We start from the raw sequence: 72,089 nt of genomic DNA on the forward strand, positions 1-72,089 counted from the left end.
AATTTCATTTCAGTATGTCATAATTGTACAAAATCTTATTTCTAAAAATTAGTCTCAACAATTCAAAACACAAAGTAATTGGTGTTTATGATTCCTTTTCCTTCTCCTTATGTGTTATGTCTTTAAATATCCCAACCCTCTGAGTAGCCATTTCTGTAATAAAGCACCCATTTCACATGACTGCCTGTTCTAAGATGTATTCCTCTTCCTTTGCTGTGCAAACAACCTGACCTTTTTTTTGTTGTGGTGGTGAAATATACATAACATACAATTTACCACTTCCAACATTTTTAAACGTATAATTCAGTGGTTCACAATGTTAGGCAATCATCACCACTATTCATTTCTAGAACTCTTACGTCATCCCAAACAGAAACTCTATACCCATTAAAAAATAACTCCCAATTTCCCACAGCCCCTGGTAATCTTTAGTCTCCTTTCTGTCTCTATGAATTTGCCTATTCTAGGTCCCTCATACAACTAGAATCATATAGTATTTGTCCCTTTCGTGTCTTTATTTCAGTTAGCATAATGTTTTCAAGATTCATCATATTGTAGCATATATCAAAATTTCATTCCTTTTAGGGCTGAATAATATTCTATTACATGTATATACTATGTTTTCTTTATCTGTTCATCTGTTGATGGACATTTGTGTTCCCACTTTTTGGCTATGGTGAGTAATGTTGTTATAAACGTTAGTGTAAAAGTATTTTTTTGAATCCCTGCTTTCAACTTTTTTAGGTATATAACTAGAAGTAGAATTGCTGGATCATGCTATAATTCTTTGTGTTACTTTTTGAGGAAGCACCAAATTATTTTCCACAGTGGCTACACCAATTTATATTCCCACCACCAGCAAGATGGCACAAGGTCCTAATTTCTCACCAACAACTGTTATTTTCCTTTGTTCTCTTTTTTCTTTTTTTCTTTCCTTCTTTTCTTATCTCTTTCTTTTCTCCTCTTCCTCCTTTTTGTCCTCCTCCTTCTCCTTCCCCTCCTCCTTCTCCTTCTATTTTTAAATAATAGCCAACTTAATGAGTATAAAGTGGCATTTCATTGTGGTTTTGATTTATAGTTCCCTAATAGCTAGTGATGTTGAACATATTTTTATGTGCTACTGGCCATTTGTGTATCTTCTTTGGAGAAATGTCTATTTAAATCCTTTGCCCATTTTTGAATTGGGTTATCTGTTATTTTGTTGTTGACTTATAAGTTTTTTAAAAAATTCTGGATATTGGCCAGGTGTGGTGGCTCACGCCGGTAATCCCAGCATTTTGGGAGGCCAAGGCAGGTGGATCATGAGGTCAGGAAATCAAGACCATCCTGGCTAACACGGCGAAACCCCATCTCTACTAAAAATACAAAAAAAAAAAAAAAAATTAGCTGGGCGTGGTGGCAGGCACCTGTAGTCCCAGCTACTAGGGAGGCTGAGGCAGAAGAATGTTGTGAACCTGGGAGGCAGAGCTTGCAGTGAGCCGAGATTGCACCGCTGCACTCCAGCCTGGGCGACAGAGTGAGACTCTGTCTCAAAAAATAAAAATAAATAAATAAATTTTAAAAAAAATTCTGGATATTACTTTTTACCAGATATATGCTTTGCAAATATTTTTCCCCATTCTGTGGGTTGTCTTTTCACTCTCTTGATAACATCCTTTGGTGCTAAAATGTTTGAAATTTTGATTAAAGTCCAATTTACCTATTTTTTTCTTACTTGTGTTTATACTGTTGCATTCAAGAAATCATTGCCAATTTCAATGTCATGAAGATTTTCCCCTAGGTTTTTTCTAAAGATTTTATAATTTCACCCTTACATATAAGTTGTTGACCCTTTTGAGTTAATTCTTATATGTAGCATAAATTAAAGGTCCAACTTCTTTATTTTACATGTGAATATTTAGTTATCCTAGTGCCATATGTTGAAAAGACTGTCTTTTCCCTATTGAATGGCTTTGGCACTATTGCCAAAAATTAGTTGACCATATATGCAAGGGGCTTTTGTCTGAGTTCTCTATTCTATTCCATTAGTCTATATGTCTGAGCTTATGCCAACACCACACTGTTTTGGTTATTATAGTTTTGTAGTGAGTTTTGAGATTAGGAAGTATGAGTCCTCCAACTTTGTTCTTGTTTTTCCCCAAGATTATTTTGACCACTTATGGTTCCTTGATATTCCAAATGAATATTAGGATGGATTTTTGTATTTCTGCAAAAAATAGCATGGGAATTTTTATAGAGATCTAATTGAATCTGAAGATTGATTTACATGATATGGTCATCTTAACTATTTTTTCTTCCAATCCATGAACATGTGCATATTTTCATTTACTTAAATGTTGTTTAATTTCTTTCAGCAATTTTTGTAGTTTTACATGTACTAGTCTTTCACCTTCTTGGTTAAATGTATTTCTAAATATTTTATTATTTTTGATGCTATTGAAAATGGGATTGCTCATTGTTAATCAATAGAAAGGCAACTTGTTTTTTGTGGGTTTTTTTTTTTGTATCTTGCAACTTTACTGATTTCATGTATTAGTTCTTACAGTTGGTGTGTATGTGTGTGTAATCTTTAGGATTTTGTATGTATAAGACTATGTCATCTGTGAACAGAGATAATTTTACTTCTTTCTTTACAGTTTGGATGTATTTTATTTCTTTTCCTTGCCTAATTATTCTGGCAAGAACTTCCAATACTATGTTGAATAGAAATGGCAAAAGTGGGGGTTCTTGTGTTGTTTCTGTTCTTAGGGAAAAAGCTTGTCTTTCACCATTGAGTATGATGTTTGTTAATTGTGACAATCCCACATTTGACTAATATTTTAATTACTAGACTCTACTAAAAAAACTGAGAAATCCATTTGACCTAAATTAAATAAGTGATAACAGTTTTCATGTCACTTTTCCATTGAGAAAGAGAAAATGGTCTTTAATATCCAGGGCTGGCCTGGCACTCATTGCCCGGTTGTGGTGTTCAGTTGAATATGCCAGTTTTGTAGAACATCAACATCAGATAAAGCCACTCAAGGATTATGAAAGATGAGGGCAAAAACAAGACTGCTCCTTAATCATGTCTGAACACTAACAACATCAACATTATCCAGGTCACAAAATACCAAACACTGTCTTTGCTCAGCTAATGTGAATGACTATTGCTTATTTACCTCTGACAGCTCCTGTGTCTCTCCATTTTTACTTCATTTTCTACTTAAAATTTATTAAAATAACAAATCATAGAATTAGCTTTCTGGCAGCATTCAATCCAGAGTGAGCTCTCTCTTCCTTCAACTCTTCTCCAAATTACCTAATACAAGCATAAATCCCACAGTTAGTCATTCCTAACACCTTCTCTTTAAAGTACCCTGTGGTTCTTTCATTGCAAGAAGAAATAAGCTCAACTTTGTTTGATTATAGGTGTGTTTCTGATGTTCTTTTGTGGGGGGAGATTGACGCCACATAACAAAGTTTAGTAGTACAAAGCAAAGTCTAGTAGTATAAAATTAAAAGTAGTGACTAAAGGTAAGGATTTTCAAATAACGAGTGGGTAATACTGAGACCCTGTTGGTGAGGCCAGCTTTTCTCTCTAGAAGGACTAGAACATTGCTTGAGCTTTTATATCCATTTTCATTCATTCAACCAGTAAGTCATTCTGTCATACATTCTTTCATTAAACAAATATTTACTAAGTGTATAAAATGTGCCAAGCATTGTGTTAGGATTGGAGAAAAAAAACAAATATAGTTCTTGCTCTTATTGACCCTATAGTTTCAGTTGGACATTAATTAGCTAATTATCTACAGATCTACAGATTGAAGAGGATTTTTGCTTTATACACTAGGACATTTCCTTTGTCACCATGAAAGTAAAACTGCTCTAATCAGATGGGTATTTCTGTTTTGAGCCACTTTTTCAACCCACAGGAAATAAGCAGATAGTTTATACAATATTCTATTAAAGGATCTAAGAGAAAAGTCTGTCATTAGGGTAACTGAGATCCTGGAATAAACATTAATCATTAAATATAATTCAAGGTACAATTTTGGAAGCCTTTTCTGATTTGATTAAGCTTAATACCAAGAGCTTACACTATTTTATTTACTAGAGAAAAGCAAGCTGGATCTCTTATTCATATTAGTTCTACAAAATATGGAGTGAGACAAAAGTTAGTCTAGGTTACAGCCATAACATATTTTTCAGTGTTTTTACTTGGTGGATTCCTAGACACTCAGCTCAAGTGATGATAATAATAATGTTATTTTCCTGTGGGGACAATAGGAGAAATTTCCTAGCCAAGATATGGCATTGCCAAGAGGCTAGACACTGAACTGAGCATGTGCTATGGTATGTCTCTTAACCTTTAGTCATGGATGTATTCATTCATTCATTCATTCATTCAACCAAAATTTATTGAGCACCTATTAGGTTCCAGGTATTGGGCTGGGACACACATTAATCAAAGAAGCACAATTAGGCCAGGCGCATTGGCTCATGCCTGTAATCCCAGCAGTTTGGGAGGCTGAGGCGGACAGATCACTTGAGGCCGGGAGTTTGAGACCAGCCTGGCCAACATGTCAAAACCCTAAAAATACCAAAATTAGCCCGGCCTGGTTGTGCGCGCCTATAATCCCAGCTACTCAGGAGGCTGAGGCAGGAAAATCGCTTGAACCTGGAAGGCGGTGGTTACAGTGAGCCAAGTTCACACCACTGTACTCCAGCCTGGGCAACAGAGTGAGACTCTGTCTATAAAAAAAAGAAGAAAAAAAGAATCGCAAATATAAAGTTACAGCTGTGATAAATACTAAGAAGGAAGGGCACAAGGTTCTCTGAGAGTGTCTGATGGGGAAAGTGACGTTGTCAAACAGGTTAAGAACAGTTTTCCTGGGATGATGCTAATCATGCTAAGATTAAAAAGAAGTTACTCTGTTCATAGCAAATGTATGTGATGTTATCATATCCACCTCTAGAAGAGACAAATGCATCTCAGGTATATCTAGCAATGGAGGAGTGGGTGAGCCAAGATTTAAACCTGTCCGTGATTTTCACAATCCAGTGTGTATCCATCACATTGCATAACTGTGCCTCCTTCAATTAGCATGTTCTTGCTCTGTTAGAATTTTGTGTACACATCGGTTCTCCCAATTAGACAGAAATGTCCTAAAGGGCAGGAACTGTAGTTTATATAACACAGTTCCAGATACATAAGTGTAATTCTCTAAAAGTTGACTAGATGATAAATAATCAACATATTCACTGCAAGTCAGTTTATTTTAAAGATCCTTTTTTAGGGGAAGGTGATTTGAATAATTTTTGTATTGTAAAACAAAATGTCCATGAAATTTTGAACTGATCTGTTTCTTTTCTTTTCATTGAATTATAGAAGTATTTATTCAAATTCATTCTATTGGCATTTAAAGTTGTATTATTCTTTTAAAATGGCCTCTGTGGCCCATAGTAATGTGAAAGCTCCTCTCTTTGTTTGATTTACTAGAAAAATCAAGGCAAAATTGTCATTTATTTTAAAGCAATTACAGATCTGTGTGATATAGGCCTTGATTCTATTTATTTTCCTGTCCCCATTTTTTTCATTTATTTATTTTATTATCTTGTTTTGTGTATTTCTTACAAGTCACCTTTAATTCTTCTTGGAATGTGGCAAGACATAAATAAATACATAGTATTTTAGAAGGCCTAGCAGACTAATTCAGATTTAGGGAACTAAACTTCCATAAGACTATTATTCCCATTATCATTCTTCTATGGTTTATTTTTATTTTAATCTCTTTATCTGGGAAAAACTTAAGGAAAGCCCTTAAAAAGAAAAGAAAATAGAAAAGAGGAGCTGAAAGGGATGTCTAGAGACAGAGATATAGCAGCAGTTAAGTCAGTGTCTTGATGATGGTGATGATGGTGGAGGTGATGGTGATGAAGGGGGTTTATGGGATCATTGTATGGGTATATTCTGTAAGACCTTTGTACCAACAGTAAATGGTTCTGTCATCTAGTTCATTCACTGCCAAGTGCCAAAATAGAATGGATAAATAAAGGTAATAAAAAATGAAGTATATGAGTAGTAAGGCAGGTGAATGAGCAAAGTAAAATATGAAAAAAGAGACAAAGCTAAAATCTAGACAGGAAGGAGGAAGAGAGGATGGCCCTTGCATGAGCCTGATGTTTTAAGGGACTTTGTTGTCTATATCGTATTTTCCTAAAAGAAGAATACATTCATTAATTTCCTACATAATTAATTTATTTCTAGAGCAGATGCCTGCAGAGCAAGCTTTGTGGCTAGGCTTTCTATATCTTAGAAGTTCACTGGCATCACAGTCATTCCATAAACAGCAGTTTAACAAGAGGTCAGACCTTATTTTCTCTAAAATCTCCAGGCAATTTTTAATCTTAAACTGAGCATCCCCAGTTCTCAAAACTGTTAAATCTGGTCTCATAGTAGAGATACATAACTAGGTCTTCTAAAACCAAACAGCACCTAGAAAAAACCTGACCTAAGAGAAGGTTAGTTTCTAAGTCAGATGCAAGATTTTGGCAGAACTCAGTCATTACAGGAAGATTTTAAACACAAAATAATTCATTCAGAATCACCAAACAGAGGAGACAGTACTGGTTTAAACGGAGAAAAGAACTTGAGTTTCCCTCTTGACTAATTTCACTGTCTAGTTTTATACATAGCTATACTGAAAAAAATGAAAGGAAAAATCAGGACTTTCTTCAGTGGTATTTTATATTAATGTGTGAACAAACAATCCTCATGCCATGGAAGATTTGTCTTGATTCTGTAACAAGCCCATATTGAACCATTCCCTTAAAGAGGAAATGCCAGCTAATGGTTTCCGTCAAATCACATTGTTCGTAAAAGCAGAAAGGACAAGGAGGTAGACGAGAAAAGATGGGTAAATCAACTCAGGGAAATTGCTCTGCATTATTTATTCATCAACCAATAAACCGATATTTAGTGAACATGCATGAAAGATGCTACTGAGGAGTATAAAAAAGAATGTGACCCAGTAACTTGAAGTAAGGGCACAGTTCTCACTCTTGAGCACTCTCAATCAATGCTCTATGCTTTAATTTTAGTAATGATCTTAATAACGATTGAAATCCCTTGTAAACTGTCTCATGAATTTCTTATATCCTTGGGAGAGGTATGATTTTTGCCTTTCTTTGTTACTCTTTGCTTTGGTGACCATGAAAATGTAGGGCTGGAAAACTTCAGAATTCCTTTCCATCTCTAAAATACTGTACTATGCTATACTAAAATGTAATATAACTCAATTCTTTTTCACATAGAGCATAAGTGCATGCATCCATTTTTTATTTTATTCAAATGTACTTCTTTGATAAAACATACTTTCTATAAAGAAGACCCATGTTTTCAGTGTATAATAATTTCTATTGTTCATTTAGCTAATACAGATTGAGTAAGCATTACCCAATACACTTGATTCTGTGGTCAGTGCTAGAATATAATGTAGATCTTACAATTCAGTGGGTTTTTTTTTTTTTTTTTTTTTTTTTTTGAGACAGGGTCTCACTCTGTCACCCAGACTGGAGTGCAATGGCGTGAACATGGCTTACTGCAGCCTCAACCTCCTGTGCTCAAGTGATCCTTCCACCTCAGCCTCCTGTGTGGTTGGGACCACAGGCACATGTTGCCATGCCCAACTAATTTTTTAAATTATTCATTTATTTATGTATTTTGAGATGGAGTCTCGCTCTGTTACCTAGGCTAGAGTGCACTGGCACAATCTTGGCTCACTGCAACCTCCAACTCTTGGGTTCAAGCAATTTTCTTGCATCAGCCTCGAGTAACTGGGATTACAGGCACATGCTACCACACCCAGCTAAGTTTTTGTACTTTTAGTAGAGATGGGGTTTTACCATGTTGGTCAGGCTTATCTTGAACTCCTGATCTCAAGTGACAATCCCACCCCGGCCTCCCAGAGTTCTGCGGTTACAGGCATAAGCCACGGTGCTGGGCCATTTATTTATTTATTTTTTTTTTTTGGTAGAGACGGGGTCTCACTATGTTGCCCAGACTGGTCTCAAACCCCTGAGCTCAAGTGATCCTCCCATCTCAGCCTCCCAAAGTGTTGGGATTATAGGTGTGAGCCACTGTGCCCAGCTATAGTGGTCTTTTTTGTTTGTTTGTGTTGTTTTGTTTTTTGAAAGAGTCTCTCTCTATCACCCAGGCTGGAGTGCAGTGGCATGATCTTGGCTCATGGCAACCTCCATCTCCCAGGCTCAAATGATTCTCATGCCTCAGCCTCCTGAGTAGCTGGAACTACAGGCATGGGCCACCACGCCTGGCTAATTTTTGTATTTTCAGTAGAGATGGGGTTTCACCTTGTTGGCGAGGCTGGTCTCAAACTCCTGACCTCATGTGATCCGCTGGCTTTGGCCTTCCAAAGTGTTGGGATTATAGGCGTGAGCCACCACACCCGACCGTGTAGTGGCCTTTATTACAGCAATACACGTGACAGATTTTTCGAGGCCTCACAAAGGAACTCAGATTTTGAGAGCCATGTTCTCAAGAATTTAGTTCTAACCTTCTTTGAAAAACATTGTTAATTTCTTTATTCTGTAAAAACAACAATTAGAAAAACCATGATCTTCGTTTAGACTCAACATTACACTAAGGCACTACGAGAATGTTATAAAACAGAGAGACATAAAACTATGGTGAGTTAAACATAGTAAGAGAAGCAGCTACTTTGGGTTAAAAGAACAATGACCATGAGACAGTGAGAAAAAAGCAGGGTGGATGAAAAATTATAGATATGCTAGCCAGAAAAAAAGTCACTACTGTGTAATTATCTGTTACTAAAGGATGTGGGCCCTGTGGTTTCGGGTAGACTTGTTTGAGGCATGTTTGTCTGTAGGGTTGGCTGAAGTTGTAGGCAGGGATGGAAGGACAAAGAAAGATAAATCTCTTTGGGAGCAAACACAGAAGAAACTATTGCGAAGTCTTCCAGCTTCTGAACACTTGCAGTTTTCTGCTGGACTATCTTGTGGGCAGCTGCAGAAGTTATATACATTTCTGAAGAAGCAAGCCAGCAAACAAACCAAAAAAAAAAGTCCTGATGGTATATTCCCATGGAAAAAAAAAATGGGAGAATTTGCCTAGCAAACGATATGGCTTCACCCAAGAGCTGCAAGGGACCTTGCTTTGGGAAAGCTTCATCAACCTCACCTCTGGACAGGTGGGAGCCTGTTTTTGAACTCTAACACTTTCTTCAATGTCCTTGCTGCCATTTAATATTTTCCATTGGCAAGCTCTCCTTTGCAGAAAATTGTATTTTAATTGCTTTTCTGTTAGCATCAATTATTTATTTCCTAACCACTCTTTCCTAGTGGAATAATGACAATATTGCAATAAAGCAGAATTGCATGAGCCACCTTTGCAAGACAAGTCTTGTTACTGCGCTTTCCCTTTCTGAAATCACATGGATTATCTGAAAGCCATAGTGAGGATACTTCTCATTTTTTAAATATTCTCATTTGCCTTGAGCTTGTTCTATAATGAGGTCTACTCTGGGTCTTTCTAATCCCTCTTTTGTTTGAGAGGTCTGATTCCAGTGTTACATGTTGCCCTGAAATGTCCCTCTGAAAATTTAGTGTAAGGTGAGGTCTGGCTTTCCTGAAGGGAGACTTTTTTTCTTACTGTTACCTCGCACTCCAAGGTTGAATGTATTTTCTTAGAAAAAAATTGCTTATTTTTTAATATATTCACTTAGGGTCATATTAAAAATACCCTAGTTTCTTTGCTTATTTTCTCAAATGTAGTTAATTGTTCTATTTTTATAGTTTTTTATACTCCCTCACCCAACCCCAATTCTATGTTCAACTAGTACTGCATTTCCAACTCTTGGCTTTAGATGAGTGATGAGCATAGCCATGGCTTATCTCCTCCATTCTGCTGGAGTGGGCTAGAGGGAAAATGACAGGGTTATACTAGTTTTGCTGCTTATTTAATAAACACATATTTATTAAAGACCTAGGATGTGCCAGAAACCAGGCCAGATAGTTGGTTATAATGAGGAATAAGGCATGTATGTTCCTCTTATGCTGCAATGTACCCTATGGTATGAAAAGTACCATAGATCCAGATAACAGGAACATCTAACTCAATTTGTAGAGTCAGTGGGAAAATATCTGAATTTATGATATCTAAGTTGAACCATGAAGGATCAGAATGATTTTTCCAGGTAGCCATTGCCAACCATGAGAAGAGAGAAGAGTATTTCTGGCAGAAGGAACAGCATGTGTAAAGGTCAAAAGTGAGAGAACACAGTGGCTGGGCCCTACTTTGTCTTTGTTTTATTAATTTTCATGCAAGCTAAGGAACGTAGAATAGTAAACATTAATACTTTACTGTTTTATTTGGGAGGGAAAATACTTTTACCTTGTGTATTGTATTAGTCTGTTCTCATGCTGCTATGAAGAACTGCCTGAGCCTGGGTAATGTATAAAGGAAAGAGTTTTAATTGACTTACAGTTCCTAAGGGATAGAGAGGCCTCAGGAAACTTGTAATCACAGTGGAAGGGGAAGCAAACAGCCTTCTTCACATGGCAGCAGGAAGAAAAAGTGCAAAGCAAAAGGGGGAAAAGCCCCTTCTAAAACCATCTGATATTGAGATAATTCACTCACTATCACAAGAACAGCATGAGGATAACCACCCCTATGATTAAATTACCTCTTACTGGATCCCTCCCTTGACACATGGGGAATATGGGCACTACAATTCAAGGTGAGATTTGGGTGGGGACAAGGAGCCAAACCATATTATTTGTAGTATAAATGATTTCCTTATCAATTGCCTATAAGGATTGAGATCAGATTATGATTCATTTGTAGGTTCCACTTGGAGGGAGTAGTGGTCCATGGACCATGAATGCTACAGATTTAGGAGAATTTAAAGAAACATTTTAAAGGCTGGAGCAAAGATCACAAGGAGAGGGAGGGAAAGGATGAATGTGGTAAGAGATGAGGCTCGGCTGGTGAACAAGGAGCAGCTAGGCCTGAACCTTATAAGCCATGCGAATAGGTTTGAGCATGATTATAAGAGTAATGGGAAGCCACAATTTTAAGTCAATTTTTGTTGTTTAATTTGGAAAAATAGCAGCGGTTGTATTCCTTTCATCCCTTCTTCTCTTATCAAGACCTTTTCTCTAACTTAAACAGTAAATAACAGCAATACAAATGAATTGACATGATATTTTATCCTATCTCAGTTTTCCAGGGAATAGCCCTGTGATGGTTAATACTGAGTATCAACTTGGTTGGATTGAAGGATACAAAATATTGATCCTGAGTGCGTCTTTGTGGGGGTTGCCAAAAGAGATTAACATTTGAGACAATGGGCTGGGGAAGGCAGATTCACCCTTAATCTGGGAGGCACAATCTAATCAGCTGCCAGCGATTATAAAGCAGGCAGAAAAACGTGGAAAGGAGAGAGATGGGCCTAGCCTCCCAGCCTGCATCTTTCTCCTGTGCTGGATGCTTCCTGCCCTTGAACATCGGACTCCAAGTTCTTCGGTTTTGGGACTCGGACTGGCTCTCCTTGCTCCTCAGCTTTGCAGAAAGCCTATTGTGTGTGATCGTGTAAGTTAATACTTAACAAACTCCCATATATATATTTTATATATATGTATACACACACACACACACACACATATGTATATCCTATTAGTTCTGTCCCTCTAAGAGAACACTGACTAATATAAGCCCCATTGATGATTCTAGGTTTTTTGATTAATTTAAACAAAACCATATTTAAATTATCATCAAAAAGATTTTATCAGTATCTAATTGTGGGCAGCACTTAAGGGAATAACACATACAAAAACTAGAACCATCTAGGGTCTACTGTTTAAAAACTTACGACTTATGGCCAGGTGTGATGGCTCACGCCTGTAATCCCAATACTTTGGGAGGCCCAGGCAGGCAGATAACGACGTCAAGAGATCAAGACTATCCTAGCCAACATGGTGAAACCCCGTCTCTAGGGGTTTTTGTATTTTTTGTATACTAAAAATACAAAAAATTAGCTGGGCATGGTGGCGGGCACCTGTAGTCCCAGCTATTTGGGAGGCTGAGGCAGGAGGATCACTTGAACCCGGGAGGCGGAGGTTGCAGTGAGCTGAGATTGCGCCACTGCACTCCAGCTTGGCAACAGAGTGAGACTCCATCAAAACAAACAAACAAACAAGCAAACAAAAACAAAACAACAACAAAAAAACTTATCATTTACTGTTCTGCCTGTGTCTTTCCCAAACTGACATAATTCCTCTGCCTTTCCTCAATCTGTTTTGTCTCATTAGGGAACTGGAAATGCAACCCAATTTTTCTCTCGAGTGATGTCAAGAGATGGCAAGGAAGGTGTTGCAACATTCTAGCCAGAAAGCTATTTTCTTCCCACTTTGGAAGGGCCTCAGAGAATGACAGAAGTGGCCATGATATGAAAGGAACAACTGACAGATTTTGATTTCTCTTGGCTGACAGCTTCATTTTAGGACTTTTTTTGTCAACGACATCCAGACCTATGCAGCTGGAAGACTGACTTCAACAAATATAAATGTCTCTTTAAGAGTCTAAGCAACCTATTCCTCTTTTTCCCGGTACCCATTTATCTATAATTAAGTCAGCATTAAAGGGATTTCCCACCAACTTCTATCTAAAGCTGCAAAAAGGATGACTAGCTACTGCCTGAAGTGGGTTTAACAGATCCTGGGGTGAGCACTAGGAAAGCCTTCCATAGAAAAATGGCTGGGTATGAAACATGAAGAAAGATGTCATTCACATTGTCCCTCATTACTGAATTGATTATTTTGATTTGAATTTCTGAATTCTGTTCCTTTGGACAGCTCTGTTGCTTAGGATTCTGTTCCTTAGAATAGCAGGTGTTACTGCTATTATGCTCTTGAGGTTAATTGGTCCTATCATATACATACATACATGTGTGTGTGTGTGTGTGTGTATCTCCTTCCTTCCTCACCAATACACGCTCACACTATAGGCTTGATGTCTTTATTGAGAAAACATGTTACTCCTTTTATCACTGATTGTGAAAATAATACCCGCCTGCTTCTGCACATGGCATTAGGAGAACACCTGAACCTTCTCCCTTTGAATCCCAGGCAGAACGCGAGCTTGCATTTGGAGGACAAAGAAACACATTTTTTTCATCAGCAGAATTGGACTATTAATTATCCTCCATAGAATTACAGAGGGAAAAAAATCAACTAAGTGCAATCTGATCTCATCTTATTTGTTCTTTAATCCTTCTAAGAATCAGTCTTTGATATTTAGGACATGAGCAGAGAAGAGCAACAACAATAATAACGGAGGAGAGGACTGTCTGTTTATACTCCCCCAACATTTCTTATCACTCTGAATTGTGATTTTATTTGTATTTGTCTTTCTCACCCTAGACAGGCATCTATAGAACAAGGACAGGGTCTAATTCATCTCTCTGTATGCCCAGCACAGAACACAGCATCTGAGACATAGAAAATACTCAGAGAGTATTTGTTGACTAAGTAAATGACTGGGTCTGCAAAAGCAAAAGGCATCACCCAAACAACTATTTCCATTGTATTATTTTCTACTCTCAGAAAAATTCCACTGCACTTGCCAGCAGTACCATATCTGGATTTGGAGGAAACCACACATTCTAATCCCATCAAATGGCAAATACGCATTTGATTGGGCCTCCGCAAGCAATAGCCTCCTCGTTGGCCAGGGTCAGGGAGAACAGAGATTGAGAATCTGAAGGCCTGTTTTTAGTCTCTGCCGTTAGCTTAGCCACCCTGGGCAAGTCCCTGAATGTAACTAAACTTCCATATTCTTCTTTGTAAAATAGAGAAGTTTGACACAGAAATATTTGATCTGGGTACTATAGGTTCATGAATGAATATCAAGGGAAGTCTGTGAACTTCCTGAAATTGTGTGTAAAATGTTATGGCTATCTGAGTCATATGTATTTTTGCATTTTTAAGGAACAAAGGGTTTATAGCTGTCATTAAGTTTTTTAAAGGAAACCAACTTTTAAAAACAAGAGGTTAAGAAACTCCTGAATAGTTAATTTTGATATCTCTTTTTTCTATAAAATGTCTACACTTCTAAGAAAACTTCTAAAACTGCTTTAGCCCACAATATATATTTTTTCCTCTGATTGTCCATTCTCCCCATGATCAGTCACCACCTCAATATACTTTAAACATTTATGCAAGGCCAGGGTAAAAACGTCATCTACCTTAGCTGAATCTGGAGCTAGGTCTTTGACTTCTCCAAATTCCACAGAGTAATTATCACAGTCATGCCCATAGTAAATATTGGATGAAAACTTTCACAGATTTATTTTATCCCAGAACACTGACTCTTTTTCCCTCCAATATTCTATGCCTTGCAGGACCAGGACCATAATTATCATCTATCTCAAAGGTGTTCAGGAGGCAGATATTAGAGGGAATATTTACTGTGAATGTTCTCATAAAAGGCCAACAGAATGAGGTGATTGTCCAGGAGCTTTGAGGGCACTAAGTGAAAAGAGAGTGATTTCTGATCTACTCAGGTGCGGCAGGGAGGCCATGCGTGAAGGGAGTGCCCAGGGTCTGTGGTAGCAGCTCCACGAGTAAAAACCATTGCCTCATCATCTAAAGAAGCCAAAAGCAAGGGGTGAAGGAAGAAAATAGTTTTGTTAGTGTACCTGTATTAGTTTCCTATTGTTCCTGTAACAAATTACCACAAATGTAGTGGATTAAAACAATATAAATTAATAATCTTACAGTTCTTGAGGTCAGAAATCTACACTAGGTCCACAGGGCTGCAACTCTTCTGGAGGCCCTGGGGGAGAATTCCTTTCCTTGACCGTTCCAGCTTCCAGAGGCCAACTGTATCCTTTGGCTCATGGCCCCCTTTTTCTGTCTTCAAAGACAGCAGCATAAGCCAGGCATGGTGGCTCATACCTGTAATCCCAGCACTTTGAGAGGTGGAGACCAGGAGTTTGAGACTAGCCTGGATAACATAGCAAGACTCCATCTCCACCAAAAAAAAAAAAAAAATTAAAAATTAGCCAGGTATGGTAACATATACCTGTAGTCTCTGCTGTTCAGAAGGCTGAGGCAGGAGGGTCACTTGAGCTCAGGAGTTCAAGGCTGCAGTGAGCTATGATCACATTACTGCACTCCAGCCTGACGAGAGAGTGAGACTCTGCCAAAAAAAAAAAAATCCAGCAGCATAGCATCTTCAAATCTCTTTCCATCCTTCTGCCTGACCCTCTGTCATCTCTGTCATCACATTGCCACTGTCTGACTCTGATTCCTCCTACATAATTGTTATAAAGGTCTGTGACTACATGGGCCCTCTCTGGATAATCCAGAATAATCTTTCCATCACAAGATCTTTAATTTGATCACATCTGCAGAGTCCTTTTTGCTATACAAGGCAACATTCACAGTTTCTGGGATTAGGAGGTGGACATGCTTGGGGAGCCATTATGCAGCCCACCACAATACTTTATGTTGCTTGAGTCTATTTATTTATATGCCGTAGTTTTGTAGAAAGAGTCATATTCATGGAGATTATGTTCAGGAAAGGAGAAAACAGAAAGGGAATTTATGTAGCCAAGTATATGAACAAGTGGTAAGAGGCAAGAACTATGTGCCCAGAGCTGAGAGCAACCTAAAATTGTAAATAAGTTACCAACTGCCTCTGGGAGACATAAAGAACGAAGGAGCCTCCTCTCACTAGCAATTGATCATCTTCCATATGTGGTGTAACATATGCGGCTATTGCATTAACGTGCCTGGCTATGTATTGGAATATTTAGTGCCTACTCACTTTCTTTGATTCAGTTTATGTCAATGGAAATGACAACCAGATCTGGTGTACTATAGTTTGGTAGTGACTGTCTCTCACTACTACATTATAAATTCCCCATGTGAGAGATTGTATTTAATTCATGATTATGAGCCAAACTCAGAAAAGTGACAGGCATGTAGTAAGCACTCAATAAATATTTGGTGAATAGAAAAATGATAAAAATAAAAACTTTGAAGTTAAAACAGAAGCTGGTGTCAAAATAACCCAGTAAAAACAGGATAAGCAGCTTTAAGAGTTTCAGGAGAGTTAGAAGATGAGGTCATTTAAAAAAATTCTTTCTAATAAAAATAACTCCCTGAGTTATTTCTAAGTTTGTACTCAAGACAGACTCCCTGCAAGACTAGAATCTTCTAAGAAACTATTCCTGTAAAAGATTAAAATGAGAGCGACACAGTGTAAGTCTTACTCAGAGTTTGAAAACCACCTTTTAGTATTTAAAAAGGCATTAACCATGATCATTAATCAATAGAAAGGAATGTTCACAGAATGCTTAGAAGAAATGTTTGCTAAGGCAAGAAGTCAGAGAAAACGAAGGCATCCATGCCCAAGGCTGAAGACAAACGTTTTTCTTTTGCTTCAACAAATTAAAGCTGCTAGGAAAGAACAATTGACCAGAGGGGAACATTACTGTACAGCATATAAAATACTGCCAAGGTCAGCAAAACCTCAGCTTTTTATTTATTTTTTTATTTTTCTGTGCCAGTGATTGTTGAGAAATGAGTTTCTTGCAAGCCTGACTTAGACATTATGCTCCGAAGTTACTCAACACCAAGGATTTGGAAAGTACTTTTATTTCCTTTACTATTTGATGACGAGAATGAGTTACAGACATTTTCAGTAAATCTCTGTGCTTAAAATTGTTTATAAGGCCATTTCATAATGTCAGTGTGCTTTAATTTGTTCACTCATGCTGGATTCTCTGCTTCCCCCTTTGCTTTGGGCTTCTGAGAATTATTTCCAAGCAAATAACTATACCTCCAAGATTCCCAAAGCCACTCAGAAAAAAAGAAGTCACAAGGATGCATCTTTTTATATGAAGTGACTTAGCTGTGTAAAAAGAAGCACTGTTTTAAAATCCCACAGAGTATCTTTGGACACTTATGTAAAACTTATATGTAAGTATTTTAGCTGAAGACTGAGAATCAACTGGATTTATGGGGAGATAGTCCTCTCTTTTAAGCTGTTCCATGCTTACTGTACATCTCCCAGGTCAGTGGGGTAACTTGTATTATGTTGTGCTGTGTTATTTATCCTTCCACGAATTGCTGCAAAAGCTGTGTTCTGGGTCATCCCCACAACTGCTGTGAACAAGGGCATGCCTTGCGAGGTGGCATGGGTTAAGGACCAAGGCCCACAGGGCAGAGAGGCAAACTAGGCTCATATTAGTATTAAACCTGTGACTTGAGACTGCATCATATTGCTTCATTCTTAAAGACTTGAAGGATTTCCATCTTTTCTACAAGTTAATCTTAGGCAGTATCATGGCTCTTTTTTGTATATGATCAAATCACTTAATCTAATTATGCCCCATTTTTTTCTTGTGATTTGAAAGCATCATGAAAACTTTTATATATGCAGGTTTATCTGTTACTACTATGAAGAATCAAAAAATTCCAAAGCCTTCTAGTTCAGAAAATGTTAGGCCAGATTCTGTAATCACCTATGTGAAAGAACAAAGCTAAACAGCTAAATCAGGAAGTAGATAATAAAAGACAGATCACATTTAGACAAAGACATGGTTACTTTTTTATTTGAAGAAAAAAAAGTATGTTTTAATAAATACTGCGGAAACATTGACCAAACAAACATACACAGTGACTTCAACAGTTTAAAAAATGCAACAAAAGTTCTGCTTTATAACAGTTATAACTTATTTTCTTTTTACAATATTTAAATACAGAAAGCACTCGCCAGCTATTTTGTAATACTGCCCAAAGCATAATGCTGCATCAATCAAAGCATATTATGTTGGTAAAATGTCTGTATTTTATGGGAAATGACTGGAATCGAATTTTCTTGCAGAGACAAGACAAAGTGCTTGTAAGACATAGAACTGAGTGTTGTAATTACCTTAATCTCTCCTGCCACAATTTAAGGGGAGCACAGCTTCAACACTTCAAAAACGAAGCACTATCATGGGAAAGAAAGCTCGTTTTCAACAAGCGCCAACAATAAACAGGTCAGATCTGGTTTCTTCTCTGAAAGAATCTCTAAAAGGAACTGGTCAAAAATATCTGTAAACTATTTTAAATGCTTATTATTTTACGTAACAACAGAGACCAAGTGCTGAACACAGACCTTGGCTGCGTCTGTTCAGTGAGGTTTTAGCAATGACACTCTAGAAATGCCCTAGTGTTATGTCAGGACTGAAAGTTTATCATATAATCTTCCACTAGGGATTCTCTAAAGCTTGGGTAAGTGGCATCTTCTCTCATCAATGTTCATTTAATGAAAAGTGAAATAAACCAACAGATTATCAGATGCTGTCAGTTTTGGAGCTTCAACCCAAAATAATAGTCCTTTTGCTTTGTATTTTTGGTAACTTAATTCCAGACAGCTTTACTCACAAACTGTGCTTTCTGCTACTATTCTTTCCTTCACTCATTACCTTTTCTGGTGAAAACAGTAACTACCTTTTTTCTCTCCTTGGATCATTCTATGACATCAAACCAAGACACCTTTTATTTGACTTTGCATTTTTATCAACGATGGCAAAAAATCACACAACTTCTAAACAGCGCACAAAAATATTACATTGAGCAATTTACCACTTTTTAATGACAATCACAATGAAGAACAGAACCATCAGACTGAATAAAAATCGACATTGTTTTTCCTATTTGATCTATGCGATCTTTGTAGTGCTGGTCTACAAATCTTGCAAGATTGCAAAGGCTTTCCTTAGAACCATCCTACTCAGCTATCTTCAGGAAGGCAAGATTTCAAAGCCTCATAAAGTTTTCCTCTGGATATATCCCATGGGTCCTGATACAATTTCCTTTTTAATGATGAGCTAGAAAGAAATTAGATCACATCCTCTAGAAAACTAAATGCTAAGGTCACAGTGCCAGTTCCCCCGTGAGGACGGTATATTAACGTATACTTTTTGTAAAGGAGATTAAAACATTTAAAAATTAAATCAAAGTAGAGATCCATGAACAGATTATAACAAAAAAAAAAAAAAACCAAAAATGCAAGCACCATTCAGAGTGTGATTTTTCTTCTTGGAGGTACTCGCATCCCCCCTCATCTTCCTCTAGCTCATTTGTATCTCTCATTTTTTGGCATATTTTTCAAGTCACACTTCAAAACTCTTCCATGTATTCACTTCTCATCACTTGGTCTACATGCCGAACCTAAGGTCAGGATTCCAAAAAGATGAGTATCCTCTCAAACGCCTCCTAAGCCTCTGGTATACATGACTTTGGCTGTGCACTTCATTTAGACTTCACCTTTTTGTTTGCTGTTGTTTTTTACACTAGATTCCTTTGTCTTCATTAAAGATAATGAAAGATTCACATCACAGTGCAGCTCTTCGCTTTGTCCTTTCGTAAGTCCGTAGCAACTGCCGAGAGTTCTGGTCTGCTAGGCATGTGTGAAATCCGCTTTGTGGCTCTCTGTGATTTGTTCCGCTTAACGTTTTTATTTGTCTTATTTACACATGCCAAGGTGGCAACGTGAAAAATGTCTCTGACGCTATTTTCCGACTGTAAAGCTGAGCATTCGATATAAGTAGCTGCTCCAATCTGTTTGGCCATATTTGCCCCCTGAGAAGCAAAAGAAGGGATTTTAACCAGCAATAAGACTTTGGGGGAAAGTTAGCTAGCATCTTCTAATACCACAAAATAATAATGCATTGCAAAACGTTTGCTGATATGTTAACTGAATTTTCCAAGTGTCATTGCAAAAAGAAAAGTTGTTAAAATGTAAACTGCCTTATTTATTACTTCATAACTATTTGCAGTCAAGAGCCAATCCGTAAGATGCCCAACTCTCATGGCTCATTAGAGGTGTTAGAGCTCTGAATAAATGCTAAAGGCTGATCTTAACAAAGGAAGACCCTGGTTATCAAACACTTAACATAAGGTGATTCAAAGAAGTGTAGAGTGGAGCTAACGAAGTGATTCATCTTCACTATCAACTGCAAGCAAGAGTTAACTGGTTATTCAGGTTTTCCAGGGTCACAGCAAGCATGGAATGGCCCAGAGAATCTTACTAGTGAAGTAAGTTAGCTGAAGGTCATGAACATAAACTCTGCATTTTCCACACAGCTCTGGCCGTGGCGATGATGTGGCCTTGAGAACCTGTTCCAGCGCCTCATGGTGCACTTCATTTCTCTTTTCTTGAGGGTAAATGGCATTCAAGACTAGTGACTAGGTTGTACCAAAAACAGGGGTAATGAATGAAATTTAAAATCGATTTTGAAATGTATGTGATTGTGTCTTACTTAGGGCCGAAATGCGTTGAGGAAAGGAATAATACTATTGTAACATCTGTTACTTTATGAAACACAACATATGTAATTTCTAAGTGTGAACCATACCACCAACGTACACAACAATAAGCATGTGCACATTAACCAAAACAACTTATTTAAAATACCAATTTTTTTGCTAATGAGAAATGGAAGACTAAGAAGACTGCGGTATTTAAAATGATGATTCTTAATAAAATTTTGGTATTTCAACATGAACTCTCTTTAGAATCTGGTTGTAGGTTTTATGAGAATGAGCTTTTGAAACTGATTCTCATTTCTAAATACTTGGGGGAAATGCTTACAGAAATGAAGACTCTCTGAAAGATGGTGTTATGGAGTGTTCCACTTTACTGGCAACAGCCTTATTATTGTGCGGCCGACTGTAAAATCAGATTACCTCTCTTAAAGAGTATTACTGATTTTGACCACATTCTCTCTTAAACCTATTTAACTTTAAACCTACTGGGAGGTGCAGAAATATACAAGGTTAGCATATCAACTGTTTATGTACCCGAATATCATGTAATTACACTAATAAATGACAGCATTTTAAATTTCACAACTGACGACTGGGTGAGCCTTTAGAAAAGCAGCTACTTTTTATTTTATTTATTATGAGTGATAGTCCATTTCCTTCACTCTTTCTAAAATCCAGTTTTGCACATGGGCAACATACATACCTGGTCATAGGACACTGGCGTCTGCCTGTGATTGGAGAGCTCTACTAATGTACTAACATCTGTCCGCAGATCAGACTTGCAGCCGACCAAGAGCATTTTGGTATTTGGACAAAATTCCTGGATTTCACCTTTCCACTGTGAAAGAAAAAAAAAAAAAAAGATTAAAAATGAACAAAGTAACGGCATCCATATCATGAAAACCATTTCTCCACTGGCTGACATTAGAATGAAACTCAGAAAAGATGTTAAAAAAGGAGTGTCCCTTGAGATGAAGAAGCAAACTTTGCATTTATCTCCTGAACAGATGTGAAGTTTTACTACTTTTTAAGCATTAGAGAATAATTATGTATATTATGATTGATTCTCCCTCTCTGTGACTCATCTGTTGCTACTGAAAGAGACTTGGTAGATGTTGTCCAAAGGTAGCTTCAATAATGTCTTAATTATTGGTGTGTCTCTTAAAGATAAATGTGTCTTAAGAATAATTATATATCCTAACAAGTGACCACATCCTTCGATGTGTGGATCTGATCCTCCTTCACTAGAAGGCTGGAGATAAGGCAGAGGCAACACTAGCACAAGTATGCATTCCCTGATCCCATCATGAAACACTGAAGCATGCCACCACGAGCTGAGGCTCTATTTAAGTACCTGAGATAGTTAATAAAACAGAACATCCTGCCTTGAAGGAGTTTCTGTCACATGGTTGCATCAACACAGACCATGACATTTGCAAAGGAACATCTCTTGGGTCATCGGGAAGGCAGCCGGTCCTGTAGCTCATATGCCTTCAAGTTAGTTTAAAACGATTTCAATCTATTCCAATTTGTCTAGTTGTTTCATGATCTAACAAGAATTATTAGAACCTTCAGCAATGCCTGGCTTGGAATTCCAACTGTCCTCTTTAAGAACAAGCAAGCGGCTTTTTGTGGCTTCATTTCCTCAAGCTTGAGCTCTGCAACAGCATGGGAGTCAAGAGTTCAGGGCGGTCACAGGAGATCTTTGGCCTTTGAGGGCAGGGCCTAGAGAGGCTGAGATGGGGAAGTGGCGCCTGACTCTTCCCACCCACATTCACAAATATGTAAGTGTTCTACTAAGTACTGTGCCAGTGACAATGATGATTAAGACATAGCTGTGTCTTCTGGAAGGAAATTCACAGAATACTGGGGGTGATGAAGTCATGTATTAAGTATAACACTAGATAAGAGGGACATCCTGCAAGAATAACTTAAAAGATCACTAAAGGAGACATCTCCAAATCTAGGGGTGTACTTTGGGTAACGAACTCTAGTGCAAACTACACCAGAGGATTCAAAGGAGTAATATACTTTCCATAAGAGCCCATTTTGTCCACTTATTCCTCCCTTCCTCCCTCCCTCCCTCCCTCCCTCCCTTCCTTCCTTCTTTCCTTCTTTCCTCCCTCCCTTCCTCTCTCTCTCTCTCCCTCACTCCTTTCAGAATTATGTAGGAACACCTACCACATGCTAGGTGGCACTGGCATTAGAAGTGGAAGGTGAACTGGAAAAAAAAAAAAAGAAATCCTCCCTACTTCAAGTCATTCTAACCTCCTCTTTGATAGTGAAGGACTTAAAGGGTTCCATTAATCAAGACAAACCGCAGGGGTTATCATGAGCCTTAAACCTCACAGGAATGTAAAACATACTCATTAATATCTATAAGCCCAAAGTCACTATTCATTTGTTCTTAGAAGACAAAAGCAAAATAAAACAGGAGAAAGGCTTTTCATCATAAATTATGCATAGCCTGATACTACATCAAGTAAAATCTCTAGTAAATAAGCAACCCCTTTTATCTCCAGACAGAACTAGACATGTTGTTATGTTGCTCTTCAGCTGTGTAATGACTTTGGCCTCCCTCTGCATGTCTAGCAATCGTTTACAAGCATTAAAGACAGGAAAGGTGTATTCCTGCCTGGATTTGACAAGCATTAGCATTATTTGTGTTAGATATGTATTACTCAAAATTGAAAGGAGCTAAAAAGGAAAAAAGAGTCTTTGATCTATTAAGAAAGAGATCTACTAAGAGTTTTATTGAACTCTGTTTGTAATATTTAGTAGAGACAGAAGGATTATTATACTTCAAATCCTGATTTCACAATGACACACAAGCCAAGCAATCAAATATAATAGGGGAATGTAAACTAATAAAAACACACAAAATACAAATAAATTCCACTAAAAATTAAAATGAAAAAAACAAAACCAACCTAGCCACACCTGCATGTTTGTCTTTCTCAATCCATACCATACTCAGACTGGGCTGCATGGGTCACCCCTCAGTTGACACTGCCTTGCTCTCAGCCACATCCGGTGTTGAAGCCAGTGTGTGGAGGAGAGGGAGTGCTCCAACAAGGATCTGATTCTGAAACCCCACAGCACACAGGCCAGGGCTGAGAAAATAGCTAGTGGCTAATAAATGCTGATCCATGGACTAACACGGCATGTGCCTTCTACAAGTACCTGGAGGCTGAGTCTCAACTGCTGAAGGTCAAGAAACGCCCCTTCCTCCCACTGGCCTCCCTAGTTCCTGTGACCCATCCTGTAATAGGTCCTCTTCCTCTTGATCTCCCCCTGGTTCCTTCCAACCATAGCTTCCTTAGTTAGGTTCCTACGGAACCTGACTTACCTTTGCCTCCATAAACTATGTGTACGTTATAATATATAACATGTTTACAAGCACTGCTTCCATATTACTAGAAAGATACCTGATCATAATTACTAGACAGATACCTGATCATCAGACAATTCACATTGGACACATCCCTATTCCTCCTACACTAGTTCCATTTCTGTTTCTAATAACACCATAACTAAAACACAGCTTCTTTGTTAAAATAGCCGTTATTGCATTCCTTTCACTATCTGACTTGAGGTCAAATGTAAATCTGTAAACTAAGATGCAATCTGTTGAGTCACTGAAAGAAGGAAGGAAGACATGAATATGATAGTAATCAAATATAACTGTTGTTAGCTGTACCATTTTTCTCCCAAAGGACAAACATGAAGGCCCTTAAAAGGTATTTTGTTTCAGAGCTTCATGAAATAAAATTTCAAGCAAGTTCATCATCAAAAAGTGGAAACCCCATTTTGGTGTGAAAGGGTTCTTTCTAGTGTTTAATTACAAATTGTAAGGCAGGGAATTGACTAGAGTCTTTGAGCTTCCCAGCAAACCCCACGTTTCTATTTATACATCACCCAGTACTGAAGTGTGTCGTCATTCCCCAGCACTTGCCTTTTTGAGGACACTGTCCAGGGTCTCTGGTCTACTGATGTCAAAGCAAATCAGCACTGCATCCGAATCAGGGTAAGAGAGGGGGCGGACATTGTCATAGTAAGGAGAACCTGAGAAGAAACAAAGACACACAAATTTTCAGATGAGAGTCCCCTTGTCTGTCATGCATTAACTCTACCCTTTCCGGCTAAGTCCTTTGACTGTCACATCACGACCCGACTCCCACTTCCCCTAATTCTTGGAAAAGAATTCAAACAGACACACAAAAGCCTGCTTAGAAATATATGATGAATGAAGCCTCACATGTGTCTGACATAAATTCAAGAAGAGGGCCAGGATCTTAAGTGAAATCTGTATGGTTCAAAGACTAGGGCCTGAAGTTACCTGGGTGAAGTAGGGAAGCACCTGGGGCCAGGTGGTCTTGAGTGTAAACCTGCCTCCACCACTAAAAAGGGAGGGGGCAAGGTAGCTTTAGGACCCTGTGCCTCTGATTCTTCACTCATAAAATGAAGATGCTGACAACATACATACCTGAGATTAAGTAAACCCAGGCAGGGCCTGGCTTTTAGTAAGGGATCAATACGTATTAACTATGGGCATTATGGTTGTATTACTGCCGTTAAAAGCTGAGTGGTAGCAAGAACCATAAACTGAACTACTTCTTGGGAAAGAGACCAAAACTCAAGATCAATTCTGACAGCAGGATAGGGGTGAATGAGGGAGAGAGGAAGAGGAAGGGTTCAACTATGCAAAGAGAAACCACATCAGTGTTACCCATCTCTAAGATGTAAGTTTAGATAGGCCATTGACCTTTGAGCTTGCTTATTTTAACTTATCGCCAAACCCTATATAGATTTTCTTCCTGTTACAACCAAGAATGTAATAAATGTCGTATAGGATCATGTCGCTTTTTTACAGAGTCCCATCTCTGAGAGTGACACTGAGGCATGATCCAAGGATCTTAACCTGAATTAAGTCCAGGGTACCCTAAAGGTTCAAGGCACCAGCCAATTAATTTAACCACAGAACTCTCTAGTCAATCAAGGAAGTTTCTTCTATTTCTTTAAGAATTCCAAAGGATGGGCAATTACATGAGGCCTATAGTTATGAAATGATTGACTAGAAAACTAAATACAGCCTGCCAAATGCCGCTTGTTTAAGAAATCATTTTCCGTATGCTGACATTTCACAAGCATCACATGAAAATGATTTTACTAAGCAAATATATACACACGTATGTATCTGACTCCAGAGTAGAAAAAGAAAATGTAAACCACCAAACTCTTTTTAAAAGTCTATTTCATTTTGACATCACTTTCCATTTTGAGCAGAAAAACAGGACATGTTGTCCCCTGATAAATCAAAACCTCAATAGGCAAAGTCAGGAAGAGAGACTTAAAAAGCAGCTTTAGAAAAAATATCACTGTTTATATTTCTATCAAAACAACATTTGCTTGGAGGCTGTTCTTGTGATCTAAAAGGCACTATAGTCAGGGGGCATCGCCCTCTATTCACACAGTACACTCTGGGTCCCTGGCATCTGCTATGGAACCCCAGGCAACAGTGCAGCTTTTTCTCTAGCTCCTTTACGATGGAGAGTGACAACTTCAAGCCACGTGTGTCTGCTAAGCAAGGAAGAAAAGAATGTTACAAGAATCAGGAAGAAAAGTGTGAATAAACAGAGAATTAAGTCAGAGCTGTTCATGAGCTGCAGCAGCTGCCTACCCACATCTGGAACCAGGACCCTGGTAGAGCAGAGGCTGACAGCTGAAAGATATTTCCCAGAAGCTTAAAGCGTTTACAGTTTAAAAAGTCAAGTCATTTTAAGTATGAAGGTATATTAGAATGAGGCCGTCTCTGAAAATGACAAGCTGTGGCTGCCTTTTCAGTCGCTGAAAGTACTCTGAGGTGAAGAGAATAATTCACAAATAGTTCACCCATTTGAACATTCGAAAGGCATCAGAAACGAGATGGTTGAACAATATTTATGGCTACATTAGTATTTCCATATTAGTTCTAAGAAGTTCACACTTTCTCAACTAGAACCTTTCCTGTTTCTGTGTCCAAAGTCTAACTCTAGCACGGCACCTGCTGTAAACATTTGAATGACTCTTTCCAAACAGGCAGTCAGAAAATTCTAGATCATAGAGTGGAGCTCCAAATACTGGACATATAAATGAGAGTTTCCTCTACTCCTCAAAGTCCGCGAGAGACAACCTGATCCCAGACCCAGGAAGGCAAAGCTGCCAACAGTTAGGATTGTCAGAAACCTAACGAGGCTTCAGAGATCTCCTTTCCCAGAAATCACTCACATTAGGAAAAACCACTCTCTCCCTGTGGAGAGCTTCCAGTACAAGCAGACCTGGTATCTTTAGAGAACTGTTCCAGGTACCTACCAGCTCCTTTCAGGATACGATTTGTATGATATTAGAGTACTCACTGCTAATTCCAGATGTAATACTGCTCTATGACAATGGAGACCATCTTTTCCAAATAAAAAAATTAGGAAAAGCGATTGAAGAAATACAAAGAGGATAAAAGAGTTTAATTAAAATTGAGACTGCCAGGAAAATCCTGAGGAATGGTTTCAACATTCAGGCCACCACATGACTGCTGGGAATACCCCTCCCCCCTTTGTGGACTATGTTTCCCGTCCCCCACCCATTTTATGGCCACAAAGGAGATCTGGCTTTGTGCTCAGCCCTGTGTCACCTGCTGGAGACTGCTACCTACTAAAATCAAGTGGGCTGGCTTCTGTGCTTAGTGCATATATCTAAATATCTGCAAAATTTAGACTCTGGCCTGATTTTAAAATGAAACGGAGTTCTCCAGTTAAACCAGATTTTCAGGGAAGTTTGTATCTGCTTTTGTTTTTATCCGGTTGACAGTATAAGTGAAAATACATATGTAGTGCAAAGGTTTATGAGAAATAAACCACCGTGCTTGTGGAGGTAGACAGGTAATTTTTAAGAGGTTTAACATGATCTAATTAGGGATGACACTTTGATCCCATTCTATTACTTTTGCTAATGAACAGTGCTGCTTTTAGATCAACACGAGTGTCCAAAGGTACTAGTAAAACTGATTCCCATATTTCTTAGTTATAAGCATAATTTGACTGCCAATGACAAGAGTAATTTATTTAAAATAACAAGACCATTTATTCACTATATTTTTGATAGGTTAAGTTTATCTTGTCTTAGATAGAAATATCTATTGTCTCTATTTTTTCAAAGTGAAAAATATTGATATAGAATTATCAAAGAACTGTCCCACCAGGAAAGATGTAAGTCATCAGCTCAGCAGGACTTTCAGGATAAAAAAAAACAAAGCAAAACAAAAAACAAAAACACACACACACAAAAACACCTCCTGTGTAACTTTACAGTGTTTACTCTGTGTTTAAGCACTTGGAATTCTTCCTTTTCTTCCCCATAAAGCCCAAGAGACCGCACAAAGGAAGTAAGGCAAGCAAAGCTGGAGAGGGCACGGTGGAATCACAGGTATGCGTGAGACAACGCATGCCAAAAAAAAAGGAAGAGGAATTCCAGAAATGACTCTGTGAAGTGAGAAGCAATAAAGAGGGGCAGAAATGACACCAAAGGAAGGAGCTGAAAGTAAGTGGGTAAAGCAGGAACAATACCTGCCCCTAACTCCTATATCCCTCCAGAAAAGTCTTACAACACCCTGTGAAGCCAAACAGAAAAAAAAAAAAAAAAATTAACTTCTATAGGTGTTTTTAAAAGATGCACATGAAAAACTCCCAAGGTGCTAACTGTAGAACTAAACACAGCACAAGCAGGAGGGCTCAACAATTTTTACTAAGTATGAAAGTATTCAACTTTAACTGCAGTACATGGTAGGTATTGATATACACAGAGTATGTGCTCTAGTACCTAAGAATGCACTAAAGTCCAATAACATTTAGGGACTGTGTTTGGCTTGTCAAATGAAACTCTTTTTCAGCATGTGGAATAGGCTTCATGCATATGGAAATTCTCAGATGCAGCATTTCTCTGGTACTATATGAAACTTTTAAGCTCGCGACCCTATTCCAAGGTCCTTTTTAAGTAACCTGCCACACCTCTGAAGGAAAAACTTAGGGAAACTCTATATTGTAAAGAAACAACTACACTATATATGCAAAATGTGTACCCCGCTCACCCAGAAAATATAGTTGAAAGGCTTTGCTGGGGGTAGATTGGAACAAGTGTACACTTGGGGTTCTCTGAGTTGCTCAAGTTTGGCAAACATCAGCAAAGTTCTAGAGAGCTTTTGAAATTTCAGATCTTCCCATCTTTGTATTCAAGATCATTAATTCTGGGTGAGAGCAAAATTTCCAGCCAAAGAATAGTCACAACGTGCCTCACCCAGAAACTAATTCTTCAGACACATACCTGCCTGCTGAAGTCACCCTTTCGCAAATATAGAACACACCATATATGTACATAATTAAATGTATATGTAAGAAGATTCATGCCCAAAAGGAAGGCTTTATGGAACCTTTTGCAAAGTACCAGTTTAAACACTGTGAGGCTTTAGAGGAGTTGGAGAACTGAAAACTCTTCTTGTTGAATATTTCATAAATATAATTTATTTAACTTGAACCTTCATCTGAAAAGCTTCCCTTTCCCCCTTAAGAAATTTTTACCAAGAAGAGTAAGCTAAAGCTATTGCGTATTTTTGGCAGAGAAAAGTAGATTAACTTTTGGTATTTTTAGTGACCACCATGAGCACATCTGAACGCAGCAGCAGCTAACATGTGAGAGGGCATGATCTGCCCAATTATTACAAGATTGCATTTCCTCATGCCATCTCTAATCAGAGGAAAAGGTTTAAATTAGCAGCAATCTCAAGAATGTGAATCAAGTCTGGGCAGAACTTTTGTATCTGACTCAGTGTAAGACTGTTTAGTTCTTGTTTCAAGTAGTCTGCACAACAAATACCATGCCTGCAAATATGCAACAAACACTCCCAGGAAGAATATGTTTGTTTCTTCCATTGATTCAGGTAATAGGAACTATGAACAGATCTTATAAAATTTTGTGGGCATTTATGTGTTGCTATTAAAATGGAATAAAGATTTTCTATTTCTGGGGGCAATGTAGATACAAAATTAGAAAGTCAGACAGGTAGATATGTTTGGCCTTTAAATAAAGTTTAGCTTTAAACTCCTAATCTTATTGAGGTACTTAAAAATATCTAAGAATCAAAATATTTTACTGACAGTGGAACCATGGTTAGGTCAAGAGCTTTAGGGAAAGGAGTATATGTATATGAATATGCCTAAAAGTAAATAGCGATAATGGATTCAAGTTTTTGTTTCATATGATATCTAAGAATCAGATTTCTTGGAGTAGAATCCCATGAGTGAATTCATCTTTCCACAAACTATGTCATCAGGCTCATTTTTCAAAACCAATGTGCACAACACCTGATCAAACTTCTGCGTCAACTACATTCCGTGTCAATAAAATGTTTGCTTTGCCAAAGGAGACTCTGAGAAAGTGACGAATATGTAGCAACTGAGAAGTCATTTAAAGGACATCAGAAAATGACTGAGCCACGACTAATTCATTTGGCAGAGCCCGCCAGGCACCATGAGCTAACTGGAGAAAGTATTGGTCCTTGGTGTCATATTTACATGCAAAAGAACTGGATTAATGAAGAAACATCTGGTTATTTCAGGTGGTATCAGAATGACCAATTTGGATGCTTCATTGAAATGTGCAACTTAGCAAGAAACCAGATTGGAAAAAAAACAGCACTAAATGCGGCTAAAAAAAAAAAATCTACAGACAGATGTAGACTTAGAAAGAGCATTCATACCACCCCCTCCCCTTTTTAGGAGGTTCCTTGGTTTAAATGGAAATTACTGCATGGTGGACAAATCTCCAAATGCAGTTTTATGTACTGCTTATTGGAAACCACCATACAAACTATCTGTTTTACCTTAACCCAGGTCTTTTACATAAGAGTTTCAGTGTGAAAACTTGTTAAGAATTAAACCTAGTTTTGAAACCCTAAGCTCCAATGGATCATTACTACCTGATGAAATGCTTGGTTTCCTGCAATTTCACAGTTGATATTCAAATCCCAAGCATCCATGCTTCTCTGGCTCCTTCATAAATTCTTAACCTCTTCCTTTCTCCAAGAAGGTTAATTTAAGTTATAATTCTCAGCTTCCAGAATCTTGTTTTATCTGAGAGCCACTAAATGTAAGCGAGTTTCCACGTGGAAGGAACGTTAAAAACTTCTTAGAACTTAGTCAACTTCTAGAAAGGAAGGGAATTGTGGTGAGCCTCAATGACCATTAAGTCATGAGTTAGGGAGCCTGGGCTGCCCTTGTGGCCTTCAAGAACTCTTTGGATCTTGTTGCTCCTTGAAAAATCCAGGTTTAGAACCTCCGGGCTCACCATCCTATAAACAGGTATTACAGCACTAGACAGGAGGAAGTCTTTCTATGTCCTCTGTTTGTCCTGTGGGTATTCAAAGAAGGTTGTCAGGGAAGAAGGATGTCTTTACCCTGTTCAAATCTCAGTCTACTGGCATCTCCTCTCACCTAAACACCTGACACTTAATCCGGGCTTCTCATTTGATTTCTTTTGTTAGTTTGGGAAAGCCTGAATATTTTAAATTTTATTGTCACTCATGTTTTCACCATGTCTGTCTTATCACATGGTGAAACTGTGAGTACCTAAGGGCAGAAGCTGCTCTCACCCAGCTCTGTACTCCTCCCATAGCATCTAGCAGATTGTATGCACACAAAAAGCACTAAACCATGTTTACTGGTTTTATAATCATTTTTATGTCTTGTCTAGATGTGTTCATTTATATGCTAAATCACCAAAAAAAAGGGGAGGGGGAGAGAGAGAGCAGTGATCCCCTTTTAAGCTGCTTTTCTGGATTAATTATATACTAATCTCCAATACTGCTGAACCATTTCCATCCCTATTAAGAAATATTTCATTAGAGAGCTTGTCACCAAGACCATTCTTCATACTTGATGTACAATAATCTAAATATAACAGCTTAGATAGACTTCTGTTTATAGAGAAGTTTGTCCTCATATTAAGGCCATTAGGTAACTAAGATATTTTTCCTCTCTTTTTCTCTAAGAAATAAAGGATACCACCTTAAGTGTTAATAATGCTAAAAACTAAAATAGGAAGTACTAACTTTAGCACTCAGGGCTTAAAAGAAACTTGGATCATGACAAGATTCGAAAGAGTGTTCATGAGGCAATAGCAGAGTTATTGTGGGGAATTTTAACAGCTGAATTGAATATGTTAAAAGTAATAATAAGCCTTAAATAAAATGTGCATTAACTTGCCTTGGTTAAAAAGCTGGAATGAATGATTATTACTCCCTAAATCACATGTGCTGAAATTACACTGCAATCAAATCTCTTAGGAAAAGATACAGTGATCCTTAAATGACTACATTTCTATTATTAGTAGGCATTTGGCTTCATGCTACAAATTACTTCTATGCTTGGCAAATGTGGCCAATTTTGAAGCACAAGATATTAGAATTACTTTGGTCTTACTTATTACTTCACAATTGAAACTATTACCCATTGTTTGGCAGAAACTCATTGGGTGAAATTTGAAAATCAATGGGAGCATTTCTGCAACTATTAAGAATGTTCATTTTATAATGAAAAATATTTTTTAGGAAAATGAAGAAGTTATGGGCCTTAAAAATTCCCTCTTTTAGATGATTCCTACAGCATTTTTACAAAGGTTTTGTTTACTTTTGTTGGGGGGGCTGGAGTACTGTAGCCCTAAGAATTGACTGGCAAAATGCCTTTTGTAGTTGCTTTAACTGGTGTGTGCAATGGGCTGGGGGGGGCAGGGGTAGCTGTTTCCTATCTGAAGAGGATCCAGAGGATCTATAAGCCCTAGGATGTCTGACAAAGGAAAAACATTGCAACCAAGTGGAAAAGGGCACTGGGGTTCAAGGACCTGACAAAATTAGGTGCATCATGAGTTGTTAATGAAATACACACTAAACCAGAAGAGCTTCTTTTTCTCCATTACCCTACCTGAACTGTATGCTTCTTAGGAGCAGGACCATGCTTAATTAACACTGTATCTCTAAGGTCTTAACAGAGGGCCTGTTTATAGTGGATGCGGAAAAAAAGGAAGAGATGGATGGAGAAAGGGAGAAAGGAAGGAAATATTAAGTTACTGTGCCTTAAAAAGCAGGAAATTATTTTTTTTTTCTTGGTGCAAAGAGACTTCACATATCCTACTTTCACTTGGTAGTCTTTCTCACATCCAAATTGGCAGAGTTTGCCTATGCATGATCATGACTGCTGGGGGCAAAAGTAGACCCCTTATGAGAAGCTGTCCAACTAAAGAGGCCAGATAAGAGAGGAACTGTTTCTGTCTTCTAAATGGTTGCCCTTCTGCTAGGAGGGTAAACAGGACAGAAAATATCATTCAAAGGACAATGTTCATCCCGTATCTCTCCCTATATAAGAGCAGTCAGGCACACCCAATTTTTCCTATATAAGTCTCTTTCACAAAGTTCTAGGAGGGAAATAAAAAGTGCAATTTATCTGACATTTAGAACTTTACAGACTTGGCTGGGATCTTTTCTCCAGAGTTATATTGATGGCCTTTGGAAAAAATAAATGTATCAAGAGGCATAAGGCATATGCAATTATTTTTACAATCTGAACTAAATAAATGTTTTAGTGGGCAAAGAAAATGTCAAACATTTACCAAAAAATAATCCTGTCCAGAAATTTGCCATGAAAAGCTTGGAATTAAATGGAAAAATGTTAAAGATCCTTGAAATAATTAGTTGCTGATTCAATGGTTCCTGCTAGATATAAACAACAAATCACTTTTGATGGAAACAGGCTATTCTTAGAATTTAAGTAAGCAGTGCTTGGTGACTGTGTTTAACTAACTAACATTTCACCTCATGAACAAATAATGGAATTCTAAATAATTCCCTTATGCCTCTTTTTTCCATTTGTTTAAATCTAAATTCTAACTAAGATTTCATTACCGGATAATTTTGCAGTACAAAATTTTCTTCATCACATTTTCAAACCTTTATATTTTAGTTAAACATACATAAGTTTTGGTTTCATTAAATAAAAAGACAAGTGATTATTTCACTACAAATTCATTTCAGATGATTATCTTTAATTCGATGAAAGGCAATGTTTATAAAGTTGCCATTCTTTGTGCACAGGTAATTCAGTGTGAATAAATGTCAGGGAACCTCATCTCCTTGGCAACTATGCATATCATTACTCATTTACTCATTCATCAGATTTTATTGGATAACTGCTGTATGCAAGGCATTGTGCTATGTGTGCAGAGTCTACGAACTGCAGAGTTTTGATTAAATGCATGAAGATACCTGAAGTGGTATTTATCTGCACATACGAAGGACAGCCTCCAACTACAAACTGCCCACATTTTGTTTTATGTTCTAGCCTTTATCAAACAATGTGCCTTTTCTCCCCTAAAAGAATCAATTTAGCCCTTTAGGCATCGATTCCGAAATATCCGTTGGTGGTCCTGTCACTCTTGAAGCTTGAGATAGGAAATGTATAGCCCAGCATTCCTATAAGCCCACCCATTCCCCCTCCCTGTCCAGATGGGTTTCATTCCTAAATCCACCAGGAAGCCTGGCTCTGCCCAGAACCTGGCTTGCTTTGTAGGCTGTGAAAACCCCAGCACGGGATGCCAGATCCCCTAAGACTAAGAGCTGAAGCCAACCAACATCCTGGGAAACAAAAAGACCTGCCTGTCCAGCGTAATAAAGCCAAGAAGTGTACAGCTGGGAGAGATCCTGCACATCATCTAGCTCAGTGTCCTCTTTTTACAGATGATGAAAATGAGACCCAGGGAGATAGGGGATTTGCACACAGAAATCCATGGTAACCAGGAGCTAAGATCTAAACACAGCTTTGTATCAACGACTGGTTCAGACACACTGCTCCACCCCGTGCCAAAATAATTTTTATCGTGCATTAGGTCCAAAGAGGGCTGCCGGTTGGGGCAGGGAGTACTGGTGCTTATTATCGGTACCACACCAGCTGTGCCATCCAGTAGGCATAACAAATACATACCATGATATGTCTGGGAATCAGAGCCCATTAAGTACCAGGCTGTAAAATAATTCTGATAGGAACTACTGAAATAAGGAACCACTTGAATTCTGTCTACCAACACCTTCTCCAGAGTTTCGAGTCTGTGTACCATCCTCAACAGAAAACACGGCGGCAAAGTCCTGATTCTGCTGCCCTTGGAACGGCTGAGAAAGAGCCTGACTCCAGGGGGAAACAAAATCAGCCCTTCTCACTGCAGCAGTCGGAGCATCTGGCACCGACCATGAGAGGCGCTCGCTCGTGCGAGACTTCTCGCTTGCCTTTGTGCTGGGACTGCCTCTGGCGACCCTGTCAGTCTGGTTCCTTCCTCTTGCTCTCTGAACCCCCGCGTCCCTTGGGGGCTCCAGCGGTTCAAGCCCAGGGCTGTGGGAAGCTCAGAAACACCTCCACGAGGCCACTCCCCGCTGGGCGCGGCTCCACCTCGGGGCCTCCCTGCCTAACAGCAAACCTGCTTGTTGGCACTTGCGCGTTCCTCCTCGCCAGTTTCACCCGGATTTGGCTCGGTCCGCCAGCAACCCAGCTCCCTGCTAAATTCCCAGCCCTAAGCGCAGGGGCCTTTACCCAGCCTTCCCAGTGGGTCCTGCTTTTCCATAGCCGACACCCTTCTTGGAAACAAACTCGCTAGACACCGCCGGTTAGGGCGGCGGGTGCCTATGTCCCAGCCCAAGACCTCAGATGCTGCCCCCCTGCCACTCCCCGGCCTTTGACCTGGCCTAAACCCCTAACTCAGCCGGGGGGCCGGATGCCTTCCCACCGGGAGGGTACCTAGCCCTCCCTACCACCGCGCGCCAGGTAGGTGGGTGGGCGCATGGGAAAGCAATAACCCGGCCTTGAACCTCAGACCCATGAATATAACCCACCGCGGCGCCAATAATTCAAGTAGACTGGAAGGTCAAAGGCGAATAGTGTTGCCCGCGGCCTTGGAGGCAAGCCGAGTGGGGGATGCAATAGAGGTCAGGAGGGGCTGGTGTGGTGAAGGGGAAACGGACGTGATCACTGGGATGGAGTGGGGGGAAAAGGGAAAGGCTCGGTACAGGTGGGCACCGAGGCACCGCGGGCGGCCGGCAGCGCGAAGAGGAGGTTCAGCTGCTGCCCGGCCCCTGCGCCACCAGCGCATTCCTGGGTGTAGGCGTCACGGGCGCCGCGGCTGCCTGCGCTCAGTTTCTTTCCCCTAACAGCGGCAATTGCACGTAACCGCGTCGCCTCTGGGATTTTCTCCCGCCTCCCATCACCCCCGCGGCGCTCCCCGCCTCCCCGCCAACCAGCAGGTTAGATATAGGAGGGGCGCCCGCCTTGAGCCGGGTGGTTCCGCCGAGGCGCACGCAGCGCCCATGCAACACCCCACAGTATCGGGCCACCTCGGCCGACCCAAGGCGACTTGACCACGACTCCGCGGGCGGACTGCGCCTGGCCACTAGTGGCTCCAACGGCGGGGTCACCCTGCGGGCACACAGCGCTCTCCTCTCCCCACTGCTATCTCCTCGTCCACGCTGTCGTCTGCCGCCCCCACCCAGAAAGGATACAATTTTCGCCCAACAGGGACCGTGGGAATCCCTTGGGAGGGGCGCAGACGGCTTGTAGCGCGCGGTTTCCCGAGACCCGCCGCGCATCCCCCAGCGACTGGAAACCCGCCCCAAGCGCCACGCGGTCCTCCCACTCTTACCCGAAGTGTCCCACAGGCTCAACTCTATTCTTTGTGTGTCGATTTCAAAACTGGCCGTGTAATTCTCAAACACTGTAGGAACGTAATTCTGGATAGACAAAATGGGCAAAAGAGGAAGGAAAGAGGGCAAAGAGGTTACGTTTAAACGCACGACACCCATTGAACACCCTTCCCCTCCCCGCTCCCCAGTTAAGAAAGAAAACCTTCACACATCAGACCACACACTAAGCACATGGACCCTTTCCGAAACCCCTGTCCTACTCCCCACTCACCCCACCCGGCTCTCACAGATCTGCTGACCCGAATCTCCCAACCCCAGGTTATGCACACAGGAACGAACAAGTTTCAGGAGCTAACCAGCCCATGTGCAGGCGCGTCCCAACCCTAAAAGCTTCCAGCGCACTTTCCCTTTCCCCGCAGTCTAATCAGGGGAAAGTAGTGAGGGCCGAGAAAGACTTTTTTTTTTCTTTTTTAAGGGAAAACGGATGAAAGCGGGGAGGCCCACCTCGGGACTGGGATCCCACTGGCCGACCCCCTCGTGGAAGCCGCGGCCGGCCACACTCACCTCGGGGAAGCAGTCCTTGGCGAAGACATGGAGCAGCGCAGTTTTTCCACACTGACTGTCTCCCACCACAACTATCTTGCATTTCACGTTCTGATTAGGATCCATGATAGATTTGCTGGATAATTTCTGGCTGGCTCTTCTCTCCTTCATTGATGTTGCCTTATTTTCTCTTGGAACAGGAATTTTCTCTTAAGAAGAAAATATATATATATATATTTCTCTCTTTACAAAAAGCAGATAGAAAAATAAATCACAAGGCTGATGGGCAACCCCTGAAACGCGGCGCAGACGAGGAGGAGAGCGAGAGGAGCAGGCTGGTTACTCCCCTCCAACAAGTTTTAAGCCTGACTCCTCACCGCGCCTCCCAAGTCCAATTCCGAGCCGACTGCTTTGTTTCACGCTCTCTGCGCGGCTTTATACGCCCGGCCTTCCAATCCTCTTCTTTCTCAATGAGAGGAGGAAACTGATCTGCCTCCTCCCCTTTTATGGAGCCTGGGAGCGAGCGCTGTTGGCGTTGCATGCCGAAAATGTAAGCAGTGCGCCCTCTAGGGTGCCCATTCGGGATCTATTTTAGACCAAGGCTCTTAGACAACATGAAGATCCCAAAGATGCTTTGCTGACAAGTCCACAGGGCAAGGTGGGAAACTGGTATCTGTGCATACTGATTTGAACTACAATCCCTTTAAATATAGTTTAATAGGGGCTTATCTGTAGAAGCCTCATGAGCATTTATGAAAACAAAAACATTTCCCACCCAAGTTAAAGGACAGTGATAAAACATAGGAAGCAAATCTTGGGTGGAGAATAGTTGAGTGGTTCTATTTTTTTTTTAATGGTTTGTATCAGGTACATAGGCCATGGACCAATAGATCAGCCTCTTTATTCCAGATGCAAGAACAGGCTTGCCTGGGTCACGGTAGTAGACTGGCTTCTGAAACCTGTCAGTTTCAGTCGTACAAGTGGAGGCAGAAAGGTTTCGAGGGGTGGGTACAGGAGGTGGGAGGGAAGAAGAAAGAGAAGTGGAAGATGCCCATGACTGAGTGACAAAGGCCATTGGAAACTCAACCCTACTGCGCTAGGGACCCAAACACTTGTCAGCTTAGTTGCACCTCCCCACATTTGCAGTGAGGGGACTGGTGGGGGGGCAGATTTTGATACTGTCTATTAATTCTTTATCTATAGCCTCCATCTTCCTGGAATCAAAGCACCCTAGACTGGACTCAGAAGGCACAAACATCTTTAGCTGAAAAATGCAGATACAACCCTCCACCCTCTCTTCTGTCCTCCTCCACATCCACCTCCCGAGCCCTCCAACTCTTCCCCGCAAGCAAAAATCTTAGAAAGGACCAGAATAGCCCACACATTTGTTCTTTTTCTATGAGAAGTCTTTCTTTTTCTCATCTTCAGCTCCTGCACCCTAAATGCTCAGGAGGTTTCAATTGTTACAATGTAGTAGCACATTGGCCAAAACCAGCTTATATGGTCCCCTGTGGAGACTCCTAGGCTTGTAAATGAGAAGATAAGGTGAAAACAAACAAATCAGAAAGTTTAACATGGGAAGTGAAAAGGCACAATGAAGAGTTGTCAAAAGCACTGATGTAAGTAGTGGACTGGTAGGGCCCCTGAAGCCTAGGGGATCCAGGAATGATGTCCTATTTGGGGCTGAGAAAATTGGAGCCCCCTCAAAGATCATTGACTCAGACTCCATCGGTGGGTCTGTGTTTACACAAGTGGAGGGTTGACCCACAGACAAGCGGGTTGCTGGCCCTGCTAGGGTTCCTAGAGCAGCCTTTGCCAATGTTTGTTCTTCTGAGCTTTAGTTCCCTTCTGACACAAAGGGTGCCATGGCCCAATTAGTGAGGGCGACACTGTACCCACATCACTCATTGAAGATTCGCCAAGCACACTAATGTTACAAACATTTAAAAATCCCAGAGAAAAGCAGACTATTTAACATAGTTTAACCTAGCATTTCCCAAAACTACTTAACACAGGAAACATTAATCAAATTATTCACGTTTGTTTACTTGTTTAAAAAGCAATGGGCATAGTAGTTGGGGCAGGAGATCACAAAGAGGTGTATTTAGGTCCCCAACTTCACATTTTCTGTATGACTTTGGATGGATTATTTAGCCTCTCTGAGCCTCAATTTCATCATCTGTAAAATAGGAGTCATAATGGTAATTATGAGGAAATGCAAGTGAAGTTTGCAGAATGGTTTCTGGCACAATAAAGAGTCCTTGACCTGTGTTATAGTTTGCATGTAAAATCTTATTTGCACTTTTCAGAACTGTTGAATGTGTCTTGAGAAATTCTGGCTTCATTGGTGGACTCACTAATTGGAGCTGTGTCCATCCTATCTTTTGTCTTATTTTTAACTTAATGAAATTACCCCTTTCCAGAGATATGATTTGACCTCCCATATTTCAGAATTGATGTAGCTTATATGGTTAAATCACTTTAACAGAAATAATTAAGAATGTTTATGAATTGGCTGATCAATGAATAGGGTAACCATATAATTTATCATCTAAGCTGGGATTTGAGAGCAAAAGGGGCACTACCAATGATTGTGGCTGGACAACAGGGGTAAACAGGGTCTATCCCAGGCAAAACAAGATGCATAATCACTTCACCATAGAATCATCTGGAATCATAGTGGATGACTATTTTTGGAAATCAGGTGACCTGAATTTCCAGGAATCTGCCAGTTGCTGAGCAAAATTTAATGGATGTATAATAGAGTAGAAAAACCAACTGCCTGAAGTCACCCGGATTTGAATCCCTCTAGGGTAAAAATTCTTCCTTTTCCTTTTTAAAATCTCTAGTGTTCAGTGTGAAGTGGATACTTAATATATTTTAAAATTCATCTAACATTTAGTTTAACAATTACTTACTCAGCATCTGCTGTAAACCAGGCACTGTTCTAGGATCTGCAGATAGAGCAGTAAACAAGACAGATCTGTTTGCTACTCTCAAAAAGCATACATTCCAGGCAGGAGATAGACAGTAAATAAAGAAGTAAGATCACCCCATGTTTTTCTTCATAGAAAACATGGCACGGCATTATTAAAGCATAGTAAGGTAGGGATCAGACCCATGGTCCAGCAGAAGGATGCTCACAGACAGTGGAAAGGTTACAGGCTGGAGGGAAAGGGCTTGGTAGGTTTGAGGAACAGAAGAAAGGCCAGAATGACTGGGGCCTGCTGAAGGAGGGAGAGTGTAGGTCGGGGAGCAAAAGGAAGCAGGCAGGGGCTGAATAATTGGCTGTAGAATTTGGATTTCATTCTCAGGGTAATGTGAAGTCAGTCATGGCAGGACTTGGAACAGGGTAGCAGCATGATTACATGAATGAATGAATGAATGAATGAATGACTCCAGTTCTTGGTCTGCACTGTCACTCACTAGCTGTGAAACCTTGATGAAACTGCTCATCTTCAATGAGAATATGGGATCCAAGTATACCTAAATTCCTGGAAAAGACTAAAATTTTAGACTGCAATAAAAGGTTTTCCCCTAAGAAACACAATCATTTAGAAAATGTGACGCCTTACCTGGGAGGATCGTATATTACCTAGCGTTCTTCCTTTTGTGATTCTTGCTTGTCTTCCTATTACTCTCTCCTTTTTCTCATTTATCCTTAAGACCAAGAGAACAGAAAACCAATAGTAAATATTTCTCTATGATTTAGTTAATAGAACACATTCAGGTGCCCTAAAAGGTTTGAGTTCAAAAATTATTTTCTTTGTGACTAACCCTTTACTTACCAGAGGAAATCTCCCCTCCCATAGAAACTACATACCCTTTGACACAAAAAGGGCTGATTCCAGGCCTGGAGAGAGAACCAATTGAGAAAGAGTACCCATCTAGTTCCCATCTAGGGATAGCACAAGACTGATAAACAATTGTTTCTGAGATTTGAGTGACTACAAATCAGGGATTTGGGTTTTAGTCCAGGCTAAACCAATGAACTATCTGTCCTTGGGCGAACACTGACTAAATTCTTTTCCGCAGTTTCATCCTTATGTGAGGATGATAACATCTGCCTCCTTTAAGCTGCACAATAGCACTGCTTAAAAAATCACGTGCCCTGCACTTTCCAAAATTATTCTTTAGAAACACACTAAAGGCATCCCCCTTTTCATGTTCAGTGTATTTATGGAGATCTTGGCCCACAGTGGAATATTGTAAGGCATAATCCCAATAGTTTATTCACAGTCACCTGCCTCTCTTCAGACTCCAGCAGAAGTGTTTGAAGGAGCAAGTGCATAATAAGGAGGAAGCACAGGTTTCTTATAGGCATCATCAATGGAGCAGAGAGATGGCTGACATCAAAGCAAGAAAACGTGCAGGATGCCTTCATAGATGTTATGTCACAAAATATGGATATGAGTCATGGGCATTCTCTTTGAGAATTTAGTAAGATGACAGATATTAAATAGTTTCAAATATAGGCATTTCAATACAAAATTAAAGACAAGCGTGTAAACTTGTAAACTGCTCTGTACTGAAAGGTGGCAATTTCACAGTTGTCTCTTTTTGGGGTGGTCAGAAGAGGGTGATCACTCAGTCTTATAAAACATCAACAAAATAGAAGGCATTTTTTTTTTGAAGTGAGGAATTGAGGAAAGAACATTCATACAATTTAATGGATTGAACTGGTCATTTAGGAAGAATTTGTTTTCTTGGAAGAGAATCTTTTCCTTTATTTTCTCTTAAAATTATGCCTATTTTCCCTCTCAAGGACACTGCACTAAGTTGCCTAGGCTGTGTGGTAAGAGCACTCCAGTCTGGGTTGAAACATTCAGCCTTGTTTTTTCTCATGAATGCTAACTGCGAATATGATTTAACTGCTGCTGTATTGACTTAGTCCTCACTCTTTAGCCAAGAGGAAATGACATAACTTTGTGAGTACTGAATAATAAGTCATTTTGAAATTGATCATCCCTTTCTCTGTTTATAGTTAATTTAACAAATAGTCCGTTGCATTCTTTAGAAACCCAGACCACATGATTTTGGTTCTGTGTATTATAGGGCACAAATAACCCTTTCCACCTGCCTCTTCAAATTTCAGATCTTTGATGCCTGATGCCATTTGTTTATACTTCAGTATTTCCTAAGTAAAGAAAACAAACAAACAAAAATATAAAACTATCAGACCCATTGATTATCTACTAAACACGCAATTATACTTTATGTCAATTTGTCAGTGAGATATGAAAAATATTTAAGGAATTGCCCTAAGAAAACATTTTTAAGGATGAGTTCTTTATACATTATTCTCTTGAAGCATGTAGTATGTTCCAAAGATACACCTTTTCCAGTATTTTAGGAGTAGTCAAAGGAAAACAGAGATTATTACTGAGCACCATTTAGAACTTCTTTTGGAGACTGCCAGAGCTTCACTGCCAAGCTGATGAGATGCACTGAGCGGAGTTATTTATGGCTATGTGCACAGTCAAGTGGCATTTAATATTTTAATCTAAGGCTTAAAAGAAAGATTTAAAGATGTCCTATCAAGTTTCTAGAAAGATCTTATGTGGAAATTTTTGCCCCTTCTGTTGAAATAACAACAACAAAAAATGTGAAAACTTAGTTGAGGTCAGTGTTAGTTTAATTTTAAAAAGCAGTAATTGTTAGGTCAAGCTTACTTAAAAAAACACTTAGTAGCCACTACTTTAATATTATTGAACTCAAAGTGAGGAAACAGAAAACAATGGCTAGGATACCTTGAAGAGAGTCATTAGCTTGGGCAAAGGCAGAGAGTAGATTTTAAAGCATTTAACTCAACATGTTCTGTAGAAGAGTAGTTGTCAAATACGTTTGGGCCATGGGCTACTACTTTGACTGGCAAAACTAACCAACCAACAAAGAAAAAATACAGATGATCTCTAGGACACCATACCCAGGATGAGAGGGGAGATTGCAAAAATTTTGATGGCAAACCTATAAAGAGACGTCTAAACCTTGTACTCTGTCTGTCATATTTCTTTAAAAGTCAGTATTAGAACTTAAATCCTGAGTAACCTGTGAACAAAGGTTATAATGGCTCACTAGCGTTTCCTGGCACTGAATTTGAAAATCATTGCTCCAGACAAGTTTATTATTATTATTATTATTATTATCATTGAGACGGAGTCTCTCTCTGTTGCCCAGGGTGGAGTGCAGTGGGGCAATCTTGTCTCACTGCAAGCTCCGCCTCCTGGGTTCACACCATTCTCCTGCCTCAGCCTCCCGAGTAGCTGGGACTACAGGCGCCCGCCACCACGCCCAGTTAATTTTTTGTATTGTTAGTAGAGACGGGGTTTCACCATGTTAGTCAGGATGGTCTCGATCTCCTGACCTCATGATCCGCCCGTCTTGGCCTCCCAAAGTGCTGGGATTATAGGCGTGAGCCACTGCACCCGGCCAGTTTATTATTCTTTTGGTGGGCGGAGGGTAATGTTTCCTTTTGACACAACTGATTTGACTTCAGCAGAGCTGATTCAGTAATTCAGATCATAGTTTCAACTAAATTGGTAGCAGTCAGCTACACTTACCAATCAGTTTATGACTTACCTGATAAAGACAGTAGAAATGTGACAGTATTGATTCGTTCTTTTTGTTACAGAAATGGGAACAAAATTATTTTATTTTCTTTTAATTATTAAAATACTTTGTTTTTATTTTAAATTATCTGGTTAAATTTTCTTTATATCCAGGCTATATAATAAAACCCCAAATCTTATTCTTTCCTTTGAAGGACACCAGTTTGGGGGAAGAGGGCATCATGGAAAATATACCCAAATGCTCAAAATAGCACTCAAGAATATCTAAGGTAATGTAGATCCAGATAAGGCTTGCAACCACTTATTTTTGAAAAAGTATGTCAGGGAGAAGAAAAGTATTCTTTCATCAGTGGCCGACAATAATCTTGCATTCTATAAACATCTTCTAGTCTTGGGGGTCTGCTGTGCCCTTTTCCATCACAAGCTCCTAGTAATGCTCTCTGAAAAGCTGTGTAGACTTAGTCCTCACTGATTTTTACAGTGCTAGCTGAGGTATTACTTATTGATAACTGTTGGATGTGATTATGAACTGACTGTTAACACCTTAACACTGGCCACATAAGCAGAGGTCAAATGATTCATCACAATCTGATCCTGGCTCTTATGTAAGACATTTCTGTAGGTCACGTCGTTGTTACCAAACCATGGCAGACTGGCCATAGATTAAAGGAATATGAAAGCATTTTGATGCCATTTCTGGTGACTAGGAAGGTATATAAGTTATATGAGAAAAAAAACTACTGTCCTGTGCTTTAAAAGCAAAGAGGAGGTCCTAATACATCAATAATACAATTTATCTTAATTCTAACAGAGCAAAAAGCTATCGTCAGGACATTGTATGAAGCCATTGATCTTAATAAATATTTACTGAGGATTTATGCTAGTACATTTTGTTCAGGCTTATACAGCCTTCATGCTGCCTCTAAACGCCCCATAGTGCTTCCACACTGTCACAGCTACACTATGGAATCAATCAAATGACTGCTTTCCTGAGTACCGCATGTCATCAAGTCCCACATATAGAAGTCTAAGTTAGTAATAGATGAAGTCACTCATGGCTCTTAACACATTGGCACAAGGGCACATAAGGTGGTTCATGTAGAATTAAGACAGACATATGAAACTGGATTTTGTGGTACATCAGAAATCTTGGCATGGTGAGGAAAGGAAAAAACCAAGAAATGTGAACGCATTTTTTTTATTAAAAAACAAGAATCAAGCATCTTGTTTTTACTAAAAAATAAGAAAGGCAAATATTAGCATTCCAAAAGAGAGGTTTATTTATTATAAGCTACAATGGAAGTCATTCAACTTTGATGCATTTTCCAAAAAAGCTAACTAGCTGTTGCTCAATTAATATATCTTGGGAACTTTCCAAGAATGGTGCCTTCCAGAAAAGTCTGAAATACATGAATTCATATTTTAATTTTCCCCCCAGACTTTTCAGTTTGCATTTTCAACAGTCTTGTTGAATGCTTCCCAGCCTATGTTTCTTGGTCCTCCTTCTTCTCCCCTGCTATTCCCTGCTAAGCCTCTCTCTGTTTATGTGCCTTCTTCACAACACCTGCTTACAGAAAATTAACATGGAAGGCCTGGAAAACTCTTCCATTTTAATTAACATGGAAGGTGAGGTCAAAAAGCATTGGAAAAAAGAGAATCAGAAGACTTTGCAGTTTTCTGGAGCTCACCTACCTGAGATTACCTATGGACTATAAGACACCTTGAGTCCTCCAAAACTTGCTGATGTGGATATAATTTTTCACAGGGCTCTCAAACATTCCCCGGTGAATAAATAAACTCTGGAAACTGCAATTCTAATCATAAAAGTCTCTTTCTGTAACAGTCCAGAATGGCTGGGGCATAGGCTAGGGCATGGGTGCAAGAATAACAGAAATCCTCTGGAGAGCAAATTATTTGGGTAATTCCAGGTCCCCGATGTTCACTGTTTCCATATACACAACAGCCCTGAAGTCCTTCACTACTGTGGGAAAAAAATTAGTTTGCATTAAAATATAAGCAGAGTATTAGACTGCAAATTCAGTCTTCCAAAGGAAATTTGGGATATAAGCAAGATCTCTACGTTTTCTAAAATTACACAATGACTGCAAAAAATGAGGTTATAATTTGGAGAGTAAAATTTTGCTTGTATCTTGAAAATGTAAATGATCCTTAAATTCCTTCCAGAAAAAGAAAAAGTCAACCTTATTACAATGAGTACAGTAATTGCAAATGAATTTTTGTGCTCACGTCATGGAATAGATGCATGCCAGTTGCATTCAGTGATGCACTGCATTCCACTGTCTGATTTTAAAACCTCTGTAGGGAAGTTGCTGTAAGAAACTGAAATGCAATTTCCTTGCAATAAAATTCTTTCTTAGTCATGACCCAGCCCTAAAGGGTCATGGGCTCGGGCAAGCAGTTAGTTACTCACTCTCTCCTTTCTGGTCTAAATTGGGTTGGAATATATATCAAAGGAAGCCAGAAAGTGGTTGGGGAGATTAAAAAAAAAACAACAACAACGTTTAGACTGAATGTCTTGACGGTCCATCCATTCACTTCTGCTTTGAAAATGTTGAGTAATTACAGCTGTAAGACGCATACAGATACAGTGACTTCACGTGGTGTTAGGAGTAAGGATATCTGGATTTTAGCCTGAGCTTTCCACTAACAAGCTGTGTGTTCCTGGGCAAATATTTAACCTCTCTGGGTGTTAAGTTCTCCACCTGTACAGTTAGTGGGCTGACCTGGAAGACCTCTGAGATCTTATATGGCTCTCATATGCCGTGGGCTATTACTTAGATTGTTTTTTAGCTCAATTGAAATAATTGTATCCTCTATTGCCTGCCTCCCCAAAGCCCACAGCATGCAGGCTCCCAAATGCAAGATTTGGGGCACCTGCTTCATTTTCCTAGGCCCCAGATTTTCTGCAAGCAGTTCTATATCTGGGCTTACGAATTCAACTATATGACATGTTGAGATCATTGGTCAAAAGGCATTGGATTTCTGTCTTATCTAGATATTTATAAGGCATTGAAAAAATTCATTCAAATCCAATTCAAAAGAGTAGATTCTAATGTGGGCAAGCAAACTGGTTTCTTCATATGCGCACACACAAATACAACTGCATAAATATGACATACCATACATGCCAGATTTGGGGGTTTGAAGAGCTTCTTTTTATACTTTATGTCATTGAGGTACAGATCTTGAGTGTACCAACAAATGAATTTTGACAAATGTGTATGATCCTGTTATCAATATCCCAAGCAAGACACAAACCACTGCCCAGAAAGTTTTCTCATGCCCCTTCCTAGTCAAACTGTCTTCTTCCAGGAACAACAATTATTATCCCCACAAATTAGTTTTGCCTATTCTTTTTTTTTTTTTTTTTTTTTTTTTTTTTTTTTTTTGAGATGGAGTCTCGCTCTGTCTCCCAGGCTGGAGTGCAGTGGTGCGATCTTGGCTCACCACAAGCTCCGCCTCCTGGGTTCACGCCATTCTCCTGCTTCAGCGTTCCCAGTAGCCGGGACTACAGGCGCTCGCCACCACACCTGGCTAAATTTTTTTGTGTTTTTTAGTAGAGACGGGGTTTCACTGTGTTAGCCAGGATGGTCTCGATCTCCTGACATCACGATCCGCCCGCCTCGGCCTCCCAAAGTCCTGAGATTACAGGCGTGAGCCACTGCGCCTGGCCCGGTTTTGCCTATTCTTGAACTGGATGTATTGCATAATATAAATATCTTGGGTAGATGCATTCATGTGATTGCATGTATTTTTAGTTTGTTCCTTTTTTGCTGAGTAGTATTTCATTGTGTGAACATACCACAATTTGCTTATCTATGCTTCTGTTGAAAGACATTCGGATTAATTCCAAGTTTTTATGATTATAAATTAAGTGGAGTAACAATTTCTTTACACAACTTTTTGGACATCTTTTTACTTTTGTGTGTAAATACCTAAAATTAGAATTGCTAGGTCAAAGATTATGTGTATGTTTAACTTTAAGAGAAATTGCCAGTTTTCCAAAGTGGTTGTACTATTTTACTTTCCACCAGCAATATGTGAGTAATCCATAGCTCTACCTTCTCTCTGACACTGAGTAGTTTTAATCTTAGGAATTCTAATGGATATATGATTTTTTGTAGTTTTAATTTGCATTTCCCTAATGTATTTAATATATTTTCATGTGTTTATTGGCTATCATGAATATTTTATCCTGGTATGTGGCTATACTTTTTTTTTTTAATGTCTTGAATTTTTTTTTTTTTTTTTTTTTTTTTTTTGAGACAAAGTCTTCCTCTGTTGCCCAGGCTGGAGTACAGTGGCACAATCTTGGTTCACTGCAGCCTTCTGCCTTCCGGGTTCCAGCGATTCTCCTGCCTCAGCCTCCTGGGTAGCTGGGATTACAGGTGCATGTCACCACGCCAGGCTAATTTTTGTATTTTTAGTAGAGACAGGGTTTCACCGTGTTGGTCAGGCTAGTCTCAAACTCCTGACCTCAGAGGATCCGCCCGCCTCAGCTTCCCAAAGTGCTGGGATTACAGGCATGAGCCACCGCATCCGGCCAATGTCTTGAATTTTGATAAGTCCTGTTTATCCACTTTTCCCTTTATAGTCAGTACTCTTTGCATTTTGTCTATAAATTGTTGCCAGATCATAAGTTCACAAAGATAGTCTCCAGTTGTTTATTTTATAGATTTAAATTTTACATTATGTCTATAATACTTCTCTGCTTAATTTCTGTGTATCATATAATAAGTTAGTCATATCTCTCACTTTTTCTTGATATGGATATCTACTTTATCCACCCTCTTTTGTCGAAAAAAATCATTTTACCAATAAATTTTATTGACAGTTTGTAAAAAAAAAAAAAAAAAAAAAAAAAAAAATCTTGACCATAAATGGATGGGACTGTTTCTGGGCTTCGTATATTATACCATTAATCTATTATCTAGCCTTCTATGAATACTACATTCTCTTGATTGCTATAGCATTATACTAAGTCTTGAAATTATAGAGAGTAAGTACTCCCACTTTGTTATTCTTTTGCAAGAGTGTTTTACTGATTCTAGGCCTTTTACATTTCTCTTTAAATTTTAGTTTTAAAAAATATTCCTGCTGGGCATGTGATTGGAATTGCATTGAATCTATAGATTGAGGACAGTTGGGATATTAACAATATTGAGTCTTGTAATCCAGGTATATGGTATATACTTCCATTTATTTATTTATTTTTAATTGAAAAAGTATGTTTATTTGGGTAAAATCAAAGTATTTATCAGTAAAGTCCTCTGAGATGTTCATATAAAAAGACACTATAGACACATAAAATATCATTATTGTTATTATCATCATTAATAGCTAGCCTGGTACTTTAATGATTTTCTTTTTTTTTCCTTGTTCTCTTTAAAAAAAATTTTTTTTATTTCCATAGGTTTTTGAGGAACATGTGTTTGGTTACGTGAGTAAGTTCTTTAGTGGTCACTCCTGATATTTTGGTGCACCCATCACCCGAGCAGTATACACTGAACCCAATTTGTAGTCTTATATCCCTCACCTGCCTCCCACCCTTTCCCCTGAGTCCCCAAAGTCCATTGTATCATTTTTATGCCTTTCCATATTCTCAGCAATATTGTGTAGTTTCCAATGTACACATCTTTCACATATATTGTTAAATGTACCCCTAAAGTATGTTATGTTGTGTGCTATTGTATTTTAATTTCCAATTGTTGATTGATAGCACATAGAAATAGAATTGATATTTGTATATTTGTCTTGAATTCCCAAACTTTGATCAAATCATGTCATCACTTCTTATCTAGTAGATCTAGTAGATATTATGGGGTTTTTTGGCTTTTTTTGTGGGGGTAGATTCCTTAGGATTTTCTTCATATACAATCATGTCAAAAATGAAAACAATTTTAATTCCTCTTTTCTAACTTTTATGTATATTGCAATGATTAAGGCAAGTACAATGTTGAATCAAATTAGTGAAATAAACATACTTTTTATTTGTCTTAGTGGAAAATGTTTAGTATTTCACCATTAAGTATAATGTTAGCTGGAGATTTTTCATAGATTCCTTTTATCGTATTGAGGAAATTATCCTCTATCCCAAGTTCGCTGAGAGTTTAATTTTGTTAAATGCTCTTTCCATATCTATTGAAATGAACATGGGATTTTTTCCTTTTTGATTTACACACAAAAATCAACAAATTAAAGTTTTCTCAAAAAGTTAATGAAATTGGCTGGGCGCGGTGGCTCATGCCTGTAATCCCAGCACTTTGGGAGGCCGAGGCGGGCAGATCATGAGGTCAGGAGATCAAGACCATCCTGGCTAACATGGTGAAACCCTGTCCCTACTAAAAACACACAAACAAAATTAGCTGGGCGTGGTGGTGGGTGCCTGTAGTCCCAGCTACTCGGGAGGCTGAGGCAGGAGAATGGCGTGAACCCGGGAGGCAGAGCTTGCAGTGAGCCAAGATCACGTCACTGCACTCCAGCCTGGGCGACAGAGCAAGACTCTGTCCCCCAACACCCACCAAAAAAAAAAAAAGTTAATAAACCTCTAGCAAGATTAAGAAAAAACAAATCACAAAATATCAGAGTCAAGAATAAAAGAGGAACTACCACCACAGATCCTACAGACATTAGAAGGATAATAAAAAAATATGTTATGAGCAGGTCTATGCCAACGATTTTGACAACATAGATGATTTACACTGATTGTTGTTTGAATGTAAACCAATATTGTATTTTTTTTTTTGACACAGTCTTGCTCCAGGCTGGAGTGCAGTAGCATGATCTCAGCTCACTGCAACCTCTGCCTCCCGGGTTCAAGTGATTCTCCTGCCTCAGCCTCCCGAGTAGCTGGGATTGCAGGCATGCACCACCACGCCCAGCTAATTTTTGTATTTTTAGTAGAGACGAGGTTTCACCATGTTGGCCAGGCTGGTCTTGAACTCCTTACCTTAGGTGGTCCACCCACCTCGGCTTCTCAAAGTGCTGGGATTACCGGCATGAGCCACCATACCCAGCCCAATATTGTATTAAGATAAGCACTATTTGGTCATGATGTATTGTCCTTTTTATACATTGCAGGAATTTAGTTACTAATATTTTGTTAGGGATTTTTTCTTTGTATGTTAATGGGAAATATTGCCTTGTAAATTCTTTTGTAAGAATTTACAAAAGAATCCCTTTTCAGATTTTGGTATTAGGGTTATATGGCCTCATAAAACTAATTGAGATGTGTGCACTACCCATCACCACCACCCCCGACATCTGCCCACCGTCTACTTTCTAGAAAAGTTTGTGTAAGGTTGATTTTTGTTTCCTTTTTCTTAAATATTTGGTAGAATTCACTTCTAAAGGCACCTGGCCCAGGAGATTTTTGTTTTGTGTCTTTTTTTTTTTTGTGGGAAGGTTATAAATTACAAGTTCAATTTTTAAAATATGTACACTATTATACAGATTGTATATTCCTTCTTTTATCACTTGGAAATTATATTTTTCTTTTTTTTTTTTTTTTTTTTTGAGACAGAGTCTTGCTCTGTCTCCCAGGCTGGAGTACAGTGGTGTGATCTCGGCTCACTGCTACCTTCGCCTCCCAGGTCAAGTGATTCTCCTGCTTCAGCCTCCCAAGTACCTGGGATTACATGCATGTGCTGCCACACTTGGCTAATTTTTGTATTTTTAGTAAAGAAAGGGTTTCACTATGTTGGCCAGGCTGGTCTTGAACTCCTGACTTCGTGATCTACCCGCCTCGGCCTCCCAAAGTGCTGAGATTACAGGTGTGAGCCACTGCACCTGGCCGGAAATTATATTTTTCAAGGCATCTGTCCTTTTCGTCTACATTGTCAACATTGTTGACATAGTGCTGTTCATAATATATATTTTTATTATCCTTCTAATGTCTGTTGGATCTGTGGTGATAGTTCTTCTTTCATTCTTGACTTTGCTATTTTGTGATTTCTTTATTTTTTCTAAACCTTGCTAGAGGTTTATTAATTTTATTAACTTTTTGAAAAAACTTAATTTGATTTTTGTATTATTTGAGATTAATTCATTTCTGTTCTTTACTTCCTTTCAATTACTTAAAACAATTTGCATTTCTTTTTACAGATTTTTAAGGTGGAAGAGATTATTGATTTTAGAAAAAACTGTTTTCTAACATAAGCATGAAAAGCTATGAATTTCCTTTTAAGTGCTGTTTTAGCTGCGTCTTACAAATTCCAATTTGTTGTATTTTTTATTGCTCAGGTCAAAATATTTTCTAATTTCTTTTGTGATTTCCTCTTTGACCAATGGATTATTTAGAAATATGTTGCTTAGTTTCCAAATATTTGGAAATTTATTGATTTTTTTTATTACTGATTTTTACTTTAATTCTGTTGGGGGTCAGAAAAAATATTCTGTGATTTCCATACTTTAAAATTTATTGAAAGTTTTTAATATTGTCTTTTTTGTTAATTTTTTTTTTTTTTTTTTGAGAGGGAGTCTTGCTTAGTTGCCCAGGCTGGAGTGCAGTGGCAGGATCTCGGCTCACTGCAAGCTCCGCCTCCTGGGTTCCCAACATTCTCCTGCCTCAGCCTCCTGAGTAGCTGGGACTACAGGCGCCCACCACCACACCCATCTAATTTTTTGTGTGTGTTTTTAGTAGAGACAGGGTTTCACCATGTTAGCCAGGATGGTCTCGATCTCCTGACCTTGTGATCCACCTGCCTTGGCCTCCCAAAGTGCTGGGATTACAGGTGTGAGCCACCATGCCCAGCTGTTAATATTATATGTATGCTTGAAAAGAAAGTATATTCTGCATCTCTTGGATAACAGACTAGATAAAAGTCCATTAGATCACATGTTGATGGTGCTGTTCAAATATAATATAATGCTATTGGCTTTAAAAATTTTACTTATCATTTGCTAAAAATGAGGTGTTGAAGTCTCCAGTAATGATTGTGAATTTGTCTATTTCTCCCTTTAGTTTTGTCCATTTGTTTTATGTACTTTGAGGCTCTGTTATCAGATGTAAATTTAAATTTACACATTTAAATTTTTTTGAATAAATTCAACCTTTTATTATCATAAAATATTTCTCTTTATCTTGGACATTGACTCTTGTTTGAAGACTATTTTCTCTGATATAAATGTAGTCACAATGGCTTTCTTGTGATTAGTATTTACATGATTTTTTTTTACTTTTATATTGTTTGTGTCTTTATAATTAAAGTGGATTTCTTATTGATGGCATATAGTTGTCTTGTGTTGTTACCCATTCTGATAATCTCTGCTTGTAAATGGAGTTTTTGAGCTCTTTGTATTTAATGTAGATTGACAGAGTTCAGCTGGCTATAGTTTTTATTGCCTTTTTTCCCCCTTCCATGTGAAGTTTTCTTTTGTCATATATTTTCTAAATAGATTCCTAGGTGTCATACTCTCAGCTTGAGCTGCTTTCTATCTCTCAAGGAAAGGAGATCAATGGAACATATTGCACTAAATAGAAGCAAATAAACTGGGAAGTGTAAAATAAGTCAGTTGGGTACATAGGTTCTAGGGTGGATCACACAATTCATGGTCATTTTAAAGAGAGGACTTATCAGAGGATCAGTGTCAACACTGGTGGTTCTTTTCCAGGGCCAGCACCACCCCTGACAATGCTAAATATTTTCTTTGTTGATTTGTGGGAATAATAATTAAGGAAGTAAATGATGTATTGTTAGATGGAAAGGTTAGCCAATTGTTGTGCAGATCATATACATAATGATATGTTGGAGGAATAATCATTAGTAAACAAAAGGCATGTCAATACGTGTATCTTCAGCTGATGCATTGAAAGACAAAGTTAAACATTTCAAAGCTCATAAAGATGAGCAAGATTAGCAGAAACAAAACATGTTGAAGTCAACATGGATAATAAAATGATTATTTCACTGCAGGAGTCCAATAATTTGAAAACACTATTTTGAGACTACAATTCAGACATAGTAGTAAAACACTTCAGAATAATGACATTACTTATATACTTAGCACCAGCATACTGTGTCCAGTTCTGGATTCCCTGATTAATGTGGGGGAACTACATAAATTTCAGAGAAGAATTAGAACTTTGATTTTAGATGCACAAGAATAATTACAGATAACTGTCAAAACTTCACATTTAACTGATATTAAGACTCAGAAAGGTTGAAGCAAGTTATTGGAAGCCACATAGTTAATATATGGCAGAATTGTGACTACAGCCTTGACTCTTAATCTCTTGTCTATTGCTCCTTCCAGTTCTCAATGTGATTTAGTAATTCTGAAATTAAAGGAGATGAGAAAATATGCAGGGTAGTGAGATTATTTATTTTAGAAAGAAAATGACAGCTCAGATACAATATCTATCATTGGATTAGTCTGTTCTCATGCCGCTATTAAGAAGTACCCGAGGCTGGGTAATTTCTAAAGGGAAGATGTTTAATTGACTCACAATTCCACAAGGCTAGGGATGCCTCAGGAAACTTAACAATCATGGCGGAAGAGGAAGCAAACACATCCTTCTTCACATGGCAGCAGGAGAGAGAAGTGCCAAGCAAAGGGGGAAGAGCCCCTTATAATAGCAACAGATCTCATGAGAACTCACTATCACGAGAACAGCATGGAGTGTAGATAACCACTCCCATGATTAAATTACTTTCAACTGGATCCCTGCCATGACACGTTGGGATTATGGGAACTACAATTCAAGATGAGATTTGGATGGGGACACAACCAAACTATATCAATTATCAAGCCTATGAAATATTCTAATTTAAAAGATAGTGACTAGACATTCTTTATCTTCTTTAACAAAGAACTTCATTTCCACTGAGGACTAAACAAGAGGAAATGCACAAAAATGTGCAAGAGGCAGAATTTAAGAAACACATGAAAGAACTATTCCAAATAGGAATTATTACTAAAATTAATATGGTAGTATATAATATCTGGTCCCCAGAGGTTTGATTCTTTTAAAAATTAGGATATAGTTTCACCTATCTAAGATGGTAAAACTTACAGATAAGAGAAGTAAACAAAATATTTGTTCAAAATCCCTAAAATTTCGTACTAGATATTTTTATTTGCTCGTATTTTTTGCTTGTTTCTATTTTTCTTGCAAGATCATTCCAAGATAAACAAAACTTGAGGCCAACCGAATGTTCTTGGTCTTAGTACTATCTAATGCCATTCCTAGAGTGAGCTGATTTCCTGCTAAGCCTTTATTGTGATATTACTGCTTCTATCTTTTATTGTAAACTACAGAGTTGTGGTGTTAGGTGGGAGAATTTACTTAAGCATTCATCTTGGCTGACCAAAATGTGGTCACAAGATTTATTAGAGAGTGTGATATTGCTTGTCAATGGCAAATGGAATTTTTGATAAATACTGTAGCAAAATTTTAAATTGTCAAATTGCTAATGATTCAAAATAATAACTTATTATTAGTTTATGGGAGAAATAAGATCCTCATGCCACAAACTACATAAAAAACTAATTAAAGCTAAATTACTTGTAGTGACTTTTGCTTACATGACAGTTTTAAAATGAAAAGCAAAATCAAGTAACATTAAAATCTGTATTACATAATTTATTTATTTTTTTTTTTATTATACTTTAAGTTTTAGGGTACATGTGCACATTGTACAGGTTAGTTACATATGTATACATGTGCCATGCTGGTGCGCTGCACCCACTAACTCGTCATCTAGCATTAGGTATATCTCCCAATGCTATCCCTCCCTCCTCCCCCCACCCCACCACAGTCCCCAGAGTGTGATATTCCCCTTCCTGTGTCCATGTGATCTCATTGTTCAATTCCCACCTATGAGTGAGAATATGCGGTGTTTGGTTTTTTGTTCTTGCGATAGTTTACTGAGAATGATGATTTCCAATTTCATCCATGTCCCTACAAAGGACACGAACTCATCATTTTTTACGGCTGCATAGTATTCCATGGTGTATATGTGCCACAGTTTCTTAATCCAGTCTATCATTGTTGGACATTTGGGTTGGTTCCAAGTCTTTGCTATTGTGAATAATGCCGCAATAAACATACGTGTGCATGTGTCTTTGTAGCAGCATGATTTATAGTCATTTGGGTATACATAATTTAAAAGATATATAAACTGGAACAACTTCAATGATCTTAGAAATTAAAGATTTCTTTTTGTTATTTATCTTTTCCCAGAAAAGAGTCCCTACTATGAGTAAAACAATATAGCATCTTTGATAATTAAAAGTAAATTTAAGTTCTTTTATTTTTGTTTTTTTGAGAAGGAGTCTCGCTCTGTCACCCAGGCTGGAGTGCAGTGGTGCAATCTCGGCTCACTACAACCTCTGCCTCCTGGGTTCAAGTGATTCTCCTGCCTCAGCCTCCAGAGTAGCTGGGACTACAGGTGCATGCCACCACGCCTGGCTAATTTTTTTGTATTTTTAGTAGAGATGGGGTTTCACTATGTTGGCCAGGCTTGTCTCAAACTCCTGACCTCATGATCCACCCGCCTTGGCCTCCCAAAGTGCTGGGATTACAGGCGTGAGCCACCGAGCCCCGCCTGAAGTTCGTTTTTAGACAAATACTTTCAACCAAGAAAAAGAACTGTGTTTTAGTTTATTTCGAGGTTGATTCTTTTCTATTAGAGTGTTTACAGATAATTCTGACAAAGGTCACACAACAAAAGCATTATTTTTCTTCCAAGAATGCACCTCTGTAAGAGATAATAACAAAATGAGAATCAATGAAGGGAAAAAAATGTTTGTTTTCTTGAATATACGTGGGGTCCATATGTTACCAAATTTATAAAGAACGAAAAACATTCACTCTATAACATCTGGTTGTTTTGGGTGGCATAAGTGTTTTTAAAAATATCTAATATTTTAGTTTTTTTTCCATTGAGGAAATGTGCACCCATTTTAATATATTCTAAAGTATTGTGCTATGTCATAGAATCTGTGGCATTCATGTTTTAGGCCCAGTTTTATCTCCATATAGAGAGAGGAATTTTGTGTAGTTGACTGGATAAAAGCTTGAACAATGGAGTGAATATTTGACGGAGAGCTGGTTTCGGATTTTGACTCTTCCTCTGAATGAGCACTGTGGGCGAGTCACTTAACCTTTCTCTTCTTTGTGCTTGTGGACAATGGCTCAATTACATTCTTTTGATTCTGGTAACAAGAAAAGTAACATTCATCTCTGACTTACCTAATATCTTTGCTTGTCCCTATGCTTACTCACTGTGAGAGAGGGCAGAACACCCTGGCAAATGCAGGAAAGCTTGGAGTGACCACATGGCAGCCCTGTAGGATGTCCACAGTATTCTTCCACCCTGCAGGGGACACCTATACCCGTCTCTATTTTGGACAAAATGAATCTTAAGAGATCATCTTTAATGGTTGTAAATAGATGAATATTGCCATTGTTCAGTTTAAAACTACACATGTGGTAAACATTATCTGAATATTAATTCCACAATGCCTTATGATAATTAGAACTACACCAGAGTAAGATCTTCCCTCCTGCAACCTAATAGAGTGAATTTTTTAAGATGGTACTATTTCCAGACAGTCAAATATTTCAGACGCAATAGCACCAGATCTATTTTGAGGACTCCCATGAACTTCCACAGCATAATATTTTATTTACTTCTGATACTTTTAATAAATATGGAGAATGTCTTAGCTCAGACTGCCATAATAAAATACCACAGACTGCATGGTTTAAACAACAGAAATTAATCTTCTCACAGTTCTGGAGGCTGGAAAATCAAAAATTGAGATCTGGCAAGGTTCAGTTTTTGGTAAGGTCTATCTTCCTTGCTTGTAGTTGGCCACCTTGTTAACGTGTCCTCACATGGCCTGTCCTCTGTGCATGTGCAAGGAGATATTTCTCTCTCTCTTCCTCTTCTTAGAAGCCCACCAGTTTTATTGGATTAGGGCCCCACCTTGGTAACCTCATTTAACCTTAATTACCTCCTAAAGACATTATCTCTAAATATGATCACATTAGGGGTTAGAGCTTCAACATATGAACTTGGGATAGAGGAGGGCACAGTTCAGTCTATAACAGAAAATAAATATGGAGATTTATTGGCAGTGTCTCAACTGCTGAAATCTTTTTTTTTTTTTTGAGATAGAAAATTACTTAAATGTGTAACTAAATGTGACTTGATCTTTAAATTTTGGTAGTGTTTTTAAAGATAAAATACTTTTGTGTCTTTGCCCAGCTTTGACAGACTTTTATATTTACAAAATACATTCAGATATTTCATAGATTAGAAAACAACCTTTGTGACATTACTAGCTTTTGGGTACAGAAAATCACCATAGCCTTAGAGTGCCTTTATAAGAACTACATGAGGTGCAAGAAACATCAACATGATATACAGTCAGAGAGATTGAGTTCTGTACCTTCACTATAAAAATTATAAAACCGAGGTGTAAAGAAAGCCACAGGCAAATTAGCAACTAAAGCACTTACGCAAGCTTGACCAGCCTTCTGACTCTCAACTTCACCTTGCTTTCATCAGTACTCCATCCAGCAATCTTTCTTGCTTCTATCCAGGTTTTTTTAAAGTCTGGAATTAAATTTAAAACTCTGCTGCAGGATGCATGCCAATGTAACCTGGGTCTATAGCTGAGCAGATTTTTATGCCTGTGAAGTGGTAGCACAACTTTGACTTTATAAATTGATCCAATAAATCTGAATTTCAAAGTAAATAGAGATTCCTAGGAATTAAAAAGGTCATAAGATGACCTTATTCAGAAGAATTATGTAATAAATATGACATTATTGTTGGCAGGTTTAATGCTCATCAGATGGACTAGAATATTGATAAAATATTGTATAGGTTATTTTATGAAATACATTGATAGCAGTTAAGTAATCAACAATGATTGTCACTTATTCAGTACCTATCAGGAACACAGCATTAAATAGAAAAATGACACAATGACTCTGCTTCCCAAATTGCAGACAACCTTTCAATGGCACTTAAAGTATTTTAAACAAATATGAAATATATTCATTGTCTCATAAACTAAGGATGTTTATAACAAGAACAACATAATTAAAATTGAAAATAAAATCACAAATATTGTAAAACTAGTGAATATTTTATTATATCCCAAACAATTGTAGTGCAAACTGCCAATTTACTACTCAGTACAAGTCAGACATAGGGGTGAGGTGGAACCAAAGGGAAGGGAAAGAGGGATGCTAAATAAATGCTTGTCCTTTGGGATGCTGAAATCCACCTGATGTTAGCATATTAATTTGCTTAACCACTGCTGGTCTCTTACCCCAGCCTGAGTGCCTCAGTGAGATAGCAGAGAAAGGTAACTCTCTGCTTTCACAGTGAGTTGTAAAATACTTTTGCTAATAATAGTGTAGATAAGTGCCTGGTTCAGATGGGGTTAGAGCAAGGGCACGGAACATTCCAGCTTTGGGTGGAAAAAAAATCTCAGAGGTGTTACTGAGCCCAAATGTCATATAAACTGCTGAAAAGCAATAATTAAACTTACACCTTTAACTTTGTTAAATCAATTATCTAAAAAGCTCCACCCCTGTGGAAAAAAATAAACCAGTGTGAGTCGGCTGTTGACAACTACAGTGATTACATGGGACATGTGGTTTGAGATTATTTGGATTAAGAACAAATTTTACGTGTGCAGTGTTCAACTACTCAGGAAATATTGTGATTCTTCTAGACATGTTCACTCTTATATGATATCAACTTATCTCAGATAAAACCAAAGGTGTCCCCAGAAGGTCATCAAATCATACTTTATAGGTCTATGTGTTTATAGGTCTATGTGTTTTTTTAAAAAAATTAATGTGCTTTATATTAGATCTTTTAAAAATTATTTAATTTTTGTTTTATTTTATGGTGATGATTATTTTTCAGAGACAGGGTCTCACTCTGTTACCCAGTCTGGAGTACAATGGCACCACTATAGCCCACTGCAGCCTCAAACTTCTGGGCTCGAGCAATCCTCCCACTTCGGCATCCCAAGTAGGTGAGTAGATGATAAAATAAAAAAGTTCTGAATTATGAAACTTCCCTAAATGCTACTTATTAGGAAAATATTGTCATATACGGCAAGTAGAGGATAGAATGGACTATATTGAAAACATGAAGATTTTCATAGTCCACGGCAACAAACCTCAATATAGCAACTGTTTAAGAAACCAGAGACCTCATTCAGTCTTGAAGAAAGAAGACTGATGGATAAAACAGCCATGTGTTAAATTCTGCACCTCCTGTTGAGGTTATGGAGATTACAAAGAAGAATCTATGACCCTGTGCTTTCCTTTGATTTATCTAATAAGCGTGCATGTATGTGTGCACATGTTTGAAGTCTTCCTTTTTCTTACATCTCAGAGTCAGCACCTGCCTCTTTTCTCTATATGGGTTTGTCTTTTAATGTGGATTATAAGATTCTCTAAGACAAGACCATACCACTACGCCTGCTGTGATACAAACCTATGAGGAGTGCTCAACATATTAGACCAGCCTATCAACGATTAGCCTCCTCTCTGGAAGCAAGAGTGGCATTTACCAATTGATTTTTACCAGACAACTGAAGAGTCATCTTCTTCCTAGGAAAATTGATTATTTTTATCTAGAAGAGATTATTTTTCTAAAGAAGAGTTCACTCTGCGTTTGCTCTGCTGAATTGGCACTAAGAATTATTCAAGTCCAAAAGATGACTAGTCTCTGGTCACCTCAAGTTCTGTAGATATACCACACAATTACCTAGAGGCATCTCAATTAAGTGAGCATGACTGTCCCAATTAGGCAAGAGTCCTAACTATTAAATATCATTAGACTTAATTTGATGCCCTGGGAAAACTCCTGTTGAAGCCTATCCCACTTATGGCAGAGCACTGTCTGCTTAAATCCAAAGCAACATGCTCAGGACACACTTCTACAGTGAGGTTTATCAAGCCTCAAATAATATAATTGAGGATCACATTCTCCAGGTTTATAGAAACATAAAACATGAATGCTGAAAAGAAATTTGAAAATATTATTGCATTTGACCCTCTTACTTTACAGATGAGGAAATAAAAGCCTGTGAAGTTGTGGTTAATTAGTTCAGAGGAATGAGACTAGATTTTAAGCCTCCTGACTCTTCCAGCCAAGGGCTCTTTATATGATACTATCATTCATCCTAAGCAATGTCAGCAACTGAGGCACATGTCTAAAGCAATGACCTCTTAACATAGTTATGTTGTTGGCGATGGTACCAAAAGCATAAAATTACAATACTTTGAGTTCTAATTAATGTTTAACCTTAAGGAAGCCAATCTTACTGCATCTGATTTTTGTTATTTGTAAATTAGAGATAATTTTGTCTATCTCATGAGGTTGTGAAGATTAAAGAAAATGTTGCATGACAAGGTGCTTGTAAAAGGTAAAGATTTCTGTAACTATAATGCTAAACTGGAGGTGAAAATTTGTCTTTAGAAGCTTATCTGTGATTTTTGGTTCCAAATAGCAGATCAAGTACATGTGTTTATCTCTCTCCTATCACTCTCCCTCACCCCATGAAACCTCACTAAAATAGTAGTAGAGAATAAAGAAGATAAAATCCCAAACAGTAAAAAAAAAAAAAAAAAAAAAAAAAACAGATAGGGGTAGATATCAACAGACAAAGAACTTGTAACAGATTTCTGAAGACCAACAGAAAATGAAGGACTGGTTGTGGGTGATGCAGTTGGCCAATGGACAACACAGCCATGAGTTCACGTGGAGAGATCCATGACCCTGGCTGGAGTTTATCCTCACTTAAGAACTCTGCAAAGGATTAGGCCTCAGAAATGGAAGACACTACTAAAGGTAAAGAAAAAGCTGTGGAAATGACAAAAGAAAAATTAAATTCTGTGTATAACCCAGTCGATCTCCAGTAACAAAATGCCTGGCATCAAGGTATCTACCCACTGCCACTACCACTGCCACTGCAACCACAGCAACCAAGGACTTTTCTCTAAAGAAGCTGAAGTAACTATTCGGGGAAAATTAGGGTAGATGGTGTGGGAGTTGACAATCCACATCAAAATTCTCTGTACTCTGCCATTTAGGGACACCAAAGCATGATAGCTCATTCCTTGTTAGTTCTTCCTGGAGAGAAGGCTGTTGGTTATGGAGATTGTAAAGAAGATCCCTGCTTCTATACTATCACCCAGAGTGAAATTTTATGTTGCCTTGTTCATTGATATAATAATAATATTATTCATTAATATAATAATATATATTATTAATATAAGATAACAAAGAAAGTTTTTGTGGAAATCCTATAGCAGGAAAGAGAAAGAAATAAATACAAATATTAACCTCAGAGAAAATAAAAGAATCCAGGAAACAGAAGAGGATAAAACAAAAATCTCTAAATAGTATTCTTAGATATATTTAAGAAGATGATATTATGTCCATCAAAAAAACACAAGGATATGAAAATGGACAGAGAAAAAGAAAGAGCTTCTGGAATTTAAAAATTATTGCTGAAAGGAAAAGAAAAAACAAAGCAAAATTTATAAAAGAAGTATTTAAGTAGATAAAATCTTTTAGAAAACAGTCAAATGACTGACTATATATGGAAAAGAAAGAAGATATGTGAAAAGATTTAAAAAAGATAACCAATCCAGCAAATATATTATCCAAATAATGAGTTTCAGAAAGAAAGAATAATAAAATCAGATGAGAAGATATATTATCAAAACAAACACATTTCTTGTAGAGAAGGACATAGACATTCGTATTGAAGGAACTCAACAGCATCTAGTAACATCAGTGAAAACCACATATGTAGGAGCAACTGCTGGAAATTTCAGAACACTTAAGATTAAAAAGAAGTCTCTAAAAGCTTCCAGAGAAAATATATGTAAATTTAAGTATATATTATACATATATACATACACACAAACACACACACACAGTTGACTGACTCTGAAACAACATGAGGCTTAGGAGCACTGACCTGCATGCAGTCAAAAATCTGCATATAACTTTTGACTCCCCAAAAACTTAACTATTCATAGCCTACTGTTGACCAGAAGCCTTACTTATAAACAGTTGATTAACACATATTGTGTATATTATATGTATTATATACTGTATTCTTACAATAAAGTAAGCTATAGAAAAGAAAATATTAAGAATATCATAAGGAAAATATGATTCAAGTATTCACTATTCATTACATGGAGATGGATCATCATAAAGATCTTCATCCTTATTGTCTTCATATAGAGTAGGCTGAGGAGGAGGAGGAAGAGGAGGTTTTGGTCTTGTCTGAGAGATGGCAAAGGCAGAAAAAAATCCACATATAAGTGGACTCATGCAATTCAAAATCATGTTGTTCAAGGGTCAATTGTATATACATATATATACATGTACATATATCTAGATAGATAGATGATAGATAGATAGATAGATAGATAGATAGATAGATAGATAGATAGATGATAGATAGATAGATAGATCACTCTGGGTATTATAAGCCAACAAAACAATGCCTTCCAAGCTGGAGATGTGATATACAAACGAGCCAAACTATCAAACATGCTATCAGAATAAAACTCTGAAGAGAGTCAACCTTCCAAGCAAACTTTCCTAGGAGTTTTTGTTGTTGTTGTTGTTTGTTTGTTTTTTGAGACGGAGTCTCGCTCTGTCACCCAGAGTGACAGAGTGCAGTGGCTGGAGTGCAGTGGCGAGATCTCGGCTCACTGCAGCCTCTGCCTCGCGGGTTCAAGCAATTCTCCTGCCTCAGTCTCCTGCGTAGCTGGGACTACAGGCGCGCACTGCCACGCCCAGCTAATTTTTGTATTTTTAGTAGAGACAGGGTTTCACCATGTTGGCTAAGATGGTCTTGATCTCCTGACCTCATAATCCACCTGCCTCGGCCTCCCAAAGTGGTGGGATTACAGCCATGAGCCACTGCGCCTGACCTTTCCTAGGAGTTTTTGAGGATACTCTTCAGCAAAAGGAGGGAATGGACAAAGAAAAAGAGGTGAGAACTCAAGTAAATAATCTATCCAAAGCAAGAGAACCGTTGAAGGAAGTCAAAGAAGGACAGCTGCTCAGCAGGCCCACAGAGCAACCAGGACAGAGGGAAGGAGGAAACAATTCTTATAGGATCACTCCGACAAGGGCAGAAATGAAACTACAGAGAATAAATGATAAAGGAAGAGTTTGATAACAATTGGAAATATGATAAAAGCAAATGGTTCAAGAACAAAACAAGCAAAAGTATCAATAGAAAAGCTTACACAAAAGGAAATTCCAATGAAAAATGTATAATTGTGCTAATATAAATAACTATTACTGATTTTCAACCTTTAGAAAAAACCTAGAGTCACAGCACAGAAAACTTAACTAGGCTCATAGAATATAAACTTCACTGTGCTTATAGGATATTATGGGCATGTCAATGTAAGAATGAAATTATAAATGATAGAAATTGGAAGGTTTGTAGCCAGGGAAAAAAACTGTAGGAGATGGTGGAAATGAGTAATGCCTCAGCTGAGAAAGTGTAGACTCATAAGATACTTATTGTCTTTGGTTGAATAAGAAATAAAAAAATGTAAATATAATTTTTCTTAGAGTTGCAAAGGTAGTGTTTAGAGGAAGCAAAAATAATGATGTAATTATACTTGGGAGAAGATCAACAGTGGTGGTGGAGAATGTAAATATACTAAATTCTTTTTAAATTCTACAGAAAAACCCTAAAATAAACCCTAAACTTAATAAATCAAGTTATAACAGTATAAGCATATTGCTTAGAAATACAGGGTTAACTATCTAAGGAATACAGGAGTTAAAAGTTGTTCCTTCATGAGAGATTAGAGAAGGAAGTGATGAAGCAAAAAAGGGGCTGCTCCTTTTTATAATGCACAGTAATGGACATTGTTGGTTGACTATCCAGCATCTATCCACCCCTTCTTCCCTCCTAAGAGAACTCTGATTTTGTTTTTATTCATGGAGCTCAAGGGAGGCCAGTTCTACCTAAAACTCCAAGGATAATCCTACTTCTTTTGATTGGGATGCTGGTTTGCCCAGTGGAATGCAAAAGGAAGAGTTCTGGGGTATGGAAGGGGGTGTTTTTGAGAAAGGTACCCCTCGCTATTGAGAGAGAACTATAGGGAGATAAGCTCTATCCTCTTCCTGATGGTGTTGCCATATCCAGATAGGTCACCGAGAGCCACTGTAGCCATTTAAGGGTGAGATTCACACTGAGAATAATAAAACAGAGAATTGGAAAGAACTCAGGTTTCCTGACATCTGTGAGCTGCTGAATCAACCAACTCTGCCCTCCCTTTGACATACTGTAAACTGAGATCATAATTGCCTATTTTTTTCTCTATTGATCAAGTCTTTTGTTCCTTATAGCCAAAAACATCCAAACTGATATGTAAAGTCCTCCTGTATGGCTTGATTTTCTAAAGTACATGCAAGTATTATATTCATTAAAAATACTTAAGATAAAAACATCATATTTAATGTTACAAATTTTACTCCAGGCATACAAAGTCCTAGCTCTGCATTTCACATCCTTAAAACATTGTGTTTTAAATGATTATCAAGTGGCAACTAAAGTCATTGCAAAAATATGTAAAAGTAAAATGAAAGTCTCTGGTTGTCTCTTGTCTCTGCTACAGGAGTCAATAGCCATTGACATTATGCACCTTTCCAGATACTAGCATGCATAGTTTTTGTGATTATGTATTCTACTAAAAAAATTAGAGCATACTATAGATACTCATCTACAACTTTCTTTTTCATACATTATGTCATAGATACACTTTCTTGTCTATGAACACATAGTCAACTTATTCTTTTTTGTGACTGTACAGAATTCTGCAGATAGGCCACAATTTATTACAGCTGCATATTATTAATGGATATTTAGCTTGCCTCCAATTTTTCACTAATACAACAACAAAAATGCTACCAGAACCATTCAGGCACATGATTTTTCATGCAAGTATTTTTCTAACATTAATTCCAAGATGTCATATTGCTGGTTCAAAGGATGTCATATTGCTGGTTCAAAGGATGTTTTCAGTTTTAATAGACAGAATGGAAAACCTCAACCCCTGAAATGGGTGGTACCATTTTACATGCCCACTAACAATATATGAGTAGCTATTTCCCTGTATCTTTACCAACCACTGATCTTATCGATCTTTTAAAATTTTACTTGATGAAATGGGCAAACATGCTAGTTCACTGTTGTTTTAATTTGACTTTCTCTAATAATTCCCTCTTCTTTTCATATGTTTATTAGTCATTTGTGTATTTTATTTGTATCTCTCCATTATTATGACTTTTCTATTTAGCTATTAGTCTTTTTCTTGTTATTGTGTAGTTATTTGTCTCTTTGGGATATTCCTTTTATTATATATGATGCAAGTATTTTTTCCCAGGCTATTGTTTGTTTTAGGTTTTTAACTTATAAGTATTCCAATATTACCCTCCAGGGCTTAAACACTTGGGTAAGATTATTTATTTGTGTGACCTTTCTCTTTACATTAAAAATAAATCAAAGCAATACCAAGCTATTGAGCAAATTCGTATTGAATGCTTACTCTGTCCAGTAATCACAGAAGACACTAAGGCGAAAAGACAATCCTGATTGCAAACAGCATCTAGTACAAGAAGCAGATAGACCTATAAAGAAACAATTCTACTCCAGTAAGTTTATAACATAACGTACATTGGGAACAGGACAGAAAGAACACCTTAAACTACCTATGGATTATCAGGGAAGAACTCACAGAGAAAAAATAATTTTTATTTCTATGAGTTCTTAACTTTTTATACACATCAATTTGACTTGACTGTTGCATTCTTAGTATATACCTGTATTGTATGAATCAAATATAATTCACAACTCCTTCATACACTTTTCTTTTAAAAAATTGTATTCTCAAAAATTTTAATAAATTCTTTCAAATCTATGTATCTTATTGCCATTAAATTATATATTTTTAAGGAGCAATTGAAGGATGAGTGTTAGGAATGTGAGAAAGATAATTCCTTTGTTTTCTTTTCTTTACTTTTTTTTGTTTTTGTTTTTGTTTTCTGTTTTTTGAGATGGATTCTTGCTCTTGTTGCCCAGGCTGGAGTGCAGTGGCACAATCTCGGCTCATTGCAAGCTCGCCTCCCTGCCATTTTCCTGCCTCAGCCTCCTGAGTAGCTGGGACTACAGGCGCGCAGCACCACACCCAGCTAATTTTTTGTATTTTTAGTAGAGAGGGGTTTCACCATGTTGGCCAGGATGGTCTGGATCTCTTGACCTCGTGATCCACCCACCTTGGCCTCCCAAAGTGTTGGGATTACAGGCATGAGCCACCGCACTCAAACTCTTCTGTTTTCTTCAAGCATTCATTCTAATATTTCTACTCTGATTTTTCAATAATCTGAAATTTTTTCATATTTACAGAAATATGAAACACCTAGCAACTTTCTAGAAATAATTACATTCAATTTTCAAGACTAATTTATAAATTCATGTGATTATGAAAAATAACACTTCTTCCCAATTCCCTACACAGCCTCTTCATCCAAACATACTGACTTTTAAAGAAGGAAACCATGTTAGAATGTTTCTTTTAAATCTTTAAAAACTTCCTTTGATCGGCTTCTCCTTTTTTTGACTTTGGCATTTGCCTAGTCTTGCATCATCTATCCCATAGACAACTTAAAATAAAATGGTGAACACACTGCTTATAGTATCTCAGTACCTCTTTCACTGTTTAAGTTATTCAGTAAAATTGGTAGGCTACCTTACTATCAACAAGAAACCATGGGGTCTTGAAATACTTGTAACATGTCAGTCCAGAGCCCAGTTCTGTTACTATGACCTTTATAGCATCTGCCATTCTTCTCCACTCATTCCTTACTCAGGTCAGTCTTTTATCAATATTTATCTGCAAAACACAAAATTTAGAATCCAAGCATCTATTACTCCATCCCAATAAAGAAAGGGCATAACCTTTGAATGCCCTGAATTTTCTAATAAAAAAAAAAGTCTAAGTGAATTGGCTCTACCTGTAGTTCTAAGCAATCAGAGATTTGTTTCTAAATAGCTCTGGGAGATTTCACCATATGACTGCTATTAATGGAAATTGTTGAGCTAATCTCTCCGTGTGACATTACAAATATTAGCCTCCCATCCAAGTTTGTTTGGAACTTTTTTGTATTTCTTTTACTGTTAGAATAAGAGTTGTAAATCTGGAAAGGATTTTCAAGATCAATCAATTCAGCCTTCTAATATTACAGATGAATAAATAGGTTTCTAGGCATTGTTACTGACCATTAAATAGCTACATTTGAATAATTTAATCCATTGACTTTACAAACTGATGTGGAATTTAGGGAACATGTTTATAGGAATAATCTACATAAAAGATATGAAGTAGTGAGCAAAATTGGACCATGACCCAGGTTACTGAATTCAGTGCTTCAAAAATTTTCTTTTACGCTATAAGCATTATTATTAATGGTTGTGTCAATATTTAGAAGTTGCCCATTTAAAAGATTATATTATGGAGTACATGGTAAGGCTCATCAGAGAAGCCAGCTAAAGGTTTGTTATTATTCATAGGGCTAACATGGTAGAATCATCTCTCTAGAGTGTTTTTTGGCCATGGCTACCAAAATGTAAAGTCTTAACATTTCAGTAACGTCATAAAAATTAGATTTTACAAGTTTTAGCTGAGTGGGTTCCTACTGCAGAGGTTATAATAAACTCCTGTTGGATTTTTAGTGAAGTTAAAACAATTCTGAATAGCTTTTGAATAGAAGATGGCCAAGCCACAAGATATGCAAACAGCCTTGCTTGTATCTGGCATGCCAGTGATTCTCCCGCTCTCGTAACGTTTAAGTACGTCTTAGCCATTTTCAGAAATTAAAATTATTTATAGCTTCAGTCAGTTTAATTAGAAAAAATGAGATTCCTGTGTTTCTTTTAGGATTCTTTTTTTCATTTTCATTTTTGGTATGAAAGAAATTGGCTTTTTTAAAAAACCTTTTAGTAAGTTTTTTATAAATAATATTTTAACACATTACTAGGATTACAAAGGCACATGGTGTACTTTGCAAGCTGTTGTTGCCCTTTCAAATGTCTCCTCGGTGGAGAAGCAGCATTTGGCATTCATTCATGTATGATTCAGGATCTTTTGAGTTTATATTTGTGGTGGCCATAGTGACTTAGGTTTTAGCAAGGGCCAAACTATTTCAATTGATATCTTTTTTAGCTTTGTCTGTTTAGCTTCTATTCCAATTAAGGTAGACTGTTTTGAAAACCAACAGTTTATACAGTTTGTTTCTTCTCAGGAAGAGGCAAATATGTGACTAAGTAAAAGAAATTCATCAGTATTGGTATTACATGTTCAAAGCTGAAATTTTCTCAGAAAAGAAGTTCTTTCTTAATGTATATATTTCTATCTGGAAAATTGCTTTTTCATCAAAAATTTATTTAAGAAATGAATGATCATGTATTTAGATTCACAAATATTATAATTGTACATGTGGGAGTTTCTTGTTTTTTTGTTACTTTAGAGGATTTTAATTTCTCTCATTGCCTACAGAACAGATGACTTTCATTTCACCATATATTGGGTTTTATTATGGTGGAATGATGATTTAATGATTGCAGCATAACTATTCATGTTATTTTTACTTTGTACCTCCTCAGGAATGTCTCATTAAATGACATCAAAGCCTGATTCTGCAATTTAAAAAGCGTTTATATTAACTGGATTTTGAAAAGAGAAAAGAACAATAAAACCACCCCCCAATTCTTCAAACAACAAAAGAGGAAACACAGCAACCCCCTTCCCCAAATTTTGGCATTTGTTCACCTCTTTTAACCCTTGCTTTTTTGCAAAATAACGGATATTGGAGAAATTGTTGTGAGCAAAAGGTCTTAATTGCAAAAAAAAAAAATCCTTTTAGGAGTGTTTAAAATAAAATGACAGAGTATATTTATGGAGCCTGGACAATGCATCCTTTTCTCATATTTTCCAGTTTTGTAATGCCTAAGTACTCGTCTAGAATCTGAATTTAGTAATGCCAATATTGGACTCTTTCACATACATTCTATAGAGATATTAGTAAACTCATGACAACCAACTAACCAACCAGGCAAACAAAAACATGTTTAGAAACCCAAGCTGTAAGGCACAGCTCATGCACACACACACAAAATTTCATCCCAAAGTATGTATGAACTTTGAGGGAACAATCAGCACTCTAAAGCAGCCGAACCCCCTGCACAGTTAGGAATAAGCGGGCTTCTGGCAGTGCCTTTTAAAAAGGCACAGAGATTTGCGTATAGACATATTTCTGGTGCATCGATGACAGGTGGCTCTTCCCCATCTAAGCAGGATGGATGGAGGGAGTTAGGTACAATGGCTTATAATTTTCAAATACTGTAATTTTTTTGTAAAGATGGAAACCATTATTTTTTAAAAGCATGTGGTTTCAATAGTGCATATTTGATTTATGACTAAGAATTCTTTTTCTCCATGCCATATTAGTACCCTCACTTAATTAAATAGTTTTCTTTTTTGAAACTTAGATTGGACAGAAATCTGTTTTACCAAGGTAGTGAATATGGCTTTGTCAAAATCTCTGTGTGTTTGTGTGTGTGTATGTTGAAATAAGTGCAGAATTGAGATAATGATGTGGACAACTTGGGTTTACAAAACATAAAAAACATGGAAAAGTAAGACATTTTCTTTCTTGAATTTGAGGCAAAAATCTCTGTCCTTCCTCTCCACTTGGCAGGCTGAGAAAAAATGTTGGTCTGAACAACTCAGAGAATCCTTAGTTTCATCTGCACCTCAGTCTTGTCAAAATGACATGGGCGTGTGAGCTTAGTTGGATTTAACTGGCTGTGAACCCGAGTACATATTACAAATGCAAATCAAGTCTTCATTTTTTTAACCATAAAAGGTATGAACATAAATTCCAAAGCTGATTTTACATGAAATGACGTGGGATAACAATATTACTTCCTTTTGTGGACCTGTTTCTCCTCCCACAGTACGTAAGACTTCTTTACCTCTCTTGAAGCTTGTCAGTGCAAGCCCATCAACATTTACCTGTATAAACTTATAATTAAAAAATATACCCTAATTCTTTAGCAGCTAATTCTATTGAGTATTACTCACCCTTTACAAGAAATCCCTTAAAGATCTAAAGAGTGACAGCCTCATTAAATTTTCATTGCCCACCTTGATGCTTTTCCATTTTTGGAAGTATCCTCTCACTTTCTCCTTTACATACAGGAGCACAAAAAGAAATTCAAAGGAAGGTACCTTGGAAGAACTTCATTAAACAATTATCAAATTAGAAAATTACATACTTAAATATCACACACATACATAATGAGATATGCATGTGTTTGCATGTTTGTGTGAGGCTATACATATTCTGATATATGTATAAATATGCATAATTTTCTCATACAACATAATTATAGAAAATTATGTATCTAACCAATTAGTCATCAGAACAATTTTCTTCATATTTTCTTTCTCCTTAGCTAAAATGGCCTTGATAATCCTACCTTCACCTTCTGCAGTTTCTCTCTCACCCACTGCCCTCCTCTGACTCTCCCCTACCATGCTTCACATTTTATGCCTTCCTTGCAGTGCCAGCTCCTTCCTCCTGCTCTGATTCTGTTCACTCTTCCACCCTCTTCCCGAGTCTCAGATACTGGGCAAGACTCCAACTGTTTGTGGGTGGACAAAACAATTACATAGAAACTCTAATAGAAACAAAGAAGATTCCGTCTGAGGTTGTGAATGGTCCTAGACCACGACTGGTTCTTTCCACCTGTTTATCATTCGGTTGCAAAGAGGAGAATATGGCATCACTCTAAGCAGGATTTGGTTGCCAAAGTGTCCTTCCATGCCAGTCCACTGGCTTACCAAAGGTCCAGTCTAGCCAAAACACTTCCCTTTAGAGCACCACCACAGTCCACAAAAAGGGAGAGACTTCCAGACCTTGGAGAGACAGCATTAAGGCTAAGCTCAGCCTTGCAAGTGTGTTCCGGAATGCAAAGCAATACTCGGGGAACTCCAGCTCTGTCCCTACAAGCCTGAGCTCTAAGGAAGGCCATGGGAAATCCCCACCCTCAAGCTTAATGCACTACACTGAAGCTGGCAGGGCCTGCCTCTTCCCCTGCTGCCCCTCTCTCTCTACCCTGGCTCTCTCTCTACCCTGGCAAGACCTGCCAATCTCATATTCTGTCATCAGCTCTCTGAATAGCTACCTTTAGCCTGTCAGAGTGGATGCTGGAGTATTCAAACAGTTCCACCTTGGCTCATGGCATAAAAAGTCAAGGTGGGGTTTTCTCAGAGATTTTCTTTTCCCTCCCCCTCTCCACTTCCCCTGTAAACCCACCGGGGCAAGGTTGAGGCTCCTATGACAGCATTTCTCAACCTTTTTTCTCACCATTGCTCTCAGCCTTTTTAGACATGTTTTTCCTAACACAGTAGTACCAAGTTATTTCCCCGTAACAATTTAATAACACAGATGTACTATGTATCTGCTTATGTACGATATGTATATCTCTGTTTTATACATAACACAAGTTAGACGTTTTGACCCCTCCAAGAACGAATATTCACCTCTTGGAAGTGATATGATCCCCATTAAATGCATGGTCTATGGATTTTTTGGTATGGCTAAGGCAAGGCTGACAATGAATTTGGTATAACCAAGGTCCCTAGCCTTTAGGCCGCCTACCTGAGATGTTCTGTGCACACCATCCCACTGCACTCTTACAACTCTAATGTATTTCACTTTGTATCCTCAACATTGGGAAGCATCAGAGATATC

At 38.1% G+C, this 72,089-nt stretch overlaps 1 protein-coding gene across 1 annotated transcript; it reads right to left on the reverse strand.

Moving 5' to 3' along the window:
• Positions 1-17,617: 17,617 nt before the first annotated feature.
• RND3 (Rho family GTPase 3) lies at positions 17,618-37,140 on the reverse strand. The gene is made up of 5 exons (XM_009443462.5): positions 36,671-37,140; positions 36,106-36,193; positions 24,305-24,414; positions 21,053-21,187; positions 17,618-19,662 (listed from the first exon to the last, which is right to left on the reverse strand). The coding sequence occupies exons 1-5, from the start codon at positions 36,818-36,820 to the stop codon at positions 19,411-19,413; spliced, it is 735 nt and encodes a 244-aa protein (XP_009441737.1). The 5' UTR covers positions 36,821-37,140; the 3' UTR covers positions 17,618-19,410.
• Between the last annotated feature and the right edge of the window lie 34,949 nt (positions 37,141-72,089).

The sequence above is a fragment of the Pan troglodytes genome, chromosome 13, assembly GCF_028858775.2.
Source record: "Pan troglodytes isolate AG18354 chromosome 13, NHGRI_mPanTro3-v2.0_pri, whole genome shotgun sequence".
Classification (NCBI taxonomy): domain Eukaryota; kingdom Metazoa; phylum Chordata; class Mammalia; order Primates; family Hominidae; genus Pan; species Pan troglodytes.

Bases quoted from the DNA above. Each gene is read 5' to 3' on its own strand.
- RND3 (XM_009443462.5), bottom strand. From the start codon at position 36,820: ATGAAGGAGAGAAGAGCCAGCCAGAAATTATCCAGCAAATCTATCATG. The intron at 36,194-36,670 runs GTGAGTGTGGCC...TTGTCTATCCAG, and splicing joins CCAAGGACTGCTTCCCCGAG to AATTACGTTCCTACAGTGTT. The intron at 24,415-36,105 runs GTAAGAGTGGGA...GTTTCTTCTCAG, and splicing joins GAGCCTGTGGGACACTTCGG to GTTCTCCTTACTATGACAAT.